This window comes from Aquarana catesbeiana, linkage group LG04, assembly GCF_042186555.1.
Source record: "Aquarana catesbeiana isolate 2022-GZ linkage group LG04, ASM4218655v1, whole genome shotgun sequence".
Classification (NCBI taxonomy): Eukaryota; Metazoa; Chordata; class Amphibia; order Anura; family Ranidae; genus Aquarana; species Aquarana catesbeiana.
Genome location: NC_133327.1, coordinates 372572226 through 372644314, shown reverse-complemented (window position 1 = coordinate 372644314; position 72089 = coordinate 372572226). Strand labels below are relative to the sequence as shown.

The 72089-nt window shown below is 44.0% G+C and overlaps 1 protein-coding gene across 1 annotated transcript; it reads right to left on the bottom strand.

The window, feature by feature from the left end:
• Positions 1-22881: 22881 nt before the first annotated feature.
• LOC141141252 (monocarboxylate transporter 10-like) lies at positions 22882-71335 on the bottom strand. The gene is given in 7 exon segments (XM_073628931.1): positions 22882-23009; positions 24801-25029; positions 39692-39825; positions 57698-57813; positions 57815-58105; positions 60376-60520; positions 71272-71335. Coding segments are annotated over 7 exon segments (1107 nt in total).
• Positions 71336-72089: the final 754 nt, after the last annotated feature.

Below are 72089 nucleotides of genomic sequence, written 5' to 3'. Positions count from 1 at the left end.
CAACCAGAGAAATTGAGAAATTGGAGAGACATACAACCAGAAACAACCTTAGTCCAGAACTTCAACACGCACTTAAAACACTTAAGAATGATATGAACATCACAATTAAGGCATCGGACAAAGGGGGAAACATTGTCCTGATGGACAATGAAAATTATGAAAGGATGTGCCTTAACATACTTAACAACACCAAATGTTACAAGAAAGTTTCCCTGGCAACAGTGGAAAGATTCAACCAGGAATTCCTATACCTGGTCGATGAGGCCCTCAATGAGGGGATCATCGACCGGGAAATGTGGGAATTCATACGGATAAAGCACCCCCGGATGCCTACATTTTATGCCCTACCTAAGGTGCATAAAAAATTGAATGATCCACTTGGTAGGCCCATCATTTCGGGCAATGGCTCCATCACAGAAGGCATCAGCCAGATTATAGATCATCATCTCAGACCACATGTCATGGACTTACCCTCCTACACTAAAGATACAATCCATCTACTGCAAATCTTGGACAACTTGGTCATCCCAGATTCGGCCCTCCTAGTTACCATCGACGTGGAGTCGTTATACAACAGCATTCCCCATGATGCTGGAGTAGCAGCCATTGAACGCGTCTTGAGACAACGAGCCACCATTGATTGGAGGTTCAATGCCTTTATACTCCAGATGCTTGAATTCATTCTTAAACACAACACCTTTCTGTTCAGGGGCTCCCACTACCTCCAGGTGCAGGGAGTGGCTATGGGGACGTGCTGCGCACCCTCATACGCCAACCTGTACCTGGGGGAGTGGGAGAAAGATTTCCTGCTGGGGGAGGGGTCGTCTATGTACTCTGACCACATCTGTATGTGGCAGAGATACATAGACGACATTTTCATCATCTGGGATGGCTCCGAAGAGGCACTTAAAGACTGCCTGAACTCCATGAATATAAACAGTTTTAACCTCTTTTTCACCATGTCATATGACCCCAAGGAAGTCAACTTTTTGGACATCACCATCTTTAAAGATCAGATTGGTGGACTCTCAAGCAAGTTGTATAGAAAAGAGACAGCTGGTAACACACTGTTACACGCAGACAGCTTTCATCCAGAACCTTTGAAAAAATCCATTCCATTCAGTCAATTCTTAAGATTAAAAAGGAATTGTAGCACACAGGAGGACTTCCAACGAGAATCTGATGAATTAACCTCCAGATTGATGGAGAGAGGATTCACTAAGACAGCTCTCAAGAAAGCGTTCAATCGTGTGAAAAATATAGAGAGACATGACATGATCTTTAAAAAGAAAAAGATTTCAAAGAATGCAGACACTACTACCAGAATCATCTTGAAATTTTCAAATGAACACAAACGAATAAGGAAAATAATTTCTAAACACTGGCCAATTCTCATGGAGGATCCAATTCTGGGCAGTCTAGTAACTCCAAGACCTCTAATTACCTATAGAAAATCCGGCTCCATAGGAAATACACTCACACAAAGCGAATACAAAGGAAGTGCGAGAAGAGATCCCTGTAAAACTTGGGGTACATACCCATGTGGATCGTGCGCACAATGTGGAGTCATAGGCAAAAGAACCAAGATAACCCTACTTAGTGGGGAGACTTTCCAGTTGCGACACTTTGCTAACTGCAGAACACAGGGGGTAGTCTACTTAATGCAATGCCAATGTGGGGCCTTTTATGTTGGCAAGACCCGACAGGAATTTGCCAAAAGAGTGGAAAAACATATACACAGCATGGGCATAGGCAATCTCTACCTACCTTTGGGTAGGCATGTAGCCAAACAACACAAATATAGGATGCCCAAGGTAAACTTCACAGTTCTGGACAGACTCCATATACCAGCCAGGGGGGGTGATTGGAACAAGATCCTGCTCCAGCGCGAGATGCACTGGATCAGGCGTCTTAGGGCCACCACCCCCCCTGGTTTAAATGAAACGGAGAGTTTCAGGCCCTTTTTGGAGGGTTTTGGGTCGGGCAAAACCGACTAAAGTGCCCCCCTACTCTCCACTCTAGTGGTCACTCTTCCCTCTATATGAGCCACGCTCTCATCTCCTCTCTTTTCTTTCAGTCCTTCCTTATGTGGGTTACGCTTCATGAGTAACCTTGGTGTAGATATAGGCATCAGATAGATTTCTTTTCCCTAGGGGAGTTTTTCTAATTTTAATTTTAATCATTAGATGGAACGAATTAAGATAATGATCTGAATGTTTTCCTTCTTATTATGTAATTTTTTCTTCTTGTTGATTAAAGGTATTGTTATTACCTGGCTGGGGCGTTCTAGCCCTTCCAAACTATATTTATATGTTAATATTCTCCTTGTTCAATGTAATATCCACCACCAGGGGTTCCTGTTCATGCTCTGCACTCTTCCCCCCCCCCTTCTGGGATATCCCTGGGTTGACTTGGTAGGGGGGTCCAGTCTCCTTTGATTTTCATAGACAGGGTTTTTTTTCTATACCCCATGCATCCTATACCCTACCCGACACAGGGGGGCCCTCGTGTTAGATATACACGGGGGCATTCCAATCCCTCCCGGCCTTGGGTTATATTCCCCAGACAGGGAGTTTCTTGTGTCGGTGGTTATCAGTCCCAGTTTCCCCCCTGCCTTTATACAATCTTAGTGCATGTGGGGACTTATGTGGTTTTTGTACATAGACTTTTCTCTATTATTCAAATTATGCCCATTACCTATTATCCTCTCCCTTTCTCCCCCCCCCTTCCTCCCCTCTTTCCGCATTGTCCGGATAAAAGGGGAGGATTAATATACCATAAACAGCATGGTTGAGGGTTTTCCAAGAGCGATCCTGTTTTGTGGTTCACTCTTCTATGGGGATTTTTCAATCTTCCTGTTTGGGAGGGTACAATTCCGTTATAGGCACAGCCCTTTACTAAAATGGCAGCGGGCTGTTTGTTTACGCTGCGGGTTTCGTGTGGGTTTCAACACAGGCCCCCCACGGCATGCATGCGCTGCCCTGCAGCGTCGTCCGTTTCCGCGGTGACGCTCAGCGTCGCCACGGATCGGACGCGGTAGTGGTGCGCATGCGCGGCCCTACGGCGTCATTGGTCTCCGTGGTGACGCTCAGCGTCATCACACTCAAACACACTGAAGGGCGGTTACGGCTTACAGCTAGCCCCCGTCCACAACACATAAAGGATGCCTGAGACGGCAAGATGGCGTCATTCCCCCCTCGGGAACCACCGAGGGATGCCGGGGCAGACGTTTGGCCCAATTTCTCTACCATCCTGTGGAGCACTTCTCGCTGAATTTTGGCAACAGTAAGTGTTTGCTTTCCCAACCTACTTGACTGCTGCAAATGGGAAGTTTGTTAACCTTTTTTGCCTAAGGAGGAGGTTTAGGGACTTGGAAGATAGTGATGGGTCTGTGCGTATGCACAGGGGCTGGGGGATGAGATGTGTCTTCTTCCCCCTTCCCCTCCCATTCCTGTCCTTTCCCCTCCCTCCCCCTTCATTGCTTGTGGCCCCCTTTTTAATCATGCCCCCTCCTTCTTTACACAGCTATCACTACTTGATGCTGAATACGCCAAATACTTGGACTCAATGCATATGTCCAGCCGTCTTGTAGGAGCTATAGGATACTTTATCTTTGGAGACTTGGTACTTTCCACCCCCGTTGGGAACCTCTGTTTGTCCACAGGATATCCGGGAGGGATGTGAGTGTTAGAACCTCCGCATATTGCAGGAATTATAATACATTGACTAGGAGTAATATAAATAGTAATATGACTTTTTTTTTGATTTTCTAGAATGTGATGCATTTCCCTGAAGAAGACTTTTCATAAAAATATACAGGTTGAAACGCGTTGGATATTCACCACTCAACGCCACGGTTTTCATCTATGGTGATTGTATTGAGCGGTGTGATGTATCACCCTTCTTTGGAATTGTTTTTATAGCTATGTAACATTAGCAACAGGAATTTTCTACACAAAATAATTTTTTCTATTTATCTTGATTTTGTATAAATAATTTTTCTAGATCCACAATAAAATTGATTTTAAGTAAACTTATTAATTTTCATTGCCTTAAAAATCCCGTTAGAGGTTATATATAATGTTCTACAAAATTTGCATGGGATGATGGCAATGACATGTCCATACCACTTAGGTCATATGTATAGGCACAACATATCAAACTTTATAGTATAACTAAAGGCATAACTTTTTTTAGTTTTGGATAGAGTAGAGATGGATTAGAATACCTGTCATTTTTTGTTGCTGTCTGTGCCCCCTTTAAGATTCACCTTCTCTATTAGTCCTGTTTATCGTTAACATTGAAAGTGAAAGTAAAAGAAAACCTAAAATTTTGGGATGTCCCCAGAAAAGTAATACAGGGGAAATCTTCCAATGGAGACATTAGTTCTGGTGACCTTGGGGTTCCCAAGAAATAGCAGTATTACTTTTCCAAACTGTAAAGATACATACAACAATGGATTGCATTGCAATGACAATAAAGATATGATATACAAAATAAATCCTAAAACAGACCTATCCTCTGCAAAGGCATGGCCCCTATTGCCAGCTATTTATAATAGGTACAGTGCTGTTCCTAAACAAATAGCAAACTAAGTTTTGATAAACTTTATTGGAAAAAAACAGCATTTGGGCCCCCTCTGTCAGCTGGTCATGTGACAAATGCTGGAGGATCTGCCTGATGTCAGTCTTTTAAGTACTTATGGCAAAGACCACGTGACTGGCAGCCAGAAGGCCTATTTTTATTTTTTTCCACAAAAAGGTATGTTTTTTTAATTAATTTATTATTGCAACATGGCGATGCTGTTAGAAATAAATTGTACATTTTTGGCAAGTATAGAATCGTGTTAACTTTCATGATGAATTTTACATAAACATTTTCAACATCAAATATTGCTTCTAAAGTGACTTACAGAAGATGTCTGTATAATGAGGTGGTCACATTGTTATTCACAAAAAGTCTTTGGCATTTTTAAACCTTCCTGCTTACCAGACTGAAAACCTGGATCTATATAGCCCAGATATTCCATAGTAAAGCATTCCCTCCTGCCTACATTGATAGTGCAAAGTGCAAAACTCCCAGGGGTTTTTTGGATAAAAATAATAAAATTCCTGGTGCATGTGTTAAGGTAAGACAGATGAAAGATAACGTGTATTTTTAGCTTAAGGCACAAACCATAAGACTAGTCATAGTAAGAAAGGCTATTTTTTTCCAATGCAAAGCAAACTTACTATGTAATTAGTCATGTAGCCACTGTCCAAATATGTATTTCAATTCAATATAATCTGTTCATATACACTGTGTATTTTGGTAACTTTTCAGGATCTAATAGGTTATATTCCTTACAACAAAATTTAGCCTACAAAAATTGTTTTGTCTACATTACAAAAGGCATACTTCACATAAAGATGCTGCAGTGTAAAAGTTATATGGCAAACTATGTTGTACATACAGTTTCACATTTTGTAAATTGTCATTCACCCTTCAAATTATAACACATATTGTTTACAGAACAAGGGATATGCCTTTGGGTTTGTACAGCATCACACTGCATATAAGAAGCAGGTATTTCAATTTAAAGCTAAGGTGATCATAAAGAATCATCTTGCAGCTGTATAATTTTTGGTAAATATATATACAGAAGATGAAATGTATCTTGTTACTGCTTTTACCAGTGAAAAGGAAATTAATATTTCATGAACAAACATTTTAATTTGCACTGCTCCAAAAATGCTATCCAATACTCAAATGACAAAAAGAGAGCACTTTGATGAGTTATTAAACATAACAGCCTCTAACGATTATCTGGGACTTCAGCAACAAGACACATATGCTGGATGTGCCACATTCCCACTGCAGTACTTTACTACTTTGGCTAGTGAACTGTTCAAAAGAATTGATAAAGCTAGTTAGGCCTGGAGGGCATCAGGGAGCTCCAGAAACCACATTTTGCATAGTGCTGTAATTTCAGGGCTGTCTGGAATTATATTTTCGATTCTCTTCCAATTATATGCTAACACGGCACATTTTTTATAATGAAGTTACAAAGAACCCTGATATTTTGTAAAAGCATTGGGAGCTTATTGTAATTTTTCTTGGGGGTGGGATTTTTCCAATAGACAGCATAACGGAGCAGTTACATTTCAAGCACATTATGGCTGCATTTTCAAAAATATAGAAGCAAAGCAGTAAGTCCCACTTCTCTCTTTACAGCCAGTATGCTTCTAAATTTGTTTTAGTATATATATATATACATATTTATGTATTTATTATATACACACATACACAGTATATTGTATACACACACAAAACTTTAAAAATATTTTCAGACACATACTGCCTGTAAAGAGAAAAGTAGTACACTGTATGTTGGTTTGCTGCTAGCAACTCTGTAGTATAAGGCAACTGGGTGCTTCAACCTGTAATTCAAAAAGAACAATTTACCAATGGATAGTCCACATTAAGCATGTCTCAGTACCCTAAATAAACACAATTATTCACAGTTTTGATGGCTTTTAAAGAATGCATAGTAAACATTTTGGGCAATTAACATAAAAAGCACACAATTTTTTTTGGATATATCTAATATGTTCTACAGAAAAAAAACATGGAACATTTTGATCCAAAGTTGTTGAGAGTAGCACATTTTACACTTCTAAGATTAGTAATGAAAATCTAATCTGCCTCCAAGCGTTCACTCTCCATTGGCCTACCATATTATACTGTAACACCAAATGCCCACCTGTGAAGGCAGTAGCGACACCTCTCTTTACAGTGATGGCAGCTGGAATGCTGACCTTTAGTATTGTTGCCTGAGAAGCACATACTGCCGCATTATCAAAAATGGCTGCCAAAATGTTCTGACCACTAGCGATGGGCTGTGGTATGCACATCAAAGCTGGAGAAGCAGACAGTCCAATAGCCATAGTTAATGGAAAGGCAAGCATTGCTGGTGTCAACATTTTTGTGCAGGACAATAGCTGCTACCATACCACAGCCAATGGGGCCTGCTCACAAATTTAGGTTTGAATACTGAGGGGAACTGTCTGTGAATGAAAACTTTCCAATCATGTTTTTGAAAAATGTTTACAATTTTTGTACAAGTACAAGAATAAGTAAGTTTGAAAATAAGAAAACATAAGGTAAATGTGCTATTCTCTAAAACATTTTCACCAATCTTCTGCAAATTGTAGAACTGGTAGAATTTCATGCAATGAAGTCTAGTAAACAAAACAGAAACATGTTGAGTCATTGAGACTGAAGAAGAAAGTTGCTATTACAACAAATCTTCCAGTGCTTTTAACCACTTCAGCCCCGGACCATTATGCTGCATAAGGACCAGAGGACTTTTTCCAATTTGGCACTGCGTCGCTTTAACTGCTAATTGCGCGGTCATGCAATGCTGTACCCAAACGAAATTTGCGTCCTTTTCTTCCCACAAATAGAGCTTTCTTTTGATGGTATTTGATCACCTCTGCCATTTTTATTTTTTGCGCTATAAACGGAAAAAACAAAATTTTGAAAAAAAATGATATTTTCTATATTTTGTTATAAAAAAAACCAATAAACTCAATTTTAGTCATACATTTAGGCCAAAATGTATTCGGCCACATGTCTTTGGTAAAAAAAATGTCAATAAGCGTATATTTATTGGTTTGCGCAAAAGTTATAGCGTCTACAAACTAGGGTACATTTTCTGGAATTTACACAGCTTTTAGTTTATGACTGCCTATGTCATTTCTTGAGGTGCTAAAATGGCAGGGCAGTACAAAACCCCCCCAAATGACCCCATTTTGGAAAGTAGACACCCCAAGGAAATTGCTGAGAGGCATGTTGAACCTATTGAATATTTTTTTTTTGTCCCAAGTGATTGAATAATGACAAAAAAAAATATATATATACATATTTACAAAAAGTTGTCACTAAATGATATATTGCTCACACAGGCCATGGGCCTATGTGGAATTGCACCCCAAAATACATCCAGCTGCTTCTCCTGAGTACGGGGATACCACATGTGTGGGACTTTTTGGGAGCCTAGCCGCGTACGGGGCCCCAAAAACCAATCACTGCCTTCAGGATTTCTAAGGGCATACATTTTTGATCTCACTCCTCACTACCTATCACAGTTTTGAAGGCCATAAAATGCCCAGATGGCACAACCCCCCCCCAAATGACCCCATTTTGGAAAGTAGACACCCCAAGCTATTTGCTGAGAGGCATGTTGAGTCCATGGAATATTTTATTTTTTGACACAAGTTGCGGGAAAGTGACATTTTTTTTTATTTTGCACAAAGTTGTCACTAAATGATATATTGCTCAAACATGCCATGGGCATATGTGGAATTACACCCCAAAATACATTCTGCTGCTTCTCCTGAGTACGGGGATACCACATGTTTAGGACTTTTTGGGAGCCTAGCCGCGTACGGGGCCCCGAAAACCAAGCACCGCCTTCAGGATTTCTAAGGGCATAAATTTTTGATTTCACCCCTCACTGCCTATCACAGTTTTGAAGGCCATAAAATGCCAAGATGGCACAAAACCAACCCAAATGACCCCATTTTGGAAAGTAGACACCCCAAGCTATTTGCTGAGAGGCATGTTGAGTCCATGTAATATTTTATTTTTTGACACAAGTTGCGGGAAAGTGACAAATTTTTTTTTTTTTGCACAAAGTTGTCACTAAATGATATATTTCTCACACAGGCCATGGGCATATGTGGAATTGCACCCCAAAATACATTTAGCTGCTTCTCCTGAGTATGGGGATACCACATGTGTGGGACTTTTTGGGAGCCTAGCCGCATACGGGGCCCCGAAAACCAAGCACCGCCTTCACAGGATATGTCACTTCTTGAGGTGCTAAAATGGCAGGGCAGTACAACCCCCCCCCCCCAAATGACCCCATTTTGGAAAGTAGACACCAAAAGGAAATTGCTGAGAGGCATGTTGAGCCCACTGAATATTCATTTTTTTTGTCCCAAGTGATTGAATAATGACAAAAAAAAAAAAATTTACAAACAGTTATCACTAAATGATATATTGCTCACACAGGCCATGGGCATATGTGGAATTGCACCCCAAAATACCTTCAGCTGCTTCTCCTGAGTATGGGGATACCACATGTGTGAGACTTTTTGGGAGCCTAGCCGCGTACGGGGCCCGAAAACCAATCACCGCCTTCAGGATTTCTAAGGGCGTAAAGTTGTGATTTCACTCCTCACTACCTATCACAGTTTTGAAGGCCATAAAATGCCCAGATGGCACAAACCCCCCCCCCAATGACCCCATTTTGGAAAGTAGACACCCCAAGCTATTTGCTGAGAGGCATGTTGAGTCCATGGAATATTTTATATTTTGACACAAGTTGCGGGAAAATGACAATTTTTTTTTTTTTTTTGCACAAAGTTGTCACTAAATGATATATTGCTCAAACATGTCATGGGCAAATGTGGAATTACACCCCAAAATATATTCTGCTGCTTCTCCTGAGTACGGGGATACCACATGTGTGGGACTTTTTGGGAGCCTAGCTTCATATGGGGCCCCGAAATCCAATCACCGCCTTCAGGATTTCTAAGGGCGTAAATTTTTGATTTCACTCCTCACTACCTATCACAGTTTCGAAGGCCATAAAATGCCAAGATAGCACAAACCCCCCCCCAAATGACCCCATTTTGGAAAGTAGACACCCCAAGCTATTTGCTGAGAGGCATGGTGAGTATTTTGCAGCTCTCATTTGTTTTTGAAAATGAAGAAAGACAAGAAAAATGTATTTTTTTTTTTTCTTTTTTCAATTTTTAAAAGTTTGTGACAAAAAGTGAGGTCTGCAAAATACTCACTATACCTCTCAGCAAATAGCTTGGGGTGTCTATTTTCCAAAATGGGGTCATTTGGGGGGGGTTGTGCCATCTGGGCATTCCATGGCCTCCGAAACTGTGATAGGCAGTGAAGAGTGAAATCAAAAATTTACGCCCTTAGAAAGCCTGAAGGGGGTGCTTGGTTTTCGGGGTCCCGTACGCAGCTAGACTCCCAAAAAGTCTCACACATGTGGTATCCCCGTACTCAGGAGAAGCAACAGAATTTATTTTGGGGTGTAATTTCACATATCCCCATGGCATGTTTGAGCAATATATCATTTAGTGACAACTTTGTGCATAAAAAAAAAAAATTTGTCTTTTTCCCGCAATTTGTGTCACAATATAAAATATTCCATGGACTTGACATGCCTCTCAGCAAAAAGCTTGGGGTGTGTACTTTCCAAAATGGGGTCATTTGGGGGGGGGGGTTGAACTGTCCTGGCATTTTATGCACAACATTTAGAAGCTTATGTCACACATCACCCACTCTTCTAACCACTTGAAGACAAAGCCCTTTCTGACACGTTTTGTTTACATGAAAAAATTATTTTTTTTTGCAAGAAAATTACTTTGAACCCCCAAACATTATATATCTTTTAAAGCAAATGCCCTACAGATTAAAACGGTGGGTGTTTCTTTTTTTTTTTCCCACAGTAATTGCGCAGCGATTTTTCAAATGCATTTTTTGGGGAAAAAACACACTTTTTTAAATTTTAATGCACTAAAACACACTATATTGCCCAAATGTTTGATGAAATAAAAAAGATGATCTTAGGCTGAGTACACGGATACCAAACATGACATGCTTTAAAATTGCGCACAAACGTGCAGTGACGACAAACTAAATACATTTTTAAAAGCCTTTAAAAGCCTTTACAGGTTACCACTTTAGATTTACAGAGGAGGTCTACTGCTAAAATTACTGCCCTCGATCTGACCTTCGCGGTGACACCTCACATGCATGGTGCAATTGCTGTTTACATTTGACGCCAGACCGATGCTTGCGTTCGCCTTTGCGCGAGAGCAGGGGGGGGACAGGGGTGCTTTTTTTTTTTTTTTCTTTATTATTTTTTTATCTTATTTTTAAACTGTTCCTTTCATTTTCATGTTTTTTAATCATTTTTATTGTTATCTCAGGGAATGTAAATATCCTCTATGATAGCAATAGGTAGTGACAGGTACTCTTTTAAAAAAAAATTGGGGTCTATTAGACCCTAGATCTCTCCTCTGCCCTCAAAGCATCTGACCACACCAAGATCGGTGTGATAAAATGCTTTCCCAATTTCCCAATGGCGCTGTTTACATCCGGCGAAATCTAAGTCATGAAATGCTCGTAGCTTCCGGTTTCTTAGGCCATAGAGATGTTTGGAGCCATTCTGGTCTCTGATCAGCTCTATGGTCAGCTGGCTGAATCACCGGCTGCATTTTCAGGTTCCCTGTTGGGACAGGAGAGCCAGAGAAAAATATGGAAGACGTTGGGGGGGGGGGCATTCCCTCCCACTGCTTGTAAAAGCAGTCTAGAGGCTAATTAGCCACTAGGATTGCTTTTACATGAAAGCCGACCGCTGGCTGAAAAGAATGATACCAAGATGATACCTAAACCTGCAGGCATCATTCTGGTATAACCACTCAAAGTCCAGCAACATACCAGTACGTTGCTGGTCCTTGTTGGGCATATATTGTAAACTTTTTTTTCATGCAGCCTGTGGGCTGAACGAAAAAAAGACATTGATCAGTGGGTATGGCCACCATTAGAATACCTCCCTTCATCCACCCACTTCTAATGATGGGCATACATGCACCATTTATATATGCCGAAGCATGGGGGCATCCTCCCGCAAAAGGCAGGAGCAAATCGCTCCTCCACCCACTGCTGCCCCCACGCTTCGGCATATATGCTGAAGTATGTAACTGTGGTGGTGAAATCACCTCCGACAGCGCTGGAGTCACGGCTTTATATATCGTGGGAGCAAACGCTGTTGCTGTCAAGATAAATAAATCCGCGCTGCAACTGAATGGCGTACCTCTCAAGCAAATGATGGTTAACAATAAAACAAAGTAACATTACAGTATAACAGTAAGACTTACCATACCTGCAAAGCAAATAAAAAAAAAACATTAGTAAAAAATAAAACATTTAACGCAACCTGTATCTAAAATATATATATGCCGAAGCATGGGGGCATCCTCCCACAAAAGGCAGGAGCAAATCGCTCCTCCACCCACTGCTGCCCCCAAGCTTCGGCATATATGCTGAAGTATGTAACTGTGGTGGTGAAATCACCTCCGACAGCGCTGGAGTCACGGCTTTATATATCGTGGGAGCAAACGCTGTTGCTGTCAAGATAAATAAATCCACGCTGCAACTGAATGGCGTACCTGCTAAGCAAATGATGGTTAACAATAAAACAAAGTAACATTACAGTATAACAGTAAGACTTACCATACCTGCAAAGCAAATACAAAAAAAAACATAGTAAAAAATAAAACATTTAACGCAACCTGTGCCTAAAATATATATATGCCGAAGCATGGGGGCATCCTCCCACAAAAGGCAGGAGCAAATAGCTCCTCCACCCACTGCTGCCCCCACGCTTCGGCATATATGCTGAAGTATGTAACTGTGGTGGTGAAATCACCTCCGACAGCGCTGGAGTCACGGCTTTATGTATCGTGGGAGCAAATGCTGTTGCTGTCAAGATAGATAAATCCGCTCTGCAGCTGAATGGCGTACCTGAAAACAAAAAAGTGGTTAACAATAAAAAAACAAAGTATAAAAAAATTGCATACCTATAAAGCAAACATGATAAAAACATAACAATAAAACATTGCAGTACAGAATACAATAAAAAAGAGCAGAACAATAGAGAGAGAATAGAGAGAGAACAATAAAACAACAACTATTTTTGTTTTTTTTTATTTTATTTTTTTTTGTGTTTTTTTTTTTTTTTTTACTTTTTTTGTTTTTTTTTTTACACTTTTTTTTGTAACTTTAACTTTTTTAACTGGTACCAGGTTTGGGTCTCTCAAAATGCGATGGCATCTTGGGAGACCCTGTGAAAGTGTGCCCTAGTCTGTGCAGTGCTGTACCCTACGCTAATACTCCACTAGTGTATGGTAGCGTTCAAAACATTCACCCATGCAAAGACCAGGATTGTCAGGACAGGAGGGACAATAATACCGGGTGTCACGCTTAAATCCGCGCTTGCTGCAGACACGACATCTTTTTTGGGGGGCTCGTTGGGTAGGGGTACTCGGGAGGACATATTGGAAATGCCTCTCATGCAGCCGGCTTACTGCATTTGTTTGGGGATGGTGAGGTGGAGCACCGTCTGGATACAAAAGGGCTCTGACGATCTCTTCCTGGAATTTAAGGAAGGATCCAGTCCGTCCTGAAGCTCTGTATAGCACGAGCGTTCAGCAAAGCCAATTGAAATAAGTATACTTTTTTGTACCAGCGTCTGGCCTTACGGGCAACTAGGTACGGCGCCAACAACTGGTCATTGAGGTCCACCCCTCCCATATTTTGGTTATATTCGTGGACACAGAGGGGTTTCTCCACAACACCAGTCGCCGTAGGAATTTGGACCGTCGTGTCTGCATGAAGGGAGGTAAGAACGAAAACATTCTTATTGTCCCTCCACTTCTTAGCGAGCAAGTTATTACACTTCAAGCAGGCTCTCTCCCCCAGCCTAAGACGGGAATCTACAAGCCGCTGGGGAAAGCCCCGGCGATTAGATCGCACGGTGCCACATGCTCCAATCTGTTGATCAAAAAGGTGACTAAAAAGTGGCACGCTCATGTAATAATTGTCCACGTACAAGTGGTACCCCTTTCCGAATAAGGGTGACACCAAGTCCCACACTATCTTGCCAGCGCTTCCTATGTAGTCAGGGCAGTTTGTCAGCTCTACGTGACTATCTTTGCCCTTGTAAACCATAAATCTACATGTATAGCCTGTGGCCCTGTCACAGAGCTTATACATCTTGACCCCGTATCTGGCACGCTTGCTGGGAAGGTACTGTGTGAATGACAAGCGGCCAGAAAATTTAATCAGGGACTCATCAACGCAGACAACTTGATGGGGAGTAAACAAGTCTGCAAAACGTTGGTTGAAGTGGTTTTACGAGGGGCCGAATTTTGTAGAGCCGATCGTATTCAGGGTCTCCACGAGGACGACAGAGTTCATTGTCGTTGAAGTGCATGAACCGCAAAATCTGCTCGTATCGTGCCCTGGCCATGGAGACAGAGAACACGGGCGCATGGTAAATTGGGTCAGTGGACCAATATGACCGCAACTTACTCTTTTTATTCAAGCCCATGTTGAGGGAAAGGCCCAGAAAGATCTTAAATTCGGAGACCGTAATTGGTCTCCAATCTCTGGCAAGGGTGGACTGGGGATTAGCGGCGATGTGTTGACCAGCGTATAAATTGCTTTGGTCCACAATAGATCTATAGAGATCTTCGGTGAAAAACAGCCAAAAATAATCCAGTGGCGTAAAATCAACTGTTTCCACCTGAATTCCGGGTTGGCCAGTGAATGGGGGAAGTACGGGTGCTGCAGAAGTGGTGGGTTCCCAATTCGGATTGGCGAATGCAGCAGGAAGGGCACTATGGGCACAATGGGCCTGTCTTTGTCTTCTTGGTGGCAGCAGGACACTACTAGTGCTTGCCTCCTCACCAGCTTTAATTGCACTTATGGGACTCGCCACGTCACCACGTGATACTGCAGTGCTGGATATGCGACCAGGGTGTACTAGGCCGCTGGTGCTTGCCAGTTCACCAGAAGGAATAGTGGCACTAGTACTTCTCTGCTCCATACGAGGGACCTGCGGTTCTTGCACTTCAAGGACAGAAGAAGAAGTTTGGGGTCTGGTACGCCGGACCACAACTCCGTCGTCAAAGCTATCTGTCATGGAGCCGCTGTCCTCTACAGGATCGTATTCTGAGCCTGAATCTGACAGATGAGTGACTTCCTCTTCACTATCTGTCATGTTCAGAAACGTGTAGGCCTCTTCACTAGTGTACCTTCGATTTGCCATTTTGGGCTCTAAATTTAGGGGTACACTAGTGAGACTCACAGGCAAAAACGCTCCTGACTGTTAGCGACTGTATCAAAACGCTACCAAAAAACTGTTAGCGATCGCAGGGATCAGGCCTGACTCTGCGAACGCTGCAGTTGTGTGCTTAGTGTTTTGTAAGTGTCAGTGATCGATCGATACTGCACTTGGGTGGGCTGGGCTGGGCTGGGCCGAGGGGCAAAACGCAGGTGCTAGCAGGTATCTGGGCTGATCCTGCTAACACTGCGTTTTTGGGAACCCTAAACTGCTGGGGAGTATAGATCTGATCGGATCAGATATTGATCCGTTCAGATACTATAGCACTAAAGGAGGTGTATGCTGCGTGCGTGGGTGTTAGCGGTACTGGCGCTAACCTGACGCTGCCTGGGGCGACGCAGACCTTATCTGATCCTAAAAACGTAACTTATATCACCGCCGGGCAATTAGGGGGTTAAACCTTTATAAGGTAATAAACGGCGGGTGCCCTAAAACTATAATAAACTACAAAAAACAAACTAACTAACCAGCGTCACCCGTAACACTTATACGGTGATCGCTGGTGAAAGGATTAACTAGGGGGGAATCAGGGTATTTAAAACCTTTAGTTGGTAGTATATGGGGGTCCCTGTCGCTATAAAACACTGACAGCGAACCTATATACTTACCTCCCTAACTAGCGTCACCTGTGTCACTAATACAGCGATCAGAAAAACGATCGCTTAGCGACACTGGCGACGGGGGGTGATCACGGGGTTAACCTTTATTAGGGGGGGTTAGGGGGGTACCCTGGACCTAAAGGGGGGTACCCTAGACCTAAAGGGGGCTAACCTAACTGCCCTAACACTTATAACTGTCACAAACTGACACCAATGCAAAAAAAAAAAAAAAATGCTATTGGTGTCAGTGTGACAGGGGGGTGATCGGGGGGTGAAGGGGGGTAACAAGTGTGCCTGGTGTGTTCTACTGTTAGTGTAGTGTTGTGCAGACTTACTTGATGTCTTCTCTCCTCGGCGCCGGATCGAAAAGACCGGCTCGAGGAGGGATGGCAACACTTCCTGTGCCTCTGTTTACATTACAGAGGCACAGGAAGGATTTTCATTCGCCGGGAGCGATCAGGAGGGGGTGGCCACAAATGGATGGCCTCTCCCTCACCTCTCATCGCCCGGGAAGAAATGACGACCACCTCTGGCACCGGGGGGGGCCTGATTGGACCCCCCGCCCGCGGGAAGGCAATCACGTACCAGGTATGTGATTTTGCCTGCCCGTGCCATTCTGCTGACGTACATCAGCGTGAGGCGGCCGTCAAGTGGTTAAGCAATGAGCAGTCAGCACTTTCCTGATGATAAATAATACTTCTCTGTGATATTCAAAGCTTCCAGCTCATTTTGGTTCATGGGGACTAAAAAGGAAGGATGAGTGCACACTAGTTTTCACTTCAGACCAGCATAAGTTATGCATTGATTGATGATGATTGATGATATTTGTAATGAAACGTCCCACACTCCGCTTGAGTGCTTTCGTCATATACCGCTTCCTCCAGTCTGAATATACATATCATATATTCCAAACCGTTGACAACCAATAACTAGACAGTACTCATTTTGGCTGTTGAACAAGAAAACTGTTTATTTGAACACAGAATACAGTCTAGAGGTTGACCGATATGGGTTTTTCTCTGGCCGATGCCGATATTTAGAAATCGCGGTGGCCGATGGCCGATATATGATGCCGATTTTTTTGGGCCGATATATTAGGCCGATTTTTTTCTTTTTCTTTTTTTTTTTTTTTCCCCTTCATCTCATAAAATCTAACAGTTAGACCCCTTTCACACTGGGGCGTTTTTCAGACGCTTTTGGGCTAAAAATAGCGCCTGTAAAGTGCCTGTAAAACGGCTCCCCTGCAGTCTGTGTGAAAGCTCGAGTGCTTTCACACTGAAGCGATGCGCTGGCAGGATGTTAAAAAAAAGTCCTGCAAGCAGCATGTTTGGAGCGGTGTATACCGCTCCTCCACCACTCCTGCCCATTGAAATGAATGCGCACTGCTGCCGAAGCGCCTGCAAAGCGTTTCGGCAGCAGCGCTTCAGGGGTGCATTTAACCCCTTCCTCGGCTGATAGCTGGGTTATAAGTGCCCCGCTAGCAGCCAAATAGCGCCGCTAAAATGACGATAAAGTGCCGCTAAAACTAACAGCATTTTACCGTCAACGCATGCCTGCTCCAGTGTGAAAGCTGCCTTAAACATTTAAACATTTATTAAACAAAACAAACCTCCAATCAGTTCACTTGTATGTATAATTTAGATTAAAAAAAATAACTATATCTTAAATATTAAATACACAAAAACAGGTAATCAAAACTTTTGGACGAAAAAAAATAGGCTAACTTTACTGCTTATTTTTTTTTTATTTCATTAGTGTATTTTAAAAAAAAAATTGCGTTTGAAAGACCGCTGCGCAAATACCGTGTGAAATAAAATATTGCAACAACCGCTATTTTATTCCCTAGGGTCTCTGCTAAAAAAAATATATATAATGTTTGGGGGTTCTAAGTGATTTTCTAGCAGAAAATACAGGATTTTTACTTGTAAGCAACAAATGTCAGAAAAGATTTAGTCTTTAAATGGTTAAACTGAGAACTCCTCCACACAGAGTTCAGTCTATTGATAAAAGAACCTGAAGAGATACAATGTTTCTTCTTATCAGACTTGGCAGGCTGCCCAGGGAGGAGAGAAGAAAACTTCGGCCAACTTGCATTGACTTCTATTACAGAAGTCATTTGCAAGTCCCGCTGAAGTTATAATCGGCTTTTTTTATCAGCACAATCGGCCGATGCCGATTAAGTAAAAAAAGCCAAATATCGGCGATATATCGGCCAGCCGATATATCGGTCGACCTCTAATACAGTCTTTTATACATTTGAAGAGGAGGGTCCCCGCTCCTGCACATATTACTCTAACAATACACCTGTAATCAGAAACATAAATGAACATGAGCTAATTAACTAATCATTTCCAGACTAGGTGACTCTTTCAGGTCGTAGCCTTGTTGTCTCCTAGCTCACTAACTACTCACTAACTACAATACACATTATCATAAATATCAACACAGAACTCCTTCACACAATAGCAGAGTTAATTAGCACAAACAACAATGGGTGAAAGACCCTCCAGACTAGTAAACAACAGGAGACCCAGGGCTTTCCAGATCTCATTAATCAGCATTCCTTTCACATACATCTGCTATGAGTCCCACACTGGCAGAGACCATCATGGCCTCCTTAATAATGTCCTTTTGCATTACATAACAGAATATCTTCCTAAATGCTTGTAGATTCCTCAAATGCCAGGGCTCATAGTCGGTAGGCAAGAGGCTAGCATTCAGTCCCCTCCAAAAGCCTCTGTCCCGGGTGAGTCTACACATTTCTCCCCCATCAAGGTCCCAGACCACCACCTGGTCTGGACATGCGTTAGTCGGGCAGAGTGAACTCACATAGTCAGTCCGCATGATCTCCATTCTTGGCTGCAAGGAATAATTGTCATCAGTAGGTGTGGGACAGAGGTCATTGATTCTCTGTCTGGCGGCCAGCACTTCAGGTGGGGAGGAAGGCCGACCGCCCCGGTTCCCTGGAACTCTGCAGTTGTTGCCGGTGCTGGGCAGAGGTTGGTAGCAAACTGTCCTGTTGCCAGCACTTCTGGGTTGCTGTTATTGGAGACCGCAGACCCATCCACCGATGCCAGCTCAAGCTGCAGTTGTGAGGTGATGATTGCATTCTCCCCTAGATCCTGGTCTGCTGCTTGGGAGTGACCGCCACCTCCTCACCCTGGGCCTCCAGAACTGCCACAGGTGTAGGGCAGATGTCTTGGACCCTCTGTCCGGTTGCCAGCGCTTCAGCTGGAGAAGTTTCTTGTAACTACACAGATGCTGCTGGCAGGAAATCCTATGTCCTTGTTGTGGGAGAAAGGCCGGCTGCCTCTTCTCTCAGGAAGCCTGAAGCTGCTGTTGGTGCTGGGCAGAGGCTAGCAGAGCTCAGCCCTGTTGTTAGCACTTCAGTTTTGGGGATGGCAATCTCTGGAGTTTCCACTGCCGATTCTCTGGCATGCTGCTGAACGTGTTCTAGCAGTTTCCCGTATGCCCTTTCCAGATGCTGTTCTTTCCTTAGCAAATATTCCAGGTCCAGTTTAAGCTCTGAGACCCCTGCAAGACCGAGCATACCCTCTCTATAATCTTGCAGGTCCTCATAGGTAGTTTCTCCTTCATCGCCAAACACAAAACCATCAGTAAGGCTCTCCCACAGCAATCCAGGGCCACCAAAGTCATATCCCTCGGGAGAGCATTCTGTTGTCTCCCCTAAATATTCCTGCTCTGCGTGCCATTTCAGAGCCCGATAACGATTGTCCAGCTCTATCTCCTGCTGGACCAGCCTGTCCAACTCAGACACCCACTGCTCCTGAGGCTGCTCTCCCCGGAATGCCATCCGCAATGCCTGCTGGTCACTGACCCGGTCCTCTGGGGTTGGAAAGCACTTGCCCTGTTGTATACCAGCGACCTGGAGGGCTCCAATCCTGATTCCTACCCAAATCTGCTGCCTGAGCTCCAGGTATTTATCCTCAGACGCAGTCCTGGAGTATGCTGAAAGGACGATCCGCAGCACCCTGGGGAACTCTGATGGCAGGTCCATATCTCCGTTGGGGTGACTAAAGTCTGCTATACTGATCTTGGATCCGGGTGGAGGTTTGGATGTCCCAGACTTCAGGAAGCATCCCACTGCTTGCCACAAATGTAACGAAATGTCCCACACTCCGCTTGAGTGCTTTCCTCATATACCACTTCCTCCAGTCTAAATATAGATATCAGATGCTCTCTCAAATGCCAGGGCCCATAGTCGGTAGGCAAGAGGCTAGCATTCAGTCCCCTCCAAAAACCTCTGTCCTGGGTGAGTCTATCACCATATTCATTCCTAAATTCAGAATATGAGCCATAATTGTATTATTGAGGTTACAAAGAAAACCAAGATTTCTAGTTCTGTGGTAAGATTTTAAATAAGTGTTGCACAAAATCTGAAGAGCTCCAGGTCGTGTCTAAGTGTCTGTAAAAGTCAAGAAATGTCCCCTCAGTCTGGAAACTGGGAGCATACCTTCTTGCAAAGAAAGCCTTGTCTGAGGATTTGGCAGACTTGGAATGCCAGACTTTAATAGTGAGTCCTTGATAAGAATGTCTCAAACTGGTCCAAAAGGTAATGTCCCTCAAAAGCTATGAGGATCAAACACTTCTAATAAGATGGTTCCAGCCTTTTAGACAAAATGCCCTATGCATATGTACTGACAGGAGACATATGCAAGAAATAAGATGAGAGGATTCCAGTCATCATCTCTATGTGTTTAACAAACAGAGGGCCAACAGCTGTAGTGGTGAGATTCCTATTTGCTGAATCAGACATAGTTTTACAAAGTAAAGTCACAGGTTTTGGAATGAGCATCCAACCACTTTTTGTTTGGGTCCTTAAAAGCAGGTACATAGAAAAAAAACTGAGTTCCAGACGCTGATAACTGGATCCAAATCTTATGTAACAAATGGGGAAGAGGAGGAAAAAGACATAGTATTATAATTAGAGCTTGACTGTGCAGCTGTCAGATCACATTGAAATAATGCTAAATGGCTGAGAACAACAAAATCAGACAGCGCTCGGTAGCTCAATTATAAGGAATTGTATATTTCATAAAGGAAAAAAGGGAAGATTATACAGTGTTGCAAATGTTGCTGAGGATCTGGGCACCGATGGGTCACTGTGGCCAATAGGCAAGGAGAAATCATGGGGAGGTATCAGCCATGGAGGTGGAACAGGTTGCTGTGCAGTCCAAGCCAGACCTCGCGGCACATGCAGGTGACGTCACTCAAGCGGCTGGGCAGAAGCGTGATACCCGGAAGGAAGCCACAAGCAACCAGCGCAAAGCGCAAGCTTCCCTGCAAAACGCGGCATCACCGGCAACACGGACGCTGGCACTCCACACTGGTTCCACATGGCTTCCTATAGGGCATTGTGCGTCTGTCCATCCGCTTGAGTGATGTCACCTGCATGTGCTGGCAGGGTCCGGCTTGGATTACACAGCAGCCCATTCCACCTCTGTGGACATGGTGGCTGGTGCCTCCCGATGATTTCTCCTTGCCTATTGGACACCAGTGACCCATCGGTGCCCAGCGTGGCAACGTTTGCAACACTGCAAAATGAAATAAACAATATGTGTTGTTAACCATTCATTGACTGAGGATACACTTCAGCTACCATATCTCATGCCTGATACAACTCCTTATAATTGAGCTACCAAGCGCTGTCTGACTTTGTTGTTTTCAGCCTTAAAAGTAGGTGTATCCTCCACCGATATGGTAGTCGCCTTGTTAAAGTGAGACCTGGTCAGATTTACAGAGGGAATGGACCAAGTTTTAAAAAATTCATACCAAATGAATAAAAGGCCAGCAAGCACTTAGGAGGAGTAAACAGACAGTCAGGTTGCTTCCAATCTTCATTCAGAGACAGCTGGAAAATCAAGTGCAAAACTAAAGTTTTTGCAGCCTTACAAGACCATTAAACCCTTGGGTGGAAACAGCACTTGAAGAAGCATTAGCCTGATCCTCTAGTTTTAGGGTGGTGTGCACTGCACCAATAAGAACCAAAATGATCTCCTTTAACTTAGGAGTAATTGCAGAAAAGTGTGACTTCTCAGGGGTAAGCCGATCTGACAAGAGTTTGAGAATCTCAGAATTGGAGTCTTTGCAGCCAATGGCTCAGAAGCTGCTGGAGAGGGCATAGGAGCAGGCCTGTGGCCCCTGTGATCAGGTTCAGTAAATAACTGGGTAATTTGTGTCATAAAGTCTCGCATGACCAAAAATCTCAATCAAGAGGGCAGAGGACTCAGTCACACCTGATGGAGCCAAGGAGCATGGGATAGACTCTAGACTTGACTCTCTAACAGGAGAGGACTGCATGGCTCTAGACTGCAAACCTCAACACCTTCAGTGGGTGCTCTGCAAGCTGCCCCCAGACCATAAGTGGAAAATGAGCTTGGGGCACCCAGTACATAGGGACTGTTCCCCTCCCATGTCTAGAATTTGGCATGTTGCAGTTAGGCAATGTGCAAGCATGGGGTAAGCGGCAAGTCCTCATCTACTGAAAAAAGCAAGACAGGCAGGCAAGAGGAATGGATTAAAGACCAAAGTTTCACATGACTCTAACAGCATCTTGTCTTCTTTTCTTGGATCATAAGAGTTGTCAAGGTGCTCTCTGTGAATGATACAGACAACTTTTTCAAGGCTCTTGCTTTTGTGTGCTTAGCTGCAATGAACGGATAATAGTTAATTTCTGCTGGTAGGAGAAGAGGCCCGGGATCAGACAACGGAGCAATGCGAGTTTGGGGTCCTTATGGAAGGGTACATGGAAAAGGGTTGACTGGAGTCCAAAGACCCTTGACCAAAATCCCACGAGGAGGGGGCAGGACCACCAAATGTGTACTTCACCTCCTCGTTGACCACAGTCCCGGAAGCGTCTATCACTATAGAATGGGTTTGATTTGGCAATGCAGGCTCGGACCTGTTACCAGCGAAGGAGAACCTGTGTTGCTATGGATATTTAGGTGATTTTATAGCAGATTTATTTGTTATATTGCTTAGTTAGATTTTTAAGACCACATGTTTTTAAAAATCTAAGTCTCCCCTATTGATATGTACCAGTCAGACTGGTTTCAGAGGAAGCTCTTTACAGCAGTGGTCATCAACCCTGTCCTCAGGGCCCACTAACAGGCCAGGTTTGCAAGATAACTGAAATGCATCACAGGTGATATCATTTGCTGCTCAGTGATTGCAGTATTCTAGTCTGCATCTCCCCAAGGTAATACATAAAACCTGGCCTGTTAGTGGGCCCTGAGGACAGAGTTGATGACCACTGCTTTACAGGATATGAGGTAGAGAATTTTAGGGGAGGCGATTAGGTTTTAAAGCAAGCATGTTGTGAGACAAAAGAGAGAGTTGTTTTGGAAGACAAAGGGGCAAGACTTTACTGCTAGAAGCTGGAGAACTTTGGAGACGTTTTGAGTTGGACTCTGAGAAAAGAACCATGAAAATCATTACATCTTGATTCTATCTCTAAGTTGAGTAATTGCTTTAAAAAAAAAAAAAAATGTTATATTGTTTATTTTACTTTTTTTTTTAATTTTTACACTTGTTCTTTATATTTTTTTTTGATCATTTTAATTCCTGTTACAAGGAATGTAAGCTTGACAGGTCCTCTTTATGGAGAGACATGGGGTCTATAAGACCCCACATCTCTCCTCTAGGGAGGGAAAGACCTAAATCAAACAAAATAAAAAATTATCTCGGCCTTTCCAGCCTAAACCCGGCAATGTTTACTTCCGCCAGCCCTGATGTGACCTCATAACGTCACGCCCGGGCCTCCGAAGGTCATAGAGATGACTGGGGACTCTCTGGTCACCGGAAATCTCTATGTTCAACTTTCGGCACCAGCGGATTCCTTCTCCAGCTCGCCGATCGCACCGGAGGGCGACGGGAGGGGGGATGTCCTGAACTGCGACTATGATTATTCTGACGGTGCAGGGAGTTGCTGGCTGAAAAAGATGATATCTGAATGATGCCTTCAGCTGCAGGTATCATTCAGATATCCCCACTAAAATTCCAGGATGTCATATGACATCCTTGGGTGTGAAGTGGTTAATATTTGAATGATTGGTTGTTCACTATTGGGCAGCACTATCACAACTTTTTTACTTTACCAAAAACATTTGGGGGCTCATGGCCTGAATTTGCAGTAAAGCTCAACTGAAGCAGGCCTGTTCACTGTGGTGTGTTCTATAGCTTCTGCTAAGGAAATTGCTGTGTACACTGTTTACAGGACCTTTTAGGCTGCCTCCAACGTGGCTGTGTTAAATGAGCACTTCACTATGCTGGACCAGGCTTTGCTCCAATCTGCAAGGTCAATGGGGGACAGGTCTCACATTTAAACACATAGGAAAGGGAGGTAGAGGTATTGCTAGAGAAAAAAAATGTTTTTGAAAAGCCAGTAGATTTCTATGCCACTGGCATATTTACCTTCATCAGCATTGTTTTTAATCACTTTATTTTTTAGTGCAGCTTTACTTAAATTTTATTGAATAGATGCCCCTGAAAGTCAACTTGTTTAAAGATCTTTTGGACACCTTTACCAGTTCTCTACCAAACTAAAATGTACCTATCAAAGCAAAGCAGTTCTCCCCTGTATCTAATTACCAAATAGTACTATAATAATTATGAATGAGGCCCAACAAGATTATTATTTGTAACCATATTCTGTCTGACTGAAAAACTATAATATTGAGTGACAGGGAGTGGGAAATGTCATCAAATAATTTAGCATGGCCCTCAATCATAACTGTTACAGTTCTAAAGGACTTTTGAACTGTCTGACTAAGTTTAGGAAGGCTGCTTCTTGTTTTTAACCACTTCATCTAATATGGATTGGTGAAGTAATCCAAAGGACCTCAGTTTACCTACTACAATTAACAAATATTTCAGTAAAGATGCAATGAAAAAGTGATAAAACACATTTTATAAATTGCACATTTTATCTATGAAATATGCAGGCTTTTCAGGACTATGCAACTTTTGGAGAGCTGGGTTATTGCATCTGGGATGCCATAGTGAACTGGTACTGTAATTTTGTGACATGTCAAAATTACATTTTCAAAATCTAAATATCAATGCCAAAAGCATCTCTACTCAAAAGTCAGCAAAATCAGAGCTGACGGTATCAAAATAAAAAAAAATAAAAAGTAATAAAATAAATGTTTGGTGGTATAAAGACTTATAGATAGAAAAGATACATTAAACTTCTACTGTACCTGCAACAGGAGGGCCAACAACCATTGGAATAGACATAAATCCAAGTAGAAATCCAATGGCCTGAGAAACATGCTGTGGTCCAACCAGTTCAAATACAATAGGAGCCATAATACATATAAAGCAGCCATCAAATAGGCCCATGAATAGACAGACAGCCATCAAGCCACCAAAGTTATGGCACACTGGAATCATCATTGACATTAATCCAATGAAGAAAAATGATATCACCTACAAGAAAAAAGTTTGATGCTATCTATATTATACAGTCTTACAAGGATTGCATTCACATTCAATTACAGTACCTTGTAATACACACTGACACACGTTTCCATTCTCATAGGATTTGAAATGTTCAAGATGAAGCAGTGAAGAGCAGCAACATCACCCACAGCTCCTAGAAAAGATACTTTGTTGGTCATTTTAATTAAAGCTTCCCTTAGCATGAATGGCCCACTTAAAATAAGAATAACCTTTATTAAAAGAACAAAAACTAAACTAAAGTTTTTACTGTATATCTGTGATCTGCAGTAACAGGCCTGCAACAACACAATAAAAGGATATCTGTACTCATTGTAAAATCCTTTTCATCGAGGGTTATACTGCTGGCTACAGGAGGTTAGGGCACTGGCAAACAATAAAAAAAGGATAACCCATTAAAGGTAATGAGGGCACTATGTACCATATACTATATAGTGGTCTTGTCCAGGAGCTCAACAGTTCTGCATTAGAAAACTCAACCTTATTTATTCAGTGACTGGAGTTAACATCACCAAAAATGCTAAGATAGCACTATTGAATGACCTCTCAGACGAGACATCCCAACATCTACGCACCCTCATCTTTTATATTCTCCTGGCTGCAAAAACGTCCATAGTTGGGGCTTGAGAATCTCCAAAGCTAAACCATGTTGTCGCTTCCAAATAGTTATTGGTTGGGTCCTTTAAGACAAGTGCATCCTCCCACATAATATTAAGCATCTTGGTAAGATGTGAATGGACCAAATCCAGAATGGAAATCAGCCACTTATGCACAAAATTATCACTAGACAGATGACATGCTATCAATTGCTTGGGACAAGCAAATAACTTATCAGAATGTTTCCAATCTCCTTACAAACTAGTTTGAAAGGGAAAGTACTTGTGGCCTTAGGAGTTTAAAATGACCCAAGGCTGGAGACAGCACTGGTAGAAGCAGGACAGGAGGTTGATCCTTTAGTTCCAGAATGATGTGCTTGCCTTATTAAGAGCCAAAATGGTCTCTTTTAAAGCCTAAATGCAACCAAAAAACCCCAGAAAGATATGCACAAGGGACATAACCTAAATTTAGTAGGATGTGCTAATGCATCTTCTTTTAGGTAAAATCATCTTCTTTCCCTGTCCCCCTCCCACAATCACCCACCCCTTGTGGCTGTAATCTTCCGGTAATAGAACTAAGGGACTGTCACAGGCTCTCATCAAGAGAGCCTGATTATGCCTGCGCTTTCCACCCAGTACTACAGCTTCTATGACTAAAACAGGATCGTTGAAAAAAAAAGAACAGGCGATGAAAAGTCCACCCCCTCCATTTATAGGTCACGTAGATAAAAGACTTGCTGTGTCTCTAAATGGAGAAAAAGTGTATTGTAAAGTGGCTTCTACATACAGATAATGATTTTGGCTGTCAATCTAACAGCCATTCGCCATGTCCATACAAAAAACGGAAATATTGTGTAAACGTGTATGGCTAAGGCTCGGTTCACACTGGGGCGACTTGGGATCCGACTTGTACGCCCTCAAGTCGCCCCAAGTCGCTCCAGAAATAGTTTCAATGGGAGTTAACGCTAGCGTCTTAATAGACACTACTGAAGTCGCTCCGACTTCAGAGCGTACTCCCTGTACTACTTTGATCCGACTTTGATCCGACTTCAGCCTATTGACTATCATTGAAGTCGGATCAAAGTCGGATCGCCGTCTCGCATGATCCGACTTCGGCATGCGACTTGTGCTCAGATGATCTTGACTTCAGGGGAAGTCAAGATCATCTGACTTGAGGGGAACTCCGCGCCAAATTTTAAATAAAAATCCGGCATGGGTTCCCCCTCCAAGGGCATACCAGGCCCTTGGGTCTGGTATGGACCTTGAGGAGAACCCCCTACGCCGAAAAAACGGCGTGGGGGGTCCCCCCCCAATTCATACCAGACCCTTATCCGAGCACGCAGCCCGGCCGGACAGGAATGGGGGTGGGGACGAGCGAGCGCCCCCCCCCTCCTGAACCGTACCAGGCCGCATGCCCTCAACATGGGGGGTTTGGTGCCTTGGGGGAGGGGGGCGCGCTGCGGCCCCCCCCACCCCAAAGCACCTTGTCCCCATGTTGATGAGGACAAGGGCCTCTTCCCGACAACCCTGGCCGTTGGTTGTCGGGGTCTGCGGGCGGGGGGCTTATCGGAATCTGGGAGCCCCCTTTAATAAGGGGGCCCCCAGATCCCGGCCCCCCACCCTATGTGAATAGGTATGGGGTACATGGTACCCCTACCCATTCACCTAGGGAAAAAAGCGTCAATAAAAAACACAGTACACAGGTATTTAAAATAATTTATTAGGCAGCTCCGGGATCTTCTTCCGACTCCGGGGGTCTCTCCGGCGTCTTCTCCCGGTGTCCGCATCTTCTGCCGGCTCCACCGCTATCTTCTGGCGCTCTTTTGCCAGCGGTGGTCCGGACCTCTGGATCATCTTCTTCCCGCTTCTCTTCCAGAGATGTTGACACGACGCTCTCCCCAGCCAGAATGGTTTCTGTGCGCTCTGCAAGGGACTTATATAGGCGGTGACCCCGCCCCCTTATGCCGTCACAGTCCCTGGGCATGCTGGGTCTGTGACGTTTTAGGAGGTGTGGTCACCGGGTGATGACCACGCCCCCTTATGACGGCACAGCCCCAGCATGCCCTGGGACAGTGACCTCATAAGGGGGCGGGGTCACCGCCTATATAAGTCCGTTGCGGAGCGTTCAGAGACCATTCCAGCTGGAGAGAGCGTCGTGTCAACATCTCTGGAAGAAAAGAAGAAGGCAGAAGTCCGGACCACCGCTAGCAATTGAGCTGCAGAAGATAGCGGAGGAGCCGGCAGAAGATGCGGACACCGGGAGGAGACGGCGGAGAGACCCCCGAAGTCGGAAGAGGACCCCCGAAGTCGGAAGAAGATCCCGGAGCTGCCTAATAAATTATTTTAAAAACCTGTGTACTGTTTGTTTTATTGACCCTTTTTTTCCCTAGGTGAATGGGTAGGGGTACCATGTACCCCATACTCATTCACATAGGGTGGGGGGCCGGGATCTGGGGGCCCCCTTATTAAAGGGGGCTCCCAGATTCCGATAAGCCCCCCCGCCCGCAGACCCCGACAACCAACGGCCAGGGTTGTCGGGAAGAGGCCCTTGTCCTCATCAACATGGGGACAAGGTGCTTTGGGGGGGGCGCACACTGCGCCCCCCATGCCCCAAAGCACCCCCCCATGTTGAGGGCATGCGGCCTGGTACGGTGGGGGGGGCCGCCAGCGAAGTCGCCCGTCATGGAGGCGACTTGAAGTCGCCTCGTAATTTGCCGAAGTCGTGCCAAAGTCACGCTGAAGCCGCGTTGAAGTCGCGGTACAAAGTCGCGTTAAAGTCGTGTTGCCCATGTGTGAACCGACCCTAAATTTAGCGTTCATGCTGTCCTAGGTATACATGGCTATAGATGCCCCTTTCTATATGCTCTAAACTATATGGGGGAGATTTACTAAAACTGGAGCACTCAGAATCTGATGTGAAAATATTGAGCTTCATAATTATATCAAGGGGTTTCAACGGAACCATTGTGAGGACTTTCTAATTAATATGCCCCATTTCAATGTGTGTATATATATATATATATATATATATATATATATATATACACACACACACACACACACATACACACACATATAGATAGATAGATAGATAGATAGATAGATAGATAGATAGATAGATAGATAGATAGATAGATAGATAGATAGATAGATAGAATATCTATGTATAGATAGATAGATAGATATATATATATTATATATATATGTATATATATATATATATATATATATATGTTTATACAGGAGGATGATGTACATAATATATTTTGTGATATCATGATGAGATATGAGCCCAGCTTACAAGACTTCTTTTATTTTCCTGTTTCTTAAAAGCTGTTTGATGTCTTCAATAGTGCAACCAATTGTTCTTTTACATTAATTGATATACAAGTATGAATGAACCATACCCAGTTTTAAACTGGGTTGTCTACTAGTAAGTTATCTGACAGTCTTAATGTACTGGTACATCCTTGGGATTTATTTGATTTGCTTGGACATGTTGACTGTATTCGAACAAAATCTCTCACATCACCACTATAATTACCCATACAAATGGATTTGGTTATGAAAATATTCAAAATATATTCAAATCTTAATGTACTCCAAAAGGCTTCCAAACATTGATAAATAATATACTACTGGAGGAGACCAACATATTTATTATGTCCATAACAGCATGACAAAAGCCCAGAATTTGGACTGTCAACAATGAATGAGCTAAGCTCAATGAAATATATAATTCTTTATGTGCTACCGTTCTAGTATGGGATGAGATCCAAACTTTAGAACTGACCCTCAAAAAATATAGAATTGCATACTGTATATAGCTATATATGCGAAAAGCAGCTGCTGTTTTTAGCAGTATCTAGCAAAGATGCCCAGCAGATAAATGTGAAAAGAAATGTGAAAAATGTATTTTATCAATGACAGCTTCTTTGTGAATGATCTAAACAGTCCTTTATGGCAGCTGCTCTCCCCTTTCCTGAGAAGGGAGTCTGCCAGAAGTATAGTACAATACACACACTTTATGGTTCTCTGAGAAGACTTCATCAACAGAGGATTTTTTCAGCTGCATACATTTGCTGAGTTATATAAAGTCAACAAACATGCCCTTATAACGTAACATCAAATTGAGGGCCTGTTAATTCAAGAGTGCAGAGTGCAAATCTCTTTAATGTGTATATTATTATAGTTGAGCTGCCCAACAAAAATATTTTCTCCCTTATTAGGCGCGCACTGCTTGGTTATGTGACTGCCAAATGAATAGCACTTCTTTCAAAAATATGAGAAAAAAAAAACAGTTAGACAAAGTTATTAAAGAAGCTGGCCATACATTATACAATTTTCTCATTCAATGTCCTTTAGATTTACCTTGAACTATGTAGTGCAAGGGCCTGCCTGATTGCAAATTGAAAGTGTTTAGGTTTGACCTCATATTATGTATGTATATATGTATATACAGTATCTCACAAAAGTGAGTACACCCCTCACATTTTTGTAAATTGTTTATTATATTTTTTCATGTGACAACACTGAAGAAATGACACTTTGCTACAATGTAAAGTAGTTAGTGAAACAGTGTAAATTTGCTGTCACCTCAAAATAACTCAACACATAGCCATTAATGTCTAAACTGCTGGCAACAAAAGTGAATACACCCCTAAGTGAAAATGTGCAATTTGGGCCCATTTAGCCATTTTCCCTCCCACTGTCATGTGACTCGTTAGTGTTACAAGGTTTCGGGTGTGAATGGGGAGCAGGTGTGTTAAATTTGGTGCTATTGCTCTCACGCTCTCGTACTAGTCACTGGAAGTTCAACATGGCACCTCATGGCAAAGAACTCTCTGAAGATCTGAAAAAAAGAATTGTTGCTCTACATAAAGATGGCCTAGGCTATAAGAGGATTGCCAAGACCCTGAAACTGAGCTGCAGCATGGTGGCCAAGATCATAGACCAGTGGTTTAACAGGACAGGTTCCACTCAGAACAGGCCTCGCCATGGTCGACCAAAGAAGTTGAGTGCCCATGCTCAGCATCATATCCAGAGGTTGTCTTTGAGAAATTGACATATGAGTGCTGCTAGCATTGCTGCAGAGATTGAAGGAGTGGGGGGGTCAGCCTGTCAGTGCTCAGACCATACGCCGCACACTGCATCCAATTGGTCTGCATGGCTGTCGCCCCAGAAGGAAGCCTCTTCTAAAGATGATGTACAAGAAAGCCCGCAAACAGTTTGCGGAAGACAAGCAGACTAAGGACATGGATTACTGGAACCATGTCCTGTGGTCTTATGAGACCAAGATAAACGTATTTGGTTCAGATGGTGTCAAGCGTGTGTGGCGGCAACCAGGTGAGCAGTACAAAGACAAATGTGTCTTGCCTACAGTCAAGCATGGTGGTGGGAGTGTCATGGTCTGGGGCTGCATGAGTGCTGCCGCCACTGGAGAGTTCATTGAGGGAACCATGAATGCCAACATGTACTGTGACATACTGAAGTAGAGTATGATCCCCTCCCTTTGGAGACTGGGCCGTAGGGCAGTATTCCAATATGATAACGACCCCAAGCATACCTCCAAGACAACCACTGCCTTGCTAAAGAAGCTGAGTTTAAAGATGGTGGACTGGCCAAGCATGTCTCCAGACCTAAACCCTATCATCTGTGGGGCATCCTAAAACAGAAGGTGGAGGAGTGCAAGGTCTCTAACATCCACCAGGTCCATGATGTCGTCATGGAGGAGTGGAAGAGGACTCCGGTGACAACCTGTGAAGCTCTGGTGAACTCCATTCCCAAGAGGGTTAATGCAGTGCTGGAAAATAATGGTGGCCACACAAAATATTGACACTTTGGGCCCAATTTGGACATTTTCACTTAGGGGTGTACTCACTTTTAGTGCCAGCGGTTTAGACATTAGTAGCTGTGTGTTGAGTTATTTTAAGGGGACAGCAAATTTACACTGTTATACAAGCTGTACACTCACTACTTTACATTGTAGCAAAGTGCCATTGAATGTTGTCACATGAAAAAATATAACAAAATATTTACAAAAATGTGAGGGGTGTACTCACTTTTGTGGGATACTGTATGTATGGCCAACCTAACAGAAAACCAAAGATTAAGTTTGTTATAGCACTATCTAAAAGGTATCCACTGCACAAACTGGATGAAAAAGTGAAAAATAAAACTATTCCCCCTTCAGGAGATACTTCAGGAACTCATGTACATTCTTGGGGAAAGAGGGAAAAGGGGAGACCCGATTGAAACATTTAAATACATTAAGGGCGTGAATAAGGTTCAGGAGTAGGGATGAGCCGAACACCCCCCTGTTCGGTTCGCACCAGAACATGCGAACAGGAAAAAAGTTCGCTCGAACACGCGAACACCGTTAAAGTCTATGGGACACGAACATGAATAATCAAAAGTGCTAATTTTAAAGGCTTATATGCAAGTTATTGTCATAAAAAGTGTTTGGGGACCTGGGTCCTGCCCCAGGGGACATGGATCAATGCAAAAAAAAGTTTTAAAAACGGCCGTTTTTTCAGGAGCAGTGATTTTAATAATGCTTAAAGTCAAACAATAAAAGTGTAATATCCCTTTAAATTTCGTATCTGGGGGGTGTCTATAGTATGCCTGTAAAGGGGCGCATGTTTCCTGTGTTTAGAACAGTCTGACAGCAAAATGACATTTGGAAGGAAAAAACACATTTAAAACTACCCGCGGCTATTGCATTGCCGACAATACACATAGAAGTTCATTGATAAAAACGGCATGGGAATTCCCCCCAGGGAAACCCCGAACCAAAATTAAAAAAAAAAAAAATGACGTGGGGGGGTCCCCCTAAATTCCATACCAGGCCCTTCAGGTCTGGTATGGATATTAAGGGGAACCCCGGCCAAAATTAAAAAAAAAAATGACGTGGGGTTCCCCCTAAATTCCATACCAGACCCTTCAGGTCTGGTATGGATTTTAAGGGGAACCCCGCGCCAAAAAAAAAAAAAAAAACGGTGTGGGGTTCCCCCAAAAATCCATACCAGACCCTTATCCGAGCACGCAACCTGGCAGGCCGCAGGAAAAGAGGGGGGGACGAGAGTGCGGCCCCCCCCCCCTCCTGAACCGTACCAGGCCACATGCCCTCAACATTGGGAGGGTGCTTTGGGGTAGCCCCCCAAAACACCTTGTCCCCATGTTGATGAGGACAAGGGCCTCATCCCCACAACCGTGGCCGGTGGTTGTGGGATTCTGCGGGCGGGGGGCTTATCGGAATCTGGAAGCCCCCTTTAACAAGGGGACCCCCAGATCCCGGCCCCCCCCCTGTGTGAAATGGTAAGGGGGTACTTACCCCTACCATTTCACTAAAAAACTGTCAAAATAGTTAAAAATGACAAGAGACAGTTTTTGACAATTCCTTTATTTAAATGCTTCTTCTATCTTCCTTCATCTTCTTCTTCTTCTGGTTCTTCTGACTCTTCTGGTTCTTCCTCCGGCGTTCTCGTCCAGCATCTTCTCCGCGGCGTCTTCTATCTTCTTCTCCTCGGGCCGCTCCGCACCCATGGCATGAGGGGAGGCTCCCGCTCTTCTCTTCATCTTCTTCTTCATCCTCTTCTCTTCTTCATCTTCTTCATCTTCATCTTCTCTTCTTTTCTTCTGCGGGCCGCTCCGCATCCATGCATGGAGGGAGGCTCCCGCTGTGTGACGGCGTCTCCTCGTCTGACGGTTCTTAAATAACGGGGGGCGGGGCCACCCGGTGACCCCGCCCCCCTCTGACGCACGGTGACTTGACGGGACTTCCCTGTGACGTCACGGGGAATGCCACAGGGAAGTCCCGTCATGTCCCGTGCGTCAGAGGGGGGCGGGGTCACCGGGTGGCCCCGCCCCCCGTTATTTAAGAACCGTCAGACGAGGAGACGCTGTCACACAGCGGGAGCCTCCCTCCATGCATGGATGCGGAGCGGCCCGCAGAAGAAAAGAAGAGAAGATGAAGATGAAGAAGATGAAGAAGAGAAGAGGATGAAGAAGAAGATGAAGAGAAGAGCGGGAGCCTCCCCTCATGCCATGGGTGCGGAGCGGCCCGAGGAGAAGAAGATAGAAGACGCCGCGGAGAAGATGCTGGACGAGAACGCCGGAGGAAGAACCAGAAGAGTCAGAAGAACCAGAAGAAGATGAAGGAAGATAGAAGAAGCATTTAAATAAAGGAATTGTCAAAAACTGTCTCTTGTCATTTTTAACTATTTTGACAGTTTTTTAGTGAAATGGTAGGGGTAAGTACCCCCTTACCATTTCACACAGGGGGGGGGCCGGGATCTGGGGGTCCCCTTGTTAAAGGGGGCTTCCAGATTCCGATAAGCCCCCCGCCCGCAGACCCCCACAACCACCGGCCACGGTTGTGGGGATGAGGCCCTTGTCCTCATCAACATGGGGACAAGGTGTTTTGGGGGGCTACCCCAAAGCACCCTCCCAATGTTGAGGGCATGTGGCCTGGTACGGTTCAGGAGGGGGGGGGGGGCCGCACTCTCGTCCCCCCTCTTTTCCTGCGGCCTGCCAGGTTGCGTGCTCGGATAAGGGTCTGGTATGGATTTTTGGGGGAACCCCACGCCGTTTTTTTTTTGGCGCGGGGTTCCCCTTAAAATCCATACCAGACCTGAAGGGTCTGGTATGGAATTTAGGGGGAACCCCACGTCATTTTTTTTTTTTAATTTTGGCCGGGGTTCCCCTTAATATCCATACCAGACCTGAAGGGCCTGGTATGGAATTTAGGGGGACCCCCCCACGTCATTTTTTTTTTTTTTAATTTTGGTTCGCGGTTTCCCTGGGGGGAATTCCCATGCCGTTTTTATCAATGAACTTCTATGTGTATTGTCGGCAATGCAATAGCCGCGGGTAGTTTTAAATGTGTTTTTTCCTTCCAAATGTCATTTTGCTGTCAGACTGTTCTAAACACGGGAAACATGCGCCCCTTTACAGGCATACTATAGACACCCCCCAGGTACGAAATTTAAAGGGATATTACACTTTTATTGTTTGACTTTAAGCATTATTAAAATCACTGCTCCTGAAAAAACGTCAGTTTTTAAAACTTTTTTTTGCATTGATACATGTCCCCTGGGGCAGGACCCGGGTCCCCAAACACTTTTTATGACAATAACTTGCATATAAGCCTTTAAAATTAGCACTTTTGATTTCTCCCATAGACTTTTAAAGGGTGTTCCGCGGCATTCGAATTTGCCGCGAACACCCCAAATTGTTCGGTGTTCGGCGAACTTGCGAACAGCTAATGTTCGAGTCGAACATGAGTTCGACTCGAACTCGAAGCTCATCCCTATTCAGGAGGGCAGTATTTTCAAAATTAAGCTAAGATCAAGAACACGGGGACATGACTTTAAACTAGCAGGAGGGAATTTCAAAACTAATCTTAGAAAGTGTTTTTTTTTACCGAAAAAGTTGTTGATGCTTGCAATAGACTTCTGGTAGAGGTAATAAACCAGTCAAAAGTAAGTGGATCAAACATGCTTGAGATAAACATAGATCTATATAAAAAAAAGTTAAAAATAAAAAAAATGGGGTAGACTTGATCAACCATTTGGTGTTTTTCTGTCACCACTCTTCTATATTTCTCTGTTTCCTATTGCTGCTAGCATAAACAGCCACAGCCACAGTTATAGTTAATGCATATGATGAAAATAGAGATCTTATGGATGGACCTGGAGCTTTTTAATCACTTTCACCCCTCCTAGTAGCTACATAAAAGGGGTTGAGTTACTAAAGGCAAATCAACTCTGCACTACAAGTGCACTGCAAGTGCACTTGAAAGGGCACTGCAAGTGCCCTTTCAAGTTCAGTCGCTGTAGATCTGAGGGGAAGTTCTGAAATGAGGGGAAGCTCTGATGATTTTATCATTGAATCATGTGCAAGCTAAAATGCTGTTTTTTTATTTTCCTTGCATGCCCCCTCAGATCTACAGCGATTGCACTTCCAAGTGCACTTGCAATGCACTAGTAGTGCAAAGTGGATTCGCCTTTAGTAAATAACCCCCAAAGAGTAGGGATGAGCTTAAACATGAGTTTGAACCAAACTCAGCCTGTTCATTGTTTGGCAAATGGGCCAATGAACTGGCCATATTTGCCCAGTTTGCCTACCTGAAACCCCCTGACTGATGTTTGTAAAAAAACAGCAGCTGGGGATACTAAATGTGACATCAATAACATCACTTATGAACCCTGTTCAGAAACAGAAGCCAGCTGGGAAAATGTCATCTAGGAAAGGATTAGCGGCATGGCAGCATCATCGGACGGTGGGTTGCCCTGACTGACACACGATCTACATCACTGGACAATGTCATTATTGATGGATTTACATTGCGAGACAATTTTTAGGGAGGGAAGGGGGGAGGAAATTTGTTTCAAAACATTAAAGGGGCACGTTTGCTGGGTGGGAGACTTTATACAACTCAGGAAACGTATGCAGCTGGAGTAATGGTGAAGTAGTTTCAGATTACCATAAAGTGTGTTTTGCACCATACCTCTGGCAACCTCCCTTCTAGGGAAAAAGGGAGCTGCTGCCCTATGCAACTGTTTATATCATTCGAAGAGAAGCTATCATCAGTGAAAGTGCCCTTAATAATCTCTTATCAGTTACCTGCTAGACATCTTTGCTAGATACTGCAAGAGCAGCTGCTTTTTAAATTTGCCCTATTGCACATTTGTTGGAGATTTATATCTGTGGACAATTGGCTTACTAACGCCAATTCATTATACTGTATAGCCATATATACAATTCTGTCTTTTTGAGGAACAGTCTCCTCCAGAGTCATGTCTAAAGTTTGGGACTGTCTCCTACTGAGTGAATGGTACATACAGAAATATGAAAGGTGAAAACAAAAATTGCGCTTACACTAATTGTTATAAGCTGCGACTAAAAAAGTAGTAAACCATAAATATTATATAAATCAATAAGTCGCGCTACAAACTAAAAATGACAACTGGCAAATGCCTAAAAAGCCTCATAAAAATACGGGGATAAATGATAATCACTGAATAAATGAATATTATAGATGAATATTATAGGAGTGCTGAGCAATATAAATACACACTTTAAGGTTAAGCCAAACTAAATGCTATTAATTAGGTGGGACACAGATAGCAATAACTATGTCCATGTGAAAAAAAAATGGACATAGTTATTGCTATCTGTGTCCCACCTAATTAATAGCATTTAGTTTGGCTTAACCTTAAAGTGTGTATTTATATTGCTCAGCACTCCTATAATATTCATCTATAATATTCATTTATTCAGTGATTATCATTTATCCCCGTATTTTTATGAGGCTTTTTAGGCATTTGCCAGTTGTCATTTTTAGTTTGTAGCGCGACTTATTGATTTATATAACATACAGAAATATACAGTATCTTACACTCAGTATTCATTGTTGAGAGAACATATTCAGGGCTTTATCCACTTTTGTTATGGACTTTATAATTATTTTGGTCCAACAGTATATTATTTATCAATGTATAGAAACATTTTGGAATACATTAAGATTTCAATATACAGTAAAACCTTGGATTGAGGGTAACTTGGTCTGAGAGTGTTTTGCAAGACAAGAAAAAATTTTAAAAAAATTTTTTGACTTGATAAATGAGCGGTCTATATATATAAGTAGCATCGCGTCACAACTGAGTATAAAAGAGAAGAGAGGTGCCTCTAAGTGTAGCAATATGGTTACATTTAAAGTGATTGTAAAGGTAACATTTAAAAAAAAAAATAACAAACATATCATACTTACCTCCACTGTGTAGTTCGTTTTGCACAGACTGGCCCTGTTCCTCGTCTTCTCGGGCCCCCTGGCGGCTCTCGCGGCTCCTCCCTACATCTGATAACCCCCTCGGAGAAGCGCTTCCCCAAAGGGGGTAACTTTCCGGACGCGCTACCGAGTCCAGCATTCGGCGTCCACAGAGGCCGAATGCAGGACTCGGCCCTGTTTGATTGACAGCAGCGGGAGCCAATGGCTGCACTGCTATCAATCTATCCAATCAAGAGCGAGAACCTTTGGCAGAGAGACAGCGCGTCCCTGTGGGTCAAGTTCAAGGGTTCTGGTAAGTAAAGCGGGGGGGGGGGAGGGGCGTCACTGACAGGTGTTTTTTCACCTTAATGCATAGGATGCATTAAAGTGAAAAAAACAGAAAGGTTTAATGAAGGTACAACATTTATCAACTCACATGGTTGATGATTCAAAAGGCACATCTAAGTATGCAGGCATCTGGGGTAAAGCTGTCCACATAGACCATCCTCCGCACCGCCATCAACGTCTTCCCTTCCACGCTGCGCTCCACGAGTGCTTCAAGCCTTGCTTTCAGATCGCTCTACTGACAGTGGTGAGAGTCGGCGGGGCAGAGGACGGTCAATGTGGACAGCTTCACCCCGGATGCCTGCATACTTGTGCCAAGATGTGCCTCTTTTAATTTATCAACGATGTGAGTTGCTAAATGTTGTACCTTCATTAAATGAAAGCATATTGCTACACTTTAGAGGCCTCTCCTCCTTTCCTGGGGTGCGGGCAGCGGCTCCGATGTCTGCTCCTCCCGCGGCTTCCTTCGCTGTATGTCTCCTCTCTGTTCCTCCTAAGCGCTAGGCATCCAATAGGATCGCCTGACATCTGTCCAATCGGGAAACAGCACGACCTGCCTCCTGATTATAGCACAGAAAATAGCAAAAATTAATTCGCTATCGTCACACACCATTTTTTGAACCCTGTTAGAGCCTCTGGCTGTAGCCTCCCTGGCGGTTTTCCCGAGTGTGGCTCGGGGTTAAAATTCAGTCCCATTAGCGGTAACCCCGAGCCACACTCGGGATCGCATTGCAGGATCCTGGGGCGGCGTTACTTACCTTGTCCCCGGGATCCTGCGATGTCACCCGCAGTGTCCGAGGGCTCCGTCCTCCTCCGAAGCCTCTCTGTGCCAGGCTCCGTTCCCTGCGAGCGGCGCGACGCACGGGGGCGGAGCCTGGCGGCAAATTAAAAAAAAAGTAAAAATCATAACACATACAGTACTGTCATCTTACAGATGACAGTACTGTATGAAATGATTTCACATCCCTTTTGTCCCCAGTGCTTTGTCCTATGCCCTGCATGCAGTTTTACATGATATACACTGTTCTTTCTGCCTGGAAACTGGAGATTGTCCATAGCAACCAAAAAGTGTCCCTTTACGTCAAAAGTGGCTTTAGACCAGCTAGAAAACAGCGATAGTAAATTAGAACACTTGCAGAATTGAGCGATAGTGAATTGTGGGGAAATTTATTTTATTACTATTTTTTTTAATTTTTTTAAATTATTTATTTTTATTTATTATATTATAATTTATGTTTTTGTGTTTCAAACTTTATCATACCCGGGATATCTACTAGACTCTGGTTTGGACAGATTTAAGTGTGTTATTGTTAAGATTTACAGACCTACAATATAAAACGCCAAATTCCATGCAAAATAATTGTACCGCTTTCAGCACCTAAAATCCGAAATAATCATACCGCCAGGGAGGTTAATCAGGTGCTTCAAAAACACATCCCCCCCCATTGGAATCCATAGTCCAGCACCCTGATATGTAGATTAGGGGGCCAGATGCATGGATAGGGGGATGGCACCCGTGCGCCCTCTATGGACGGGCCACCACTGGTGGAATGAATAATCTGAGTTTCCTTTATTTCTTATGGAGAAATTTGCTTTGATACACGAATGATTTGGTTTACAAACATATTTCGTGAACGAATTATGCTCGCAATCCAGGGTTTTACTGTACAGTATTTTGGATATTTTCACAACAAAACCAAATTTGTATAGGTACTCATGGTGGTGGTGCGAGAGATGTTTTTCTTAACTGTTTTTAACATTTTATTTAATGCACTGCTCTGTGAACAACATAGATTATAATTTTGAAGCGTGTATGCAACCTACCCCCATAGCTAGAATTTTTGATACTGTAGTAGTCGCTAAGGAGGTTGTTTGTGCATTACTTCTAGTTCACATAAAAAGCATAACTAAATCACAGTACCTGTAAGTACGCTTTTTTGACTCCTGGAATGTAATCTGCAACTCTACCAAAAATTAGCCTTCCAACACCAGAGGTAACTCCAATGCATAGTAAAAGCACCTCCTCGTTGACATCTGGCCCCAGGCGCTCTTCATCTGTTTAAAAAGGACAAGAACAATTTGTAAAGACTACAACTCGGCATTCCATAAGAATATAATAATAACATATTAATGCTTCATAAAAAATAAAAAAATAAAAACAGAGATTTGCTGAAAAAGGGCTTATGTATTGGTGGGGCTAGGGAAGGGTTTTGGGAAACTTTTGCTTAAAGCCCAACTCTTAAGTGAGCATTAACATAGCAGTATGGATTTAAAATAAACAAACATTTATACTCACCTACAGTGGATATAAAAAGTCTACACACCCCTATTAACCACTTGACAACTGGGCACTTAAACCCCCCTCGTGACCAGACCAACTTTCAGCTTTCAGCGCTCTCACACTTTGAATGAGAATTATTCAATCATACAATACTGTACCCAAATGAATTTTTTGTCCTTTTTTTCATACAAATAGAGCTTTATTTTGGTGGTATTTGATCACCTCTGGGTTTTTTTATTTTTTGCGCTATAAATGAAAAAAACGAACATTTTGAAAAAAAACGCATTTTTCTTTGTTTCTGTGATAAAATTTTGCAAATTAGTAATTTTTCTTCATATATTTTGGCTACAATTTATACTGCTACATATCTTTGGTAAAAATAACCCAAATTAGTGGATATTATTTGGTCTTTGTGAAAGTAAGAGAGTCTACAAGTTATGGTGCAAATCATAAAAAATTGATCACACCTGATGTACTGACGGCCTATCTAATTTCTTGCGACCCGAACAAGTCAGGAAAATGCAAATACCCCCCAAATGACCCCTTTTTTGAAAGTAGACAATCCAAGGTATTTAGTTAGATGCATGGGGAGGTTTTTGATGTTGTCATTTTTTCCCACAATTCTTTGCAAAATGAAGATTTTTTTTTTTTCCCACAAAATTGTCATTGTAATATGTTATTTCTCTCACATGGCATGTATATACCACAAATGACACCCCAAAATACATTCTGCTACTCCTCCTGAGTATTACGATACCACATGTGTGGGACTTTTTCACAGCCTGGCCACATACAGAGTCCCAACATGCAGGGAGTGCCATCACGTGTTCTAGGAGCATAAATTACACATCTAATTTGTTGACTACCTATTACACTTTTGAAGGCCCTGGAGAACCAGGACAATGACATGTGACACTGACGTGACACTGATGACAAATGGCACTGATACGTGGCACTGATGACAGATGGCACTGATACGTGGCACTGACAGTGATGTGGCACTGATGACAGATGGCGCTAATACATGGCACTGATGACAGATGGCACTAATACGTGGCACTGATGACAGATGGCACTAATACATGGCACTGACAGATGGCACTAATACGTGGCACTGATGACACGTGACACTGATGACAGATGGCACTAATATGTGGCACTGATGACACGTGGCGCTGATGACAAATGGCACTGATGACAGATGGCACTAATATGTGGCACTGATGACACGTGGCACTGATGAAAGATGGCACTAATACGTGGCACTGATGACAGATGGCACTAATACGTGGCACTGATGACACTGATGACAGATGGCACTGATACGCGGCACTGATGACACTGATGACAGATGGCACTGATACGTGGCACTGATGACATGTGGCACTGATGACAGATGGCACGTGACACTGATGACAGATGGCACTATGTGGCACTGATGACAGATGGCACTTTTACGTGGCACTGGGGACAGATGGCACTGGGGACAGATGGCAGGGAAGATGGCAGGACAGATGGCAGGGGCAGATGGCAGGACAGATGGCAGGACAGATGGCAGGGGCAGATGGCAGGACAGATGGCAGATGGCAGGGGCAGATGACTGTGCTGACACTTTTTTTTCGTTTTTTTTTTTGCTGTTTACTTACCGCCACAGCGGTTAGCTCTCCCTCCTCACACGCTGTCTCTGTGTGAGGAGGGAGAGCCGGCGATGAGAGAGGATCTCATATGTTTACATATGAGATCCTCTCTCATTGGCAGAGCGATCGCACTGTAAACGGCCGCTGACATTGGCCGTTTACGGCGATCTGTGACTGGCTGTGTCCGAGGGACACGGCCAGCACAAAACTTCCCCGATGCGCGCCCGCGGGAGCCCGCAACGCTGAAGTAACTAGGAGGACGTCCAGGGACGCCCTCCCGGCAATTGGAGTCCACGCTGTAGCCGTCTTTCGGCTATAGCGCGGACACCTAGTGGTTAAAATGTCAGGTTTCTGTGATGTAAACAAATGAGACAAAGATAAATAATTTCAGAACTTTTTCCACCTTTAACCACTTCCCTACCCGCCTATAGTCATATGACGTCCACAGATGGGATCTCCCATCTCCCATCCTGGGTGGACGTCATATGACGGCCTCGGGTTCCCGGCTGCCTAGGGGGCGCGCGCCTGCCGCGTTGCTCGGGACCCGCTGCGTGTGCCCGGCGGCCGCGATGTCCGCCGGGCACCCGCGATTGCCCGTTAACCGGGCCAGACCGTGGATCTCTGTGTGTAAACACAGAGATCCACGTCCTGTCAGCTCAGAGGAGAGCGATCTGTGTTCCCAGAACGGAGGAACACTGATCGGTCTCCTCCCCTTGTGCGTCCCCTCCCCCTACAGTTAGAAGCATTCCCTAGGAAACACATTTAACCCCTCCCCGCCTCCTAGTGGTTAACCCCTTCACTGCCTGTCACATTTACACAGTAATCAATGCAATTTTATAGCATTGATCGCTGTATAAATGTGAATGGTCCCAAAAATGTGTCAAAAGTGTCCGATGTGTCTGCCATAATGTCGCAGTCACAAAAAAAATTGCGATCGCCGCTATTACTAGTAAAAAAAAAAAAAAAAAATAATTAAAAAAAAAAATGCCATAAATCTATCCCGTATTTTATAGACGCTATAACTTTTGCGCAAACCAATCAATATACGCTTATTGCGATTTTTTTAACCAAAAATATGTAGAAGAATACATATCGGCCTAAACTGAGGAAAAAATTAGTTTTTTTTTTTTTAAATTGGGATATTTATTATAGCAAAAAGTAAAAAAGATGTGTTTTTTTCAAAATTGTCGCTCCTCTTGTTTATAGTGCAAAAAATAAAAACTGCAGAGGTGATCAAATACCACCAAAAGAAAGCTCTATTTGTGGGGGAAAAAAGGACATCAATTTTGTTTGGGTACAACGTCACACGACCGCGCAATTGTCGTTTAAAGTGCGACAGCGCTGAAAACGAAAAACTGGTCTGGGAAGGAAGGGGGTGAAAATGCCCGGTATTGAACCGGTTAATGTGACCTACAGTGCCTTGCAAAAGTTTTCACCCCCCTTGGCTTTTACCTATTTTGTTACATTACAGCCTTTAGTTCACAAAAGTCTAAGTTGGTGAAGTAAAATTAGAAAAATATATACATAAAACTATGAAATAAACTACAGATAATTGGCATGTGTGTATGTATTAACCCCCTTTGTTATGAAGCCCATAAAAAGCTCTTGTGCAACCAATTACCTTCAGAAGTCACATAATTAGTAAAATGATGTTCACCTGTGTGCAATCTAAGTGTCACATGATCTGTCATTACATATACACACCTTTTTGAAAGACCCCAGAGGCTGCAACACCTAAGCAACAGGCGCCACTAACCAAACACTGCTATGAAGACCAAGGAACTCTCCAAACAAGTAAGGGACAATGTTGTTGAGAAGTACAAGTCAGGGTTAGGTTATAAAAAAAAAATCCAAATCTTTGATGATCCCTAGGAGCACCATCAAATATATCATAACCAAATGGAAAGAACATGGCACAACAGCAAACCTGCCAAGAGACGGCCGCACACCAAAACTCATGGACCGGGCAAGGAGGGCATTAACCACTTGCCGACCGCCTCACGCATATATACGTGAGCAGAGCGGCACGGGCAGGCAAAATCACGTACCTGGTACGTGATTGCCTTCCCGCGGGCGGGGGGTCCGATCGGACCCCCCCCCGGTGCCATCGGCGGTCGGCGTTTGGCTGGGAGGGTTGAGAGACGAGGGGGAGACCATCCGATCGTGGCCCCCCCCTCGCGATCGCTCCCAGCCAATGAGAAACATCCCCTGCCTCTGTATAGTACACAGAGGCAGAGGATGTGATGTCATCTCTCCTCGGCTGGCCAGTTTCCGTTCCAGCACCGAGGAGAGAAGACATGTAAGTGCACCAACACACACACAACACAGTAGAACATGCCAGGCACACTAAACACCCCCGATCCCCCCCCCGATCGCCCCCCGATCCCCCACCAATCACCCCCCCCCCTCACAAACTGACACCAAGCAGGTTTTTTTGTTTTGTTTTGTTTTTTTCCTGATTACTGCATAGTGTCAGTTTGTGACAGTTAGCAGTGGTAGGACAGTTAGTATTAGCCCCCTGTAGGTCTAGGGTACCCCCCTAACCCCCCCTAATAAAGTTTTAACCCCTTGATCACCCCCTGTCACCAGTGTCGCTAAGCGATCATTTTTCTGATCGCTGTATTAGTGTCGCTGGTGACGCTAGTTAGGAACGTAAATATTTAGGTTCGCCGTCAGCGTTTTATAGCGACAGGGACCCCCATATACTACCTAATAAATGTTTTAACCCCTTGATTGCCCCCTAGTTAACCCTTTCACCACTGATCACCGTATAACTGTTACGGGTGACGCTGGTTAGTTCGTTTATTTTTTTTAGTGTCAGGGCACCCGCCGTTTATTACCGAATAAAGGTTTAGCCCCCTGATCGCCCGGCGGTGATATGCGTCGCCCCAGGCAGCGTCAGATTAGCGCCAGTACCGCGAACACCCACGCACGCACCATACACGCACCGTACACCTCCCTTAGTGGTATAGTATCTGAACACATCAATATCTGATCCGATCAGATCTATACTGGCGTCCCCAGCAGTTTAGGGTTCCCAAAAACGCAGTGTTAGCGGGATCAGCCCAGATACCTGCTAGCACCTGCGTTTTGCCCCTCCGCCCAGCCCACCCAAGTGCAGTATCGATCGATCACTGTCACTTACAAAACACTAAACGCATAACTGCAGCGTTCGCAGAGTCAGGCCTGATCCCTGCGATCGCTAACAGTTTTTTTGGTAGCATTTTGGTGAACTGGCAAGCACCAGCCCCAAGCAGCGTCAGATTAGCGCCAGTACCACTAACACCCACGCACGCACCGTACACCTCCCTTAGTGGTATAGTATCTGAACGCATCAATATCTGATCCGATCAGATCTATACTAGCGTCCCCAGCAGTTTAGGGTTCCCAAAAACGCAGTGTTAGTGGGATCAGCCCAGATACCTGCTAGCACCTGCGTTTTGCCCCTCCGCCCGGCCCAGCCCAGCCCACCCAAGTGCAGTATCGATCGATCACTGTCACTTTTTTTTGTAGCGTTTTGGTGAACTGGCAAGCGCCAGCGGCCTAGTACACCCCAGTCGTAGTCATACCAGCACTGCAGTAACACTTGGTGACATGGCGAGTCCCATAAGTGCAGTTCAAGCTGGTGAGGTGGCAAGCACAAGTAGTGTCCCGCTGCCACCAAGAAGACTAACACAGGCCCGTCGTGCCCATAATGCCCTTCCTGCTGCATTCGCCAATCCTAATTGGGAACCCACCACTTCTGCAGCGCCCGTACTTCCCCCATTCACATCCCCAACCAAATGCAGTCGGCTGCATGAGAGGCATTTATATGTCCTCCCGAGTACCCCTACCCAACGAACCCCCCCAAAAAAGATGTGTCTGCAGCAAGCGCGTATATAGACGTGACACCCGCTATTATTGTCCCTCCTGTCCTGATAATCCTGGTCTTTGCATTGGTGAATGTTTTGAACGCTACCATTCACTAGTTGAGTATTAGCGTAGGGTACAGCATTGCACAGACTAGGCACACTTTCACAGGGTCTCCCAAGATGCCATCGCATTTTGAGAGACCCGAACCTGGAACCGGTTACAGTTATAAAAGTTACAGTTACAAAAAAAAAGTGTAAAAAAAAAAAAAAAAACACAAACAAAAAAAAAAAAAAAATAGTTGTCGTTTTATTGTTCTCTCTCTCTCTATTCTCTCTCTGGTGTTCTGCTCTTTTTTACTGTATTCTATTCTGCAATGTTTTATTGTTATTATGTTTTATCATGTTTGCTTTTCAGGTATGCAATTTTTTATACTTTACCGTTTACTGTGCTTTATTGTTAACCATTTTTTTGTCTTCAGGTACGCCATTCACGACTTTGAGTGGTTATACCAGAATGATGCCTGCAGGTTTAGGTATCATCTTGGTATCATTCTTTTCAGCCAGCGGTCGGCTTTCATGTAAAAGCAATCCTAGTGGCTAATTAGCCTCTAGACTGCTTTTACAAGCAGTGGGAGGGAATGCCCCCCCCCCCCCACCGTCTTCCGTGTTTTTCTCTGGCTCTCCTGTCTCAACAGGGAACCTGAGAATGCAGCCGGTGATTCAGCCAGCTGACCATAGAGCTGATCAGAGACCAGAGTGGCTCCAAACATCTCTATGGCCTAAGAAACCGGAAGCTACGAGCATTTTAGGACTTAGATTTCGCCGGATGTAAACAGCGCCATTGGGAAATTGGGAAAGCATTTTATCACACCGATCTTGGTGTGGTCAGATGCTTTGAGGGCAGAGGAGAAATCTAGGGTCTAATAGACCCCAATTTTTTCAAAAAAGAGTACCTGTCACTACCTATTGCTATCATAGGGGATATTTACATTCCCTGAGATAACAATAAAAATGATTTAAAAAAAAATATGAAAGGAACAGTTTAAAAATAAGATAAAAAAGCAAAAAAATAATAAAGAAAAAAAAAAAAAAAAAAAAAAAAGCACCCCTGTCCCCCCTGCTCTCGCGCTAAGGCGAACGCAAGCGTCGGTCTGGCGTCAAATGTAAACAGCAATTGCACCATGCATGTGAGGTATCACCGCGAAGGTCAGATCGAGGGCAGTAATTTTAGCAGTAGACCTCCTCTGTAAATCTAAAGTGGTAACCTGTAAAGGCTTTTAAAGGCTTTTAAAAATGTATTAATTTTGTTGCCACTGCACGTTTGTGCGCAATTGTAAAGCATGTCATGTTTGGTATCCATGTACTCGGCCTAAGATCATCTTTTTTATTTCATCAAACATTTGGGCAATATAGTGTGTTTTAGTGCATTAAAATTTAAAAAAGTGTGTTTTTTCCACAAAAAATGCGTTTGAAAAATCGCTGCGCAATTACTGTGTGAAAAAAAAAAATGAAACACCCACCATTTTAATCTGTAGGGCATTTGCTTTAAAATAATATATAATGTTTGGGGGTTCAAAGTAATTTTCTTGCAAAAAAAAATAATTTTTTCATGTAATCAAAAAGTGTCAGAAAGGGCTTTGTCTTCAAGTGGTTAGAAGAGTGGGTGATGTGTGACGTAAGCTTCTAAATGTTGTGCATAAAATGCCAGGACAGTTCAAACCCCCCCAAATGACCCCATTTTGGAAAGTAGACACCCCAAGCTATTTGCTGAGAGGCATGTCGAGTCCATGGAATATTTTATATTGTGACACAAGTTGCGGGAAAGAGACAAATTTTTTTTTTTTTTTTTTTTTTTTGCACAAAGTTGTCACTAAATGTTATATTGCTCAAACACGCCATGGGGATTTGTGAAATTACACCCCAAAATAAATTCTGTTGCTTCTCCTGAGTATGGGGATACCACATGTGTGGGACTTTTTGGGAGCCTAGCCGCGTACGGGACCCCGAAAACTAAGAACCGCCTTCAGGCTTTCTAAGGCCGTAAATTTTTGATTTCACTCTTCACTGCCTATCACAGTTTCGGAGGCCATGGAAAGCCCAGGTGGCACAAACCCCCCCCAAATGACCCCATTTTGGAAAGTAGACACCCCAAGCTATTTGCTGAGAGGTATAGTGAGTATTTTGCAGACCTCACTTTTTGTCACAAGGTTTTGAAAATTGAAAAAAGAAAAAAAAAAAATTTTTTTTCTGGTCTTTCTTCATTTTCAAAAACAAATGAGAGCTGCAAAATACTCACCATGCCTCTCAGCAAATAGCTTGGGGTGTCTACTTTCCAAAATGGGGTCATTTGGGGGGGGGTTGTGCCATCTTGGCATTTTATGGCCTTCAAAACTGTGATAGGTAGTGAGGAGTGAAATCAAAAATGTATGCCCTTAGAAATCCTGAAGGTGGTGCTGGGTTTTCGGGGCCCCGTACGCGGCTAGGCTCCCAAAAAGTGCCACACATGTGGTATCCCCGTACTCAGGAGAAGCAGCTGAATGTATTTTGGGGTGCAATTCCACATATGCCCATGGCCTATGTGAGCAATATATCATTTAGTGACAACTTTTTGTAAATTTTTTTTTTTTTTTTTTTTTTTGTCATTATTCAATCACTTGGGACAAAAAAAATAAATATTCAATGGGCTCAACATGCCTCTCAGCAATTTCCTTGGGGTGTCTACTTTCCAAAATGGGGTCATTTGGGGGGGGTTTGTACTGCCCTGCCATTTTAGCACCTCAAGAAATGACATAGGCAGTCATAAACTAAAAGCTGTGTAAATTCCAGAAAATGTACCCTAGTTTGTAGACGCTATAACTTTTGCGCAAACCAATAAATATACGCTTATTGACATTTTTTTTACCAAAGACATGTGGCCGAATACATTTTGGCCTAAATGTATGACTAAAATTTAGTTTATTGGATTTTTTTTATAACAAAAAGTAGAAAATATCATTTTTTTTCAAAATTTTCAGTCTTTTTCCGTTTATAGCGCAAAAAATAAAAACGGCAGAGGTGATCAAATACCATCAAAAGAAAGCTCTATTTGTGGGAAGAAAAGGACGCAAATTTCGTTCGGGTAGAGCATTGCATGACCGCGCAATTAGCAGTTAAAGCGACGCAGTGCCGAATTGTAAAAAGTGCTCTGGTCAGGAAGGGGGTAAATCCTTCCGGGGCTGAAGTGGTTAATCAGAGAGGCAGCACAGAGACCCAAGGTAACCCTTGAGGAGCTGCAGAGTTACAGAAGCTGAGACTGGAGTATCTGTACATAGGACGACAATAAGCCGTACGATCCATAGAGTTGGGCTTTATGGCAGAGTGACCAGAAGAAAGCCATTACTTTCAGCAAAAAACAAAATGGCACATTTTGAGTTTGCGAAAAGACATGTGGGAGACTCCCAAAATGTATGGAGGAAGGTGCTGTGGTCTGATGAGACTAAAATTTAACTTTTTGGCCATCAAAGAAAACGATATGTCTGGCGCAAACCCAACACCTCACATCACCCAAAGAACACCATCCCAACAGTGAAGCATGGTGGTGGCATCATCATGCTTTGGGGCTGTTTTTCTTCAGCTGGAACAGGGGCCTTAGTCAAGGTAGAGGGAATTATGAACAGTTCCAAATACCAGTCAATATTGGCACAAAACCTTCAGGCTTCTGCTAGAAAGCTGAACATGAAGAGGAACTTCATCTTTCAGCATGACAATGACCCAAAGCATACGTCCAAATCAACAAAGGAATGGCTTCACCAGAAGAAGATTAAAGTTTTGGAATGGCCCAGCCAGAGCCCAGACCTGAATCTGATTGAAAATCTGTGGGGTGATCTGAAGAGGGCTGTGCACAGGAGATGCCATCACAATCTGACAGATTTGGAGTGTTTTTGCAAAGAAGAGTGGGCAAATATTGCCAAGTCAAGATATGCCATGCTGACAGACTCATACCCAAAAAGAGTGTTGTAATAAAATCAAAAGGTGCTTCAACAAAATATTAGTTTAAGGGTGTGCAGCTATATTATATATACAACTATATTATTTTAGTGTTTTTATTTTTACTTCCCTCCACCTAAAAGATTTCAGTTTGTTGTTCAATTGGGTTGTACAGTTTATAGGTCACATTAAAGGTGGAAAAAGTTCTGAAATGATTTATCTTTGAAATTTTTTTACATCACAGAAACCTGACATTTTAGCAGGGGTGTGTAGACTTTTTATATCCACTGTATGTAGATGCAGCAGTGATCCAATGCTGCAGCTGTCCCAAGCTGTCTCTACACTGAGAACTGAGCGATCAAAGACTGCTGATTGCTCAGTTCTCAGGTCCGCTCTGAGCACAGAGTGGTGCTTGTCAATTACTGCTCACTGTTCTGCACCTTCAGCGCTCACTGTGGCACCAGGCTGGGGAAGAGGTGGGAGCAGGAGCGGCTGGCTTAGGCTCCCAGTGGCTCAAAGGAAACTGCTATGGTGGCCAGCCAGAGGACACTGCTTTTCAGGGGTATAGGACACTACAGTAGGGGTGGGGCGCAGAGAAGACAATGGAGGGGATGAAGGGGGATGGGGACACTGCTATAGAGGGGCAGGGGACACACTAGTGTGTGTGTGTGTGTGTGTGTGTGTGGGGGGGGGGGCAGAGGACACTGCTGTGGATGGAGGGCAAAGGACACTACTGTGGATGGAGGGCAAAGGACACTACTGTGTGGGGGACACTACTGATTTCTTAACTCTGCGTCACTTACTTCTGACTTCTGCGTCACTTACTTCTGATTTCCGAACTCTGCATCACTTACTATTGACCACTAAACGCTGCATCACTTACTACTGAATTCTGAACTTTGCATCACCTACTAGTGACCTCTGAACTCTGCACCACTTACTATTGACCTCTATATCACTACGGACCTCTGAGTCACTTTTTTATGCCCCTTTTTACTGACCTCTGAACTCTGAGCCACTTACTAGTGAACATCACTTACTACTGATTCCTGAGGTATCTAAGATAAAGCCCCTACTATGCAAAACATGTTTGAGGGGGTTCTCCCATTGGTAGGAGACCAAGCAATTATTTACTAAGAGGAGCTCACTATATGCCAAACCAGTCTGCAAATGGGTGCCATTTTGTTGTATTCCTCCTCCATTCGATACTGCTCAGCAGAGCATCTCAGGGAAACTCTCAGAAGTAAGCCAAACTCTGTACAAAATAGGCTTCAGTAATGAAGCTCCCTGACCTGCAAGTAGTAACTGGGGTGATGCAGACACAAGTTGCTCTAGCTTTATGTACATACCATTTCAGTAAGAACTGAAATGGTATATGTAACCACTTCACCTCCAGAAGATTTTACCCCCTTCATGACCAGGCCATTATTTGCTATTTATCACTGTGCTACTTTTTTTTTTTTTTGAAAATCCTTTTATTGAGTATAAGACATACAAACAGAAAACAACAGTAAACCCGCTACAGCATTGGGACTAGACCCACGCAGAGGCCAGTGCCAGCCGGCAACTGGGCTGTTTCCATCATTAGTGACATACAGCTGTAGCACGTCTATAAGAAAAGAACAACAAACAACCTAGTGCTGTATTGGCTCCTGCTCAATTGAAATATCTAAGGATCAGATCATTCATTCGAGACCCAAGGGACAATTATAGATATCAAATAAACCCATATCAGAGATTACAATACAAAAAAGTCACCCAAAGTATCAAAATCACATCCACCCGTAGAGTGGTATTATGTACATGCTCAATCAGTCTGCGGTTGCCGTGGAGGTCTCTGCCAGCCATTTGGCCCACACTCTACGGTATTGTTTGGGGCATCCTCTATTTTGGTAGGTTTCCTTATAGAGTGGTAGTACTTTATTGACATGTGTTTTCCATAGCAATATTGACGGCGGGGCACGTTTTTTCCAGCAGAGAGTGATCATTTTTCTGGCATAGAAAATCAGGAGTCCTATCAGAGTCCTCTCCGCTATCCTGGGGGCTAATGCTTCTACTAAGCCTAGAAGGCATATCTGCGGGGTTGGGGCTATATCTATTCCCACCACTTCTTTTATTACAGATATTACTTGTGACCAGTAGTTTTGAATTGCTGGGCAGGACTAGAAGATGTGTATAAAGTCGCCCGGATCCCCAGTACACCTCCAACACTCCGAGGACAGGGAGGTTCTCATTTTATGCATTCTATACGGGGTAATATATGCCCGGTGTAGTATTTTGTATTGTATGAGGCGGTCACAAAGTGAGACCAGGATTTTGAAGGGGAAGTCCCACATGTCCTCCCAATCCTCAGAGTCCAGTCCCGGGATGTCTTGTGTCCATCGCTGACGGAGCTTTGACAGATCTGGATAGGAAACTCTAAGAAGATGTGCATAGAGGACCGAAGTCGGTTTCCTGGTGCATTCATATCTTGTGACCCTCTCCAGATCGGATTGCACTATTTGCGTGTCATTGGGTAATATTTGGGCTTTAAACGCATGAGACAGTTGCATATAGCGAAATAAATGCGAGGGGGGAACATTATTGTGGCATACTAGTTGATTGAAGGGGTGTATTGCCGTGCCGGTGGTGAGGTCAGATATCAGTTTAATGCCACATTTGGCCCATATTTTGGGGTCTGGTAGTGAGTAAAGATGGGGTAAGGTCGGGTTGTTCCATAGGGTGGCGTGTGGGGATACTGCATTCCGTGGGAACTTCTCAAGTCCCAGTCCTGCCTTCCAGGCATTTAGAGTCGTGAGCATGGAGGTGGTCAAGTCATATGAAGCCTTGGGACCTCGAAGGGGTAAATGTGTTAGGGCCTCCACAGAACGGACCACCGCAGCCTCCAGAACTGCCGCGGGGTTGGACGCGTCAGGCACTAGACACCAAACTGCCGTGACCAGCTGAGCTGTCAGAAAATACTTCTGGCAGTCCGGAAACGCCAACCCCCCCCCGGGACACTGGACGCATCTGTGCGGACAGTTTAAATCTAGGGGGGTTTGAGCCCCAGAGGAAGGAGGAGAACATTTGGTTCAATTTCGTAAAAAATGAGCAAGGTATCCATTGTGGGGAATTACGGAATAGGTATGTAAATTTAGGTATGATTTTCATTTTAATTAAGTTAATGCGGCCTAATAAGGATAGAGGAAGGTTCTCCCAGGCTTTTAGTTTGGCTTTGACTCCTTGGACCACCGGGTCTAGGTTAAGGGGGATAAAGCTGGATGCGTCTCTCGAGATGCGCACCCCCAAGTACACCATTTCGTCTACCCATTGCAGTTGTAGATCTAGCAGGGCTAGTCTTTTTGCCTCAGGGTCAATAGCTAGTAACTGGGATTTTGTCCAGTTCACCCGTAATCCTGTTATTTTGGAGAATTCAGTCAATACTTGCAGCGCCCCTCTAAGGGAGGAGTCCGCGTCGTTCAGAAAGAGTAGGAGGTCATCCGCGTACAGAGCTACCCTCTCCTCCAGCCACGCTATTTTTAGTCCTTTTATGTGGGGCGAGACCCGCAGTGCCTCCGATCACTGTGCTACTTTAACTGGTAATCCCGCAGTCATGCAACGCTGTATCCAAACAAAAACGGTTATCATTTTTTTCCCCCACAAATAGAGCTTTATTTTGGTGGTATTTGATCACCACTGGGTTTTTATATTTTTTACGATATAAACTAAAAGAGGCTGAAAATTAAAAAAAAAACAAAAAACAATATTTTTTACATTCTGCTACAAAACATATCCAATAAAAAAATGTAATAAAATTTCTTCATACATGGCCAAAATGTGTTCTAATACATGTCTTGGATTAAAAAATTCCAATGAGTGTATATTAATTGGTTTGTGTGAAAGTTATTGCGCCTAAAAACTATGGTGTATATATACTGGAGTTTTTTAAAATTTGTTTTATACTACTAAAGACGGTGATCAGTGACTAAAGACAATGGGACTGCGGGTGTGACTAACTGCCATTGACATCACCAGTGACATTAATACTGTACTAATGACACTGGCTGGTAAGAGATTAACATCTAGGTTGATCAAGGGGTTAAATATGTGCCTAACTATGTGTAATATATGTAAAGTGTGCTGCTTTTACTAACAGACCTCTTATGCCGCGTACACATGATCGGACATTCCGACAACAAAATCCTGGGATTTATTTCCGACCGATATTGGCTCAAACTTGTCTTGCATACACACGGTCCCACAAATGTTGTCGGAAATTGCGATCGTCAAGAACGAGGTGACATACAACATGTACGACGAGCCGTGAAAAATGAAGTTCAATAGCCAGTGCGGCTCTTCTGCTTGATTCCGAGCATGCGTGGAATTTTGTGCATCGAAATTGTGTACACATGATCAGAATTTGAAAATTTGAGAACCAGCTCTCAAATTTTTGTTGTCGGAAATTCCGACAAAAAATTTCTGATGGAGCCTACACACGGTCGGAATTTCCGTCAAGAAGCTACCCATCGAACATTTGTTTTCGGAAAATCCGATCGTGTGTACGCGGCATTTGTCTCTCATCCCTGCTTTGCAGGGACTAGAAACAGAGGATATTGTTCCCTCTGTACAAAGCTCTGTGTTAATTGTCAACACAGGGGTCTGGGCTGTAATTGGACACAGCTGATCAGCAGGTCCAGGCCGTGAATTATTGTCCGGAACTTGCTGACAGGCTCCTGCTGTGTACAACCACAGTGGGTGTCGGCAGAGGGGCACGCATGTGCACGTCCTAAATCTGGAAGCAGGCAGTGACATACGGGTACATCTCTTTGCATGTGCGGGCCGCCCATCCGCAGTACATTGCGGGGGCAGTCGGTCCGTGAGTGGTTAAGCACAGGAGTTATGTCAGCAGACTAAGGCTTCTCAGACCCAAATTCATCCAAAAAGAAACAGTGAGACCTCTCCCTCATCCAGTGCATGCATTGTTACATTAGAAGTGGGGATTTACACATTATGCTTTCAGGATACTTAATGACTTTGAGGCCGGGTTCACACTGGTACGACACGACAGTCGTACCACTTTGGATCCGACTTTGCCCTGCTACTTGAAGTCCGACATCCGTCCGACTTCAATGAACAGGTATCTGACTTTGATCCCCGACAATACCAGGCACTGTGTCTGGTATAAATCTTTAGGGGGAACTGTACGCACATTGTAAAAAAAAAAAAAAAAAAAACGGCATGGGTTCCCCCTCCAAGAGCATACCAGGCCCTTCAGTCTGGTATGGATTTTCAGGGGAACCCCCACGCCGAAAAAATGGGGTTGGGGCCCCCCCAAAATCCATACCAGACCCTTATCCGAGCACGCAGCCCAGCAGGTCAGGAAAGGGGGTGGGGATGAGCGAGCACCCCCCCTGAACCGTACCAGGCCACATGCCCTCAACATGGGGGGGTGGGTGCTTTGGGGCAGGGAGGGCCCTGCGCCCCCCACCCCAAAGCACCTTGTCCCCATGTTGATGAGGACAAGGGCCTCTTCCAGACAACCCTGGCCATTGGTTGTCGGGGTCTGTGGGTGGGGGGCTTATCGGAATCTGGAAGCCCCTTTAACAAGGGTGCCCCCAAATCCCGGCCCCCCACCCTATGTGAATGAGTGTGGGGTACATCGTACCCCTACCTATTCACCTGAAAAATAAGTGTCAAAAATAAAACACAGCACACAGGGTGTTAAAGTAGTTTATTAAGGCAGCGTCTCTTCCGAATTCTTCTTCCCTCTCCGGGTCTTCTTCGCTGATATCTTCTAGCCCTCTCCGGTTCTCCTCCCCTCTCCGGGTCTTCTCCACTCTCTCCAGTTCTTCTCCCTCTCTTCTCCCTCTGATGGTCTTCTCCGATATCTTCTCGATCTTTTGATGGGTCTTCTCTGCTGTCTTCTCCCTCTGTTCTTCTTCCAATGTTGACTCAACGCTCTCTCCCGCTCTAATGCTGGGTGCGTGGTGTGCCACCACTTATGGGGTCACTGTGTGACGTCATCCAGAGGCCCCGCCCTTTATGACGCCACCGACCGGGGCATGATGGGCAGTGATGTCATAAGAGGCGGGTCTCTGGTGACCCTGCCCCATGCCTATATAAGTAGTGGCACACTGCGCACCCGGCATTAGAGCGGGAGAGTCAACATCGGAAGAAGAGCAGAGAAGACCCAGCAAAAGAGCGAGAAGATATCAGAGAAGACCCAGCAGAGGCAGAGGACAGTGGACAGAGGGAGAAGAACCGGAGAGGGCTAGAAGACATCAGCGAAGAGCGGAGAAGACCCGGCGAGGGGAGAAGAACCGGAGGAGGCAGAAGAGCCGGAGAAGGAAGAAGAGATCGGAAGAGACTATGGAGCTGCCTTAATAAATTAATTAAAAAATATATGTAATGTGTTTTATTTTTGACATTTGTTTTTAAGGTGAATGGGTAGGGGTACAATGTACCCCATACTCATTCACATAGGGTGGGGGGCCAGAATCTGGGGGCCCCGTTCTTAAAGGAGGCTTTCAGATTCCGATAAGCCCCCCTTCCGCAGACCCCGACAACCAACAGCCAGGGTTGAGGCTGTCCTCATCAACATAGGGACAAGGTGCTTTGGGGTGGGAGGGCGCAGGGCCCCCCCTGCCCTTAAAGTTCCCCCCCCATGTTAAGGGCATGGGGCCTGGTACGGTTCGGGGGGGGCGCTCGCTCATCCCCACCCCCTTTCCTGACCTCTCAGAGTTATTTTTCTCTTTCTTGCGCTGTAGGAATATACTTTTTTTTAAGCACTTCAATACCAGGCACTTATACACCTTACTGCCCAAGCCAATTTTCAGCTTTCAGCGCTGTTGCAATTTGAATGACAATTGCGCGGGTTTGCTACACTGTACCCAAACAAATTTTTTATCATTTTTTTTCCCACAAATAGAGCATTCTTTTGGTGATATTTGATCACCTCTGCGATTCTTATTTTTTGCGCAACAAATAAAAAAAGACCGAAAATTTAGGAAGAAAAAAAGTTTTTCTTTGTTTCTGTTAAAATTTTTTGCAAATAAGTATGTTTTCTTCTTCAATGATGGGCACTGATATGGCTGCACTGACAGGCACTGATAAGGCGGCACCGATGGGCACTGATGAGGTGGCACTGATAGGCGGCACTTATGGGCACTGATAGGTGGCACTGATGGGTACTGATAAGTGGCACTGATGGGCACTGATAGGTGGCACTGGTATGCGGCACTGATGGGCACTCATAGGCGGCACTGATGGGCACTCATTGGTGGCACTGATGGGTACTTATGGGTGGCACTGATAGTTGGCACGGATTGGCACTGATGGGCACTGATAGGTGGGCACTGATGGGCATGGATGGGCACTGAGAGGTGGCACTGATGGACATTGATGGGTGGCACTGATGACACTGATGGGTGGCATTGCTGGGCATCACTTATCTGTACTGATCCATAATGTTGCCAGTCAGTGCCCATTTGTGGGCACTGATTGGCATGTATTGGGCATGTTGTTTCATATGTGGATGGCCATGTGGTACATACCTGGCCATCCACATGCTGGGGGCTTCTCATGGTGGTCCTGGCGGCTTCCCTGGTGGTCCAGTGTGGGCATCCGTGGGGGGCTGCACTGATAGACAATCAGCGCAGACCCCCCCCCCGTCAGGAGAGCCACCGATCGGCTCTCCTCTACTCGCGTCTGTCAGACACGAGTGAGGAAAAGCCGATCAATGGCTCTTTCTGTTTACATCGTGATCAGCCATGATTGGACACGGCTGATCACGTGGTAAAGAGCCTCCGTCGGAGGCTCTTTACCGAGATCAGTGTAGCCGTGTGTCAGACTGAAACACCGCACCACCAATCGCCGCGATGTGAGGCCCCACAGGTGCGCAGCGGCTGTTATCCTGCTGGACATCATATGATGCCCAGTCAGGATAATTGAACCACCGCTCGGCCGTCATTTTGCTATAGGCCAGGCGGGAAGTGGTTAAGAACAGTATATATTTATCCCTTTATGCACTGCTTTTGTTCTGAGGATTAATTGACATGCCACATTGATAGATTACACATGACAGTTACAGTCCAGTTACAGTGATTTCAGCAGCCATTTTATATATTGACCAAAAAAAAAAGGCGACACTGAAGAATTATGAGATGACTATAAACATAACATAAGCATGCTCTAAGTTTAAATGACATGTTGACGGCTTACCAAGTGGACGTAAGGCACAAAGTAGCCAAAAAGTGCAGCTGGAATTCCAAATGCCCATATACAATAGCTCTTCGATTTGAAGATAGAAAAATTGAAGACCTTTGAAAGTCTTTCTCTGTCTAGGTATAAGAGGCCTGTAGGTGAATCCAGCCAAAAAGAGAACAAACATGAGAATACACAAGACGCGTAGGGTGTGCTCAAGTCCAATACTGTCAAGTAAAAAGCGCAACAAAAAGGGCAGCGATACTGTAAAAAGGCTGCTGCCTGCAGTTACAATGCCATTGACCAGTCCTAGACGTTTCTTGAAGTAATGTCCCAAAATAACAAGAGATGGTTGGTAAGCAAAAGAGCAGCCACATGCAAATAATATACCATATGTAAAATAAAGAGGATCTAGGCTCCTGTGAAAAGAGAGAAACAAAAATAAGAAGTCATGTATTAGCATTTGTTGTCTCACAACCACCTGTAATATTCCAACTGGAATGCACTGGAAATTTACAACAGGAGAAGTGTGACTGTGATTGCGTGCTGTGAGGCAATAAAGACATGCTTTAATTAATGGGTTTCACTGGGGTTGATTGACTAAAACTGGAAAGAGCAAAATCAGGTGCAGCTCTGCATAGAAATCAGCTTCCAGGTTTTTTGTCAAAGCGTAAGCCTCGGTTCACACCAGAGGCGGCACGACTTGCAGGTCGCCTCACCGAGGCGACCTGCACACGACTGCCGGGGCGACTTGCAAAACGACTTCTGTATAGAAGTCTATGCAAGTCGCCCCAAGTCGCCCCCAAAGTCGTACAGGAACCTTTTTCTAAGTCGGAGCGACTTGCGTCGCTCCAATTAGAACGGTTCCATTGTACTGAACGGGACGCTACTTGTCAGGCGACCTAGGTCGCCTGACAAGTCGTCCCAGTGTGAACCGAGGCTAATTGAACAAGCTGAAGTTAGGCAGGCCATACACTTTCTTGCATCTATGGTTTGTAGGAAAGAAATTTGCTTGATTCACCCATCAACATAGACAATGTTGACAGAGGAATCCCTCCCAACGACCCATTGTATTCTACCGACGGGAGGCGTGGGAAGTCGTCCCCGTTTGCGAAGACAGTGATTATTGCTAGCGGCTATACCAGCCTCTAACGATAATCATATGTAAAATCTGTCAGGATGGTTGTACCCAAGTTGATCGATCAATCAACATGGGTACATTCAGCCTACCCATACATAGTTTGAATCTTGGCTGGTTCCTGCTAAACCAGCCGGTATTCCAACCATCTGTGGCTTGGCCTTAGAAACTGCCTGGCTACCATGCACAGCTGCACCAGATTTTGCACCCTCCAGTTAATAAATTAACCCCATTGTGTATTTCTGCCTCAAGGCTTTACAACAATTGAATCATTTAATACACAGACTTCATCTGATATCAACTATACATGGAGTGTATGGTTTTCATTTGTTCAGGCAGATGCATGACTAGGATTGTGAAAGATGGTGGGCTTGGCCAAAATAATGATAACAGTGGAGGCTTCAAGGGGCATTGTTAAATTAAACCCAAGCCTAATCAATGTATACACAGGACACAAATGCCACAGTACTTATACCCACAAAATATGCTTTTTATTACTCTGCCACAAGTGAGAGTCTTACAGACATGCATAAACATCAGCACAATCAATTTTAAAATATGAAACGCTTCCACTACAGATGCTTTTCTGCACACAGTCTACCTTAAAAAAATTAATTTGTTAAAATAGTTGGTGAATACTTAACAATCAGTATCTACTGTATATAAATCCCAGTGACTACTCTGGCCTTCCTAAAATCAGATCTTAACTAGAACTTGGACTTAAGCACTCTGAAAGCACAGGTTTTGGCCCTGTCCATCATTTTTTTAAAAGCCTATGCTTTGTTCTCCCATGTCAAAACCTTTTTTCTAAGGAGTAACTCGCACCAAGCGCCCCTTGCTGGTCTCCATTTTCCAGACCTCAGATACCAGGGAAGTATAGAATGAGGGGAAGTCCATCTCTCAGTTGTGTAATGTGACATATCAAAGCAAGAAGTCTACCTTGGCTCTAAGCTGAAAGCCTACCGTGGTATGTTTACATTTAAAGAAATTGCTGGCGGTCACAGCTTTTTGGACCCAGGGCAACACACATGATATAGGGAACACGTGGTCTGGGAGTCCAGCACAAACAATGCCCTTGTTTTTAAGTGATCACTGGACTTGCATTGTGAGAAGCAGTAAAGAAGAACCTTTGTGTAGCATTATGTAGTGAAAAAGTTATTTTTTAGAGAGTAAACACATATTGATGAGGTCATTATCATCAAGAAGGTAGTTTCCATTAGACTACACATTTCATTTAAATGGTAAAACCAACAATACCATTGTTTTCAATATATTTTTTTTTATGTCCAGTGGCACAGAAGTAATAAAGGGACCACAGTAACAGCTTTTTTTTATATATTATGGAAATAATAAAAGTTTACGTGGCCAACATAGAAGTTAGGGGTCACATGTTAGTTTGGCAGATTGCCCAGAACTAGCTTAGCTCCTGGAACAGGTTAGTGATAGGTGACTAACAAAAATTACATTTAGTTCAAGCCATATAAACAACTCAGGGCTCTTGAAGAAAGGCATTTGAAACTCAGTTTACTAGATCACTTATGATACACTCACCCAACAAAAGAACTTGAAAGACGACCAATTATACCAACAGCGGCTCCTACTACTGCTGTCTTCCGGCACCCAAACATATCCGTAAATACACTGACCACAGGGGAGCAGAAGAAGATCATTCCCATTGACAAAGAGTTCACCCATGCTATGGAAACAAAAAAGAACCAGCATGAATAATAATTTTGGAGGGCACAGAAAGAAACTCAAAGCAAATTTATAGTTTTATATGATTATTTATGTCCACTAATAAAATTAAAACTTAAATATAAAATAATGTACACGTATTTCATATTTACAGCTCTCATCCAGTCGATGGAGCTTTGTACAAGATTTACTGCCTGTGAATATCTCAACCAACTGATAGACACAACCTGATAAAGCTTTGCAGTAGAGTAGTGCTGGGCTTTATTTTTGAATAACTCCAGCATGCGGATGTTATCAGTGCATATTACAATAAATGTATGTAAAAACAATTATGCAGTTAATATAAATTGACAATTAAAATGCACCATTATAATTTTGATTCTGAACTCAAAAAAGTGTAGATTTGCTATGTTATAGGGAGAGTTAAGAAATGTTATTCAAGTTAATTAAGTAGCATTCCCCCTTCCCCATACCAACATATATATATTTTTCAGTTTAGAGCAACATTTTAACAAAGTGGGGGTCCTCATCAAATGAAAGCAAGGAATATGACAACAGCACACCAGAGAACTCCATCAAAAGGTACATCGCTTTTATTGTCACATCACAGCAAAGGACAGCGAAGTTTCGGAGTCATGCAGGACCCCTTCAGCAGGGAACCTGCTGAAGGGGTCCTGCGTGGTCCCCGAAACATGTCATTGTCACATGCCTGATAAAAGGGTTCCTGTGTGCCTCCAAAATGTTGCTGTCCTTTGCTGTGATGTGATCATCAATAAAAGTGTTAGACCCTTTGATGGAGTTTCCTCGTGTTTTACTTGTGACATATTCTTTGCTTTGAGTCATTCCAGTACTCAGCCAGCAGTCGCTTCAGCACCCACTTACTCTACAGCCATTTACAGGAACGTGGGCATTAGGAATATTGTTTTGGTCTCACTAAATGAAAGGCCCTTGCAATTTAACTGGAAGGTCTACTTTAGGATTGCAAAGTCTAAAATATCACTACACTATTGCATGTTGTCTTGCTAAAAAAAAAATGTAAAAAAAAAAAAAAAAAAAAAAAAGGTACCTATAAAATACAACTGTGCGTATTTGCAAAGTGCAAACTCTTATTTGGTTGGGTGATGATATTGGCCTTTAGCTTCAGTTTTCAAGCATCAATTCCAAAATACTATATTTTTACAGTTTGATGCTACAGTTATTTTGCAACTGCAGCTGTCTCTATATTGTCACAAAAAAACATTTATATGAGACCATGAAAAGAGTCACATTAGAAACTCCTAGAGAGTCATGTCACTTCCTTTATTAAAAAGACAAAGGCACTGTTCAATTAATGGTACAACATTTTAAGATATGCTTGGCCCATATGCTAGTTATCTAAAAGGAAGTTGTTAGACGTAAAGGAAGCTGTTAGGCAATATTCCAGGGATATGAAGAAAGATTATTCAATTACTCTTTTTTTTACGGCAAACTAGTGAATAAAGCTTTGAAGCTTTTATCGCCAGGCATTCTACTAATCTGAAACTCATGCCTTTATCTGTGATCTCTACATCTGAACAATGGTTTTTGCATAAAAATAGGTAAAAATTTCTCTTGGTACATTTATGTACTGTGATTATGACTTTAAACAGAAATTACATTTCAATCCTAGAGCTTATAAATAAATGTATACCTATGACAACATATTCTGCACATTAAATCAAGACTACTGTATAATATAAAATATCATTTATTACAAGTAAGATTTATTTTCTCAGGGCTTGCATGTCTTGGGTCAGAATTAGATTTTAATTGTATAAGCAAATTATGTCACTGCAAAAAATGCTTTTTATTATCTATATTCATACCTTCTGAGTTGGGGCATTAATATGTTAAAAGGCCATAATTGGCAACAGTTTCAAGGAACACTTTCCTATTGAGCTGGTATGTTTTCATGAACTGTACTGATGTGAAAATCTACAAAACCGTATATACCCAATTTTAGCATGTGTGTTAAGCAGAAACACATTTGCTTGCTGCTTTGGCTTTCAGGGACCCCTGGCCTGCATGCTCTGTGCCTCTATATATCTCGGTTTGTCTCTATATACAGTGCTGTACAACTGAACACTGCTGTATACAGTTGAATAATGCTAGATACAGCCCTGAGACACCATATACTAATCTGCCTTGTTATATACATCCTGTGGCAGGGTGAGGCCATGTCACTGTGTAAAATAGCAGTCTAGGCAGTGTTAATTTTGGCAGCAAATTTCTATTTAGCTTTATGCCCCGTACACGCGAGCGGATTTTCCGTCGGAAAAAACCTGGATGTTTTTTCCAACGGAATTCCGCTCAAGCTTGGCTTGCATACATACACACGGTCACACAAGAGTTCTCTAAACTTTCGACCGTCAAGAACGCGGTGACGTACAACACTAAGACTAGCCGATAAAATGAAGTTCAATGCTTCAGAGCATGCGTCGAATTGTTTCCGAGCATGCGTAGGAATTTTGCGCTTTGGAATTGGTACAAACGATCGGAAATTCTTTTTTTCCGACCGAAAAATTCAGAACCTGCTCTCAATCTTTTGCTGGCGGGAATTTCGCCAGCAAAAGTCCGATGGAGCATACACACGGTTGGAATTTTCGACCAAAAGCTCACATCGGACTTTTGCTGGTGGAATTTCCAATCGTGTGTACGGGGCATTAGTCTTAGTCTTAGGACTAAAATGGCATTTTAGTTTTAGTCCCATTTTAGTCTTCTGCAATTGATTTAGTTTTAGTCGTATTTAGTCGACTAAATCTCCAGTCGACTAAAATCTCCAGTACATTTTAGTCTACTAAAACTCATTTTAGTCATCTAAATTCTAATAGGTGTAATTAAATTGTAATGCATTAGTTAACATTTCTCTACAATTTCCAAACTCATTTTATGCTGCTGGAGTGAAAAATCTAATATGTTATTTATTATGGCATTGAGGTATGAACATGCACTACAGACCAAGTCAAATTTCAATTTAGTTTTAGTCTAATGCCCCGTACACACAGTCGGATTTTCCGACGGAAAATGTGTGATAGGACCTTGTTGTCGGAAATTCCGACCGTGTGTAGGCTCCATCACACATTTTCCATCGGATTTTCCGACACACAAAGTTTGAGAGCAGGCTATAAAATTTTCCGACAACAAAATTCGTTGTCGGAATTTCCGATCATGTGTATACAAATCCGACGCACAATGTGCCACGAATGCTCAGCATAAATAAAGAGATGAAAGCTATTGGCCACTGCCCCGTTTATAGTCCCGACGTACGTGTTTTACGTCACCGCGTTCAGAATGATCGGATTTTCCGACAACTTTGTGTGACCGTGTGCAAGACAAGTTTGAGCCAACATCCGTCGGAAAAAATCCTAGGATTTTGTTGTCGGAATGTCCGAACAAAGTCCGACCGTGTGTACGTGGTATTAGTCTTTTGACTATTTTATTCTTTTGACTAAAATGCCATTTTAGTTTTAGTCGTATTTTAGTCATCTCAGTTATTTTAGCTTTAGTCATATTTTAGTCGACTAAAATAATATTCATTTAGTCGACTAAGATGCTTTAGTTGTTTTAGTCAACAAAATTAACACTAAGTCTAGGCCAGGATTTGTAGAAAATAGGCACACAGCACATTTGTGTACTGGGTTTATAGTGGTTATAAGAATCAGAGTTCAGGGCACCACCCTCCCAGGAATCAGTGTTTGTCTACAAGGGAGTCGAGAGGTGCATGGCTGCACCAGGACAGAGATAGGCCAAAGCAGCAGGAAGCTGCAGGAAATGACAGAGAGCTGACAAAGGTACAGAGTTTGTGTGGGGAGCATAGAGTTTATGGTCAGGAGTACCAAGGTATGAGGCCTTAGCAGCAGAGCTGCCAAAGAGAGCACAGAATAGTATTTTGCTAGTTTTGATGGTGAAAACCCCTGCTGGGGCAACTGATGTCTTTTGTTGAACTTTTCTTTGCTGTTATAAATAAAAGTGGGCAGAAAAAGCCCTGCAAAAGAGTTGCATTAAACACCCCCAAGTTGTCACAATCCTAACGCTATTGCATTCAGCGTTATGCTTTTATGTATAGTTTAATTTTACTATAAAAAGATCTGTACCGCAATATACTGCTCAGTGCCTCCACACATAGTTTTACTACTATATACAGTTTTATATCTGATTACAGCTTTGTACTATGAACCTTATAGTGCTGAGCTCTGCAATCAAGCACAGGTTTGGAATTGGTAACCTTTAAGAATAATTTAGCTTTTTTAAAAACTATGGTAATTGTGCATTTATCTTTTTGAAGCCATCTCCCTACAGGGTACAGATTGGAGCCTAGAGACAAATGTTGCATATGAGGAGTATGGTGTGGCGTGCCAGCTCAAGAAGATGACTGTATAACCAATGCAGCTGGTGTACACCCAGGGCCGGTGCTACCACTAGGCGAAGTAGGCAGCCGCCTAGGGTGCAGCCACGGCCTCTGTATTCAGGCGTGTGTGAGCTGGCCCCTGTTCAGTGCTGTCCCGGGAAAACATCTGCTGCGTGCCGCCAATGTCCCGATGAGCGCCCGCTGTCACATCTCCTCACACAGTGCCACTCCGGGACTCCTTTGCTCCAGCGTGTCCCTCTGCTGCGGCGCTGTGTGTCTGTGTGAGTGCAGCGGAGGGGCGGGGCTCAGTGGAGATAGGAGCATCCAGAGGTGCAGCGTCTGTTAGCTGACCTCCCGGCCAGCAGGGACACCATGGAGCGGCTGGGTGGCGGCGCTGGCAGGGAACACCTAATCAATACTGCCCGCCCAGCGCTGTGGAGATCCCTGGTGTGATGGTCGCTGGAGTGCTCAGGTAAGGAGGAGGATGGATCCTCCTCATCTACATTGAGAAGTGTGTGGGAGATGGGGGGGGTGTGAGTAATGCAGGAAATAGGAGTCAGGTGAGCCAGTGTATGTGTCAGGTAGGTAGGTCAGTGTGTCAGTTAGGTGGGTCAGTGTACGTGTCAGGTAGGTGGGTCAGTGTGTGTGTCAGGTAGGTGGGTCAGTGTGTGTGTGTCAGGTAGGTGGGTCAGTGTGTGTGTGTGTCAGGTAGGTGGGTCAGTGTGTGTCAGGTAGGTGGGTCAGTGTGTGTCAGGTAGGTGGGTCAGTGTATGTGTCAGGTAGGTGGGTCAGTGTACGTGTCAGTTAGGTAGGTGTGTGTGTGTGTCAGGTAGGTGGGTCATTGTGTGTGTCAGGTAGGTAGGTCAGTGTGTGTGTGTCAGGTAGGTGGGTCAGTGTGTGTGTGTCAGGTAGGTGGGTCAGTGTGTGTGTCAGGTAGGTGGGTCAGTGTGTGTGTGTCAGGTAGGTGGGTCAGTGTGTGTGTGTCAGGTAGGTGGGTCAGTGTGTGTGTGTCAGGTAGGTGGGTCAGTGTGTGTTTGAGCAAAAAAAAAGGAAAAATAATTGGTGGGACTTTATATGAAGCACATAACTAAGTCAGATGAGCCAATCCATGTAAAACATAATAATTTATTACAAAGGGTATACATACACATATAGGGTAATAAAAGTAATACAATCATAAATAATATTGAATCTCATTGGATAAATAGCATTCCTAGATAGTTCATGATAAAACAAATGTCTCAACATAATGTGCATGGTAATATGGTATTAGGTCTCAGTATAAAAAACCTGAACAATACATAATATAAAGCACTTGTCTCGACATCTTGATACATGATAGTAGACTTATGGTATGTAAACTCCAATTGTAATGGTAGCATGTAGGTATAGTAACAATGAAGAATTGGTTCATTCTTATAGACTTCAATAAGGTAAAAATTTGGCCTAGAAACTGTGACGTAGCATCGTAAAAAAGCTCTACGCGTTTTGTGGCTACATTACCACTCGTCAGGAGCAGATGCATGATTTTAGAGGTATCTATAATGAAAAAATGCCAAAGAAAAAATATAAGAGATAATAATAACAAATAAGGCAAAAAAGAAAGAAAGAGGGGGAACATACATGTCCCAAACACTCTCACCTATCTATAACATATGGGTACGACTGGTGGTGATATTAATGGTAGAAGGCACTGCAGGAAAAGCTGTTCCCGGGAGCTGAGACGGTACCACTGGAAGCACGGCTTTGAAACTAACCACCAAGATAGAAAAGATACCAGATTCCAACTGGGGTATAGATGATAGATAGTGTGACCGGTTCACAATATGAGTGCTTGCCAGAGCTTATCTGTAAAAAATTATTAGGGTAAGGTGAACTGAGACCACAACTGATGTGTTAGATAGAATGCAACCTAGTGTGTGTATGTAGGGGAAATGTCCATGGGTGTGAGAAAGAAAGAGAATAAATGAAAAAAAGAAATAGTTTAAAATGACCAAAAATATGACGTGAGGATGAGGTTGTGTATAGAATAGAGTAGGTAGTGAAAAAGAGAATACCTATTTACCTTTGAGGATTTTGGGAAACCGACATAGATAATCCAGAGGTGCAAAAGTGTGTTACCTGATGATTCAAACTAAAGTGTAACAGGGGGCATGTATGGTACTATATATCAGCCGCAGACCAATGAGAACCGGCAACGTCACGCGGTGTGAAGCGGGAGGGGCAGCGCCAACACCCGAGCCTATGGACCGGCCCGGGGTTTGGCGCCAAAAATCCCCTCGTGGAACACGCAGATGGAGACGCATGTCAGCGGCGCGGCATCACGAATGACGTCACCCGCTGGACATGTGGGCGTGGCGTCGACTCGCAGCGAGCGCCCACCCCGCCCCCCAATGGGGGGTGGAGGGGGGGGCCCCGGTGCGAATCGCAGCTCCCGGGAACAACGATGCAAAGCCCAACCCCATCTAACAGAGCTGGTCCCAATGAGAAAAAAGGAAACGTCTTGGCATGTACGAGTCACAGATAATAATAATAAAAGTAGTTAATGGTTTAGTTATGTGCTTCCATCCCCGGAACTTGGAGAAAAGCAAGACCTAAGGCCTGAGTGGCCCAGTATGGAGGTAAATGTTAGTATTGCCTCATTTAAAGTCCCACTCAGGCCTTGGGTCAGTGTGTGTGTCAGGTAGGTGGGTCAGTGTGTGTGTCAGGTAGGTAGGTCAGTGTGTGTGTGTCAGGTAGGTAGGTCAGTGTAGGTGGGTCAGTGTGTGTGTCAGGTAGGTGGGTCAGTGTGTGTGTGTCAGGTAGGTGGGTCAGTGTGTGTGTCAGGTAGGTAGGTCAGTGTGTGTGTGGGTCAGTGTGTGTGTCAGGTAGGTGGGTCAGTGTATGGGTCAGGTAGGTCACATGTTACAAGGGCAGGGCAAAGGGCATGGAGTCAGGGGCGGAGCGAAGGGGGCAGCAAAATGAGGTTTTGCCTAGTGTGTCAAAAATTCTTGCTCTAATTGTCCTCTTTACTGTTATCATGAGTAAAAGTGAAAGAGATTTCCAAATTTTTGCTTGTCAGCAGAACAGGAATAAAGGGACTACTAATGCTGGTGACAAGCAGGGATTCCCTCACTTTGGAGGGATTTCTCTCACTTTCAGTTTTGGCTATGGTAGAGGAAGTGAAGATAAATCTAGGGTACGGATGTGAAAAAAGCAAAAACAAATTAAAGGACTGCTAACCCTCCCTTAATGTGTCCAAAATGCGTAAAGAGTAAACTGAGTCTTTTTTTCTTTCGACTGTTTGAATAGGAGTATTGCATTGCAACTGCAAGCCTAGGGTTTGGCTTGCAGTTGCGATGCTGCCCCATTGAGTATGTTGCTGTGAGCTCAAATGCCTATTTTTACCCCCAGTGGGGGCCCGTCAATATGGGGCGCAGGGGCGCTGCCCTCCCCCCCAAAGCTACTTATAAAAAAAATAAAAAGTGTCCCTTTAAGTGTGTGTGTTAAGGGCGCCAGACACACAGGTGCTATTGGAGGCATGACGCATGTGTAAACACGTGATTGGGGCTAAGAAGCTCTATGGGCATAGTTTACAGTGTCCTTGGGGCTATGAGCCTTGCGCCCAAACACTCCACCTCTAGTATTAGGTTTCCTGTGGTTGGTATTGATTGGTGGGTCCGTAGGGTGGTGCTTTTATCGGACCCGCTGTGTCATTGGCTCACACAATGCCTGTCTCATTCAGCAAGTGAGAGAATCAGCAGCAGAAGAAGAACGGTGGCAGGCTCGGGCAGACAGGGAGCGATAGGTCCGTGCAGCAGGCAGAGGCAAAGGCAGCAGTCCATCCATATCCCTGTGACACAGACTCGGCAACCAGCAGTGCACACAGAGGGTAGGTGGGTCACTGTATGTGTCAGGTAGGTAGGTCAGTGTGTGTGTGTCAGGTAGGTGGGTCACTGTATGTGTCATGTAGGTAGGTCAGTGTGTGTGTCAGGTAGGTGGGTCAGTGTGTGTGTGTCAGGTATGTAGGTCAGTGTGTGTGTCAGGTAGGTGGGTCACTGTACGTGTCAGGTAGGTGGGTCAGTGTGTGTGTGTCAGGTAGGTGGGTCAGTGTGTGTGTGTCAGGTAGGTGGGTCAGTGTGTGTGTGTCAGGTAGGTGGGTCAGTGTGTGTGTGTCAGGTATGTAGGTCAGTGTGTGTGTCAGGTAGGTGGGTCACTGTACGTGTCAGGTAGGTGGGTCAGTGTGTGTGTGTCAGGTAGGTGGGTCAGTGTGTGTGTGTCAGGTAGGTGGGTCAGTGTGTGTGTGTCAGGTAGGTGGGTCAGTGTGTGTGTGTCAGGTAGGTGGGTCAGTGTGTGTGTGTCAGGTAGGTAGGTCAGTGTGTGTGTGTCAGGTAGGTAGGTCAGTGTGTGTGTGTCAGGTAGGTGGGTCAGTGTGTGTGTGTCAGGTAGGTGGGTCAGTGTGTGTGTGTCAGGTAGGTGGGTCAGTGTGTGTGTGTGTGTCAGGTAGGTGGGTCAGTGTGTGTGTGTGTGTCAGGTAGGTGGGTCAGTGTGTGTGTGTGTCAGGTAGGTGGGTCAGTGTGTGTGTGTCAGGTAGGTGGATCATTGTGTGTGTGTGTCAGGTAGGTGGGTCAGTGTGTGTGTCAGGTAGGTGGGTCAGTGTGTGTGTGTGTGTCAGGTAGGTAGGTCAGTGTGTGTGTGTGTCAGGTAGGTAGGTCAGTGTGTGTGTGTCAGGTAGGTAGGTCAGTGTGTGTGGGTCAGTGTGTGTGTCAGGTAGGTGGGTCAGTGTGTGTGTCAGGTAGGTGGGTCAGTGTGTGTGTCAGGTAGGTGGGTCAGTGTGTGTGTGTCAGGTAGGTAGGTCAGTGTGTGTGTGTGTCAGGTAGGTGGGTCAGTTTTTGAGCTGCAAGTGGCATAGGCGTTTTTAAGCTGTAAAAAAAACCCAGGACCAGTGGGTTCTGAGAGACGTTTTTCAGCTGTAAAAACGCTCTAACGCTGAAAAACGCTCAAAAACGTCATTCACCAACGTTTTTTAGCGTTTTTGATCCATTGAAGAAAAAAAAAAAAAATTTGAAAAAAAAAAAAAAATCGCTAAAAAAACGCTAACGCAGAAAAACGCTCAAAAACGCTAAAAAACGCTATTGCAAAAACGCTGAAAAAAGTTTAAAAAAATCATTGCAAAAATACTGGCATTTTCATAACGTTATTTTAGCCTGTGTGCATGAGGGCTTACTGTTATCATGAGTAAAAGTGAAAGGGATTCCCAAATTTTTGCTTGTCAGCAGAACAGGAATAAAGGGACTACTAATGCTGGTGACAAGCAGGGATTCCCTCACTTTGGAGGGATTTCTCTCACTTCCAGTTTTGGCTATGGTAGAGGAAGTGAAGATAAATCTAGGGTACGGATGTGAAAAAAGCAAAAACAAATGAAAGGACTGCTAACCCTCCCTTAATGTGTCCAAAATGCGTAAAGAGTAAACTGAGTCTTTTTTTCTTTCGACTGTTTGAATAGGAGTATTGCATTGCAACTGCAAGCCTAGGGTTTGGCTTGCAGTTGCGATGCTGCCCCATTGAGTATGTTGCTGTGAGCTCAAATGCCTATTTTTACCCCCAGTGGGGGCCCGTCAATATGGGGCGCAGGGGCGCTGCCCCCCCCAAAGCTACTTATAAAAAAAATAAAAAAAGTGTCTCTTTAAGTGTGTGTGTTAAGGGCGCCAGACACACAGGTGCTATTGGAGGCATAACGCATGTGTAAACACGTGATTGGGGCTAAGAAGCTCTATGGGCATAGTTTACAGTGTCCTTGGGGCTATGAGCCTTGCACCCAAACACTCCACCTCTAGCATTAGGTTTCCTGTGGTTGGTATTGATTGGTGGGTCCGTAGGTTGGTGCTTTTATCGGACCCGCTGTGTCATTGGCTCACACAATGCCTGTCTCATTCAGCAAGTGAGCGAATCAGCAGCAGAAGAACGGTGGCAGGCTCGGGCAGACAGGGAGCGATAGGTCCGTGCAGCAGGCAGAGGCAAAGGCAGCAGTCCATCCATCTCCCTGTGACACGGACTCGGCAACCAGCAGTGCACACAGAGGGATCACACAGAAATCTCCAGGTACAGTACATGCTGCAGGGCCAGGACTGGAGAGGGGAGGGGGGCAGAAGCGGCACCTGCTATGCTATTATCACTGTGTCCTCACTCTACAGCAGCACCTTTCACCTCCAACTTTACTTCCCCCCTCTCTGTGTAATGCAAGTGTGTACACCTTCCCAATCACACCAATCCTCCCCCCCTTCACTATCTCCTGTTTGCTCTCCCCTGGCATATATCCTCACTGCTCCCATCCTGCAGCCTCCAGTGTCAGATCTGACCATTCCAATCACTGACTGTCTGCCTGACACCCTTCCATCCCCCATTACTTTTTATCTCTTCCAAACTGTTCAGAAGCTTTGTACATTCTTTGCACTCATTTAAGGTGACCATAGTAGGAATGAAATTAAAAAAGGAATCATCTATTCTATGGCAACCTTAAATGAGTTTGGAAGAGATAAAAAGTAATTTGGAATGGAAAGGGTGTCAGGCAGACAGTCAGTGATTGAAATGGTCAGATCTGAGACCACACTTGTAAAGAAGAACTCTGCACAGGGGTGGTGGGAACCCCTCATAATGGGCACAGCAGGTGTACAGACCCGGGAACTCAACACAGGAATGGTGGGTAACTGGCTATTCTGCTCCTTGACAGTGAAGTGTGAGGTTGCTGGTTCCTTAGCTCCTGTGCTTCCAGAGACCAGGGGCTAGAGTTGCTTCTCTGCCCCAGGAGGGATGCTGGATCCTGGGGAGAGCCCTGGCGGGGGGCCCCTGGATAGGCCTGTGGAAGATACCGGGCCTGGCCAAAGGAGAGATTTGTCCCTGTCTGCCTTTAAACAGCATTGTCGGTAAGCTGAAATGGATTGAGAAAGAAGAGGAGAAGTTGTTAGCTTTGATGGCTGAATTTAGGAAGTAATGGCGCGTACACACGAGCGGACTTTACGTCAGACTTTGCTCGGCAGACTTTTCGCCAGACTTTGTGGGCTCCTTGCGCCGGACTTAAAAAGGGATGGACTTGGCCACACACGATCATTGCAAAAGTCCACTGGTTTTGAACGCGGTGACGTATAGCACGTACAACGGGACTAGAAAAAGGAAGTTCAAGCCCCACTACGGTACCCTTTGGGCTCCTTCTGCTAATCTCGTGTTT